Source organism: Phyllostomus discolor, chromosome 8, assembly GCF_004126475.2.
Source record: "Phyllostomus discolor isolate MPI-MPIP mPhyDis1 chromosome 8, mPhyDis1.pri.v3, whole genome shotgun sequence".
Lineage (NCBI taxonomy): Eukaryota > Metazoa > Chordata > Mammalia > Chiroptera > Phyllostomidae > Phyllostomus > Phyllostomus discolor.
In genome coordinates, this window is record NC_040910.2 from 44,666,189 (window position 1) to 44,729,195 (window position 63,007).

Here is a 63,007-nt window from a genome sequence, read left to right on the forward strand (position 1 = left end):
GAAAGAACAGACGCATATATGCATGACCCATGGATATGGACAATGGTGAGAGGATTGCTGGAAAGAGTGGGCAGGTGGTCTTGGTGGAGAGGGACAAAAGGAGAAAATTTGGAACAACTGTAATAGCATAAACAATGAAATACATTTTTTCTTTTTCTTTTTAATTACTTTATTGTTGTTCAATTACAGTTGTATGCATTTTCCCCCCACCACTCCCCAGCACCCCAGCCAAACCCACCTCCCTCCCTTACTTCCACCCTCCCCCTTGATTTTGTCTATGTGTCCTTTATAGTTCTTCCTAAAAACCCTTCCCCCCCCCCACGGTCCCCTCCCCCTCCCCTCTGGCTATTGTTAGATTATTCTTAATTTCAATGTCTCAGCTTATATTTTGTTTGCTTTTTTCTTTTGTTGATTATGTTCCAGTTAAAGGTGAGATCATATGGTATTTGTCCCTCACCACCTGGCTTATTTCATTTAACATAATGCTGTCCAGTTCCATCCATGCTGTCACAAAGGACACTTCTCCAAGGAGGACATACAGAGGACCCAGAGACATATGAAAAGATGCTCAGCATCACTAACCATCAGAGAGATGCAAATTAAAACCACAATGAGATACCACTTCACGCTGGTCAGAATGGCCATCATAAACAAAGCAACAAACAACAAGTGTTGGAGAGGTTGTGGAAAAGGGGAACTCTAGTGCACTGTTGGTGGGAATGCAGACTGGTGCAGCTGCTGTGGAAAACAGTATGGAATTTTCTCAGAAAACTAAAAATGGATCTGTCTTTTGACACAGCAATTTCACTGCTGAGATTATACCTTAAAAACCCTGAAACACCAATCCAAAAGAACCTATGCAACCTAATGTTCATAGAAGCACAATTTACAATAGCCAAGTCCTGGAAGCAACCTAAGTGCCCATCAATAAATGAGTGGATCAAAAAACTATGGTACATTTACACAATGGAATTCTACACAGCAGAGAAAAATGTATAATTTTTTAAAAAACATTCCATCAGCACAAAGATCTCCATCATACTAGCCCAACATCCCTAAACTCTGCCAAGACTAAAACTGAGATGATCTTATTCTTCAACAACACTCAAAGGAGTTTTAGATTCTTATTATTAAAATAAAAATATTCCTGCTGTTCTAAAAAATTAGAAAAATATATCCCCCCCAAAAAATAATTTTCTACTGGTCTGTATGGTAGAATTATGGTGATTTTCTTTGTCTACATTTTTCACATTTTCTTTGTCTTCTACATGGCTATATATATTAGTCTTCTAGAGCTGCCATAACAAAACAGTATAGACTAGGCAGCTTAAACAACAGAAATTTACTTTCTTATGATTTTGAAGGCTGGGCGTCTAAGACCACGGTGCTGGCAGGGTTATTTCCTGATGAGAGCTCTCTCTTGGTGTGTAGATAGCTGCCTTCTCCCTGTATCCTATGGGGGACAGTGAAGGCTGGTGTCATAGCTAAGGCTGAGTGCTTAGCAAAGCCGCACTTGAGTGCTTGCTTCTGCAAGGTGTATCCAAGCCCATGGCAACAGCAGCCAGAAACTGCAGGGGTTGAGAATGAAACAGATAGCCGCAAGTTTCAGCTGAATGCGACTGTAACTTTTGCAGAAGACACATGCATCAGTTAGATAGCCTAGGAACGGAACAATCTGTGCCTGCAGCATCTCCCTAAGTTTGCAGAACGCCCTTGAGCTTTATCTAACTTACCCCTATAAAATAAACTCAGAGACCATGTTCAAGGTTCATTGTCTCTCCATCAAAGGACGGTGTCCCACCTGGCCCCCGCTTTTCCTTAAACTGTCTGTGTTGTGTCTTTCTTCATCTCCTGTTGACCCCACTCAGGGACCCCCACTCTGCCCTGGTCATGACAGTGTCCTCACATGACCTTTCCTCTGTGTGTGTGTATGTATGTATGCGGACACGGACAGTGAGAGAGAGAGCAGGGTCAGGGGGAGAGAGGATGACTGGGATTACTGGTGCCCTCTATTTCTAAAGCCCCAGCTCTTCACTCTACATTTCTTGGTCATGACACCACCACTGCCCTCTTCCTTTCTCCCTTCCTTTTACCTGTGTTTCCTTGAAAAAGTGCTTCTGTGCTGCTCCCAGTGCTGAGGACTCCAGAGACCCACAATCTCTGATGTGCCCTTCCACCACACTGAAGTCTTTGCACCCTTGCCACCCATCATGTGATTGCTGGAGATCTCCCCAAATGGAGATATGAATCCAGGATAACAATGACAGGCAGAGGCACCAAAACTTGTAGCATAAGAAGGGCACCTCCAAGCAGAGATACTGTTGGGATGAAGACAGGTCAGAAGCTCCAAGGAATGGAGAACACCATTGCCATTGGAAAGGAAGAGCTTAGGAATTCTGGGGTATTTGCAGAGGAAGAAATAGATTCTATTACCACCAAATGAAGGCCATTTCTGAGAGTCACTTGCAGAATAACCTTCCCCTCCCCACTTCCCTCTGGTTGATGAAGAAACCCCAAGCCCTGGAGTGTGACCCTCAGTTTCCATCACTAAGGGGGCTAGCTGGGCAGCCTCACCTCCAGGAACCAGGGCTGCATAGCCCAATGGCAACAGCAGCAGGGCAGAAAGAGAGGTGACAGGAGTCAAGCTCCACATGGCCACTGCCTCCTCACTAGTTGTCTCTGATTCTGCAGCCCAGAGCACCCAGCAGGGACCCCTCCAGGCTCCTGCACATCGTATGGAGTCTGAAGTTCATTCAACCTTGCCCCCACCACCTCCTGAGACTTGCCTAGGAATCAGTCCCCAACAACCACAAGCCTTCATGGAACCTCAGGTGCAACAGGTAAGGAAACAGCATATGCAGACAGCTGATGACAGGGACACATCTTAGAAATCCCATCTCCCAATGGAGGGGGGTACCTCTTAAAAGAGAAAGTCCTTGGATCAGTGTACCTTTGCCCAGGCAATGCTAGAAGTCTGCTTCTTCTTTCAGAATTTCTCTCCCAGGATTAATGATCTCCCTGTTTGAGACATACATGTGGAGTGTGGGTTTTGGAGTCAGACAGCCAAAAATCTGAGTCCCAGCTCCACCCAACATTTAGTCTCTTGGTCCTTCTGCATTCCTGTCCTAGCACAGAGGTTCATTTCTAAGTGGGAAATGTACATGGGTGGTCAAAGGGTGAAAGCTGACTGTGGAGATCTGAATGTCCTGTTGCCACCAGACCACGTTTCTGTGCCTAAGTTCCCTGTTAAACTCATTAACTTACAGTCAGCTGGCCTGTCTCCTTCTTTTGTCTCTGGGTTCCTTCAGTATTTGGGGGCCCTTTCCATACATGGCCTTTTTTGGGAAACTGTGGCCATAAACCAAGGAACACCAGGGGCCATCAGGAGCTGGAAGACACAATGAGGATATTCCCCTAGAATTTTCAGAGGGAGTTCAGTCCTGCTAACACGTGAATTTCAGACCTCTTGTCACCAGAACTGTGAGAAAATAAATTTGTGTTGTTTTAAGTCACCAAGTTTATTATAATTACAGCAGCCACAGGAAATTAATATAACCTGTATTGTATGTATTACAACTGGGCTCTGAATCGTGCATATAGGCTCTGGAGCCAGCCTGCTTGGCTTGGGATCCCATTTCGCCATTTACTGTGTGTCCTCGGGAAAGTTACTGAGCTTTTTGGTGCTTTAAATTCCTCATCATAAAATTGGGGTAATAATAAAGTGCTTCTAAGATAAGGTCAAGTTAAAGGAGTTCATCATCACCAAGCCCTTACTATATGAAATGTCAAGGGGATTTATCAAAGAAAAAGAAGATTAAAAAATATGAACAGTAAAATGACAGCAAACTTACAGTTACTAACAACCACACCTAAAACAAAAATGAAAACAAACTAAGTAAACAACTAGAACAGGAACAGAACCACAGAAATGGAGATCACATGGAGGGTTATCAACAGGGCAGTAGGAGGAGGAGAAAGGCAGGGGAAAGGTACAGAGAATAAGTAGCACAAATGGTAGGTAGAAAATAGACAGGGGGAAGTTAAGAATAGTATAGGAAATGTAGGAGCCAAAGAATTTATGTGTATGACCCATGGACATAAATTAAAGGGGAGAAATATTGGGTGGGAGGGGGTGTGCAGGGCAAAGGGGAATTAAGGCAGGGAAATGGGACAACTGTAGTAGAATAATCAATAAAATATATTAAAATAAAATAAAAACAAAAAATAAAATTAAAGAATGGGGTAATACCAGCACTTCCTACACAGGGCTGTGCCATGGATTAAATCAGTAATACTCATAAACTTCTTAGCAGAGTAACTACCATATGGTATGTGCTCAGTGTTAATCACTGTTAGTATTTTATTTTTTTCCTTTTTTATTTGATGTTCAAGTAGTTTTCTGTCTTTTACTTCCATCCCAGCCAACGCCCTGAACCCTCCTTAACTCTCTCCCATTTCCACCACCCCTAGTTTTTGTCCATGTGTCATTTATACTTGTTCCTGTAAACCCTTCCCCTTTTCCCCTAAAATTCCCTCCCCTCTCTCTTCTGGTCTCTGGTTCAGTGTCTTTGGTTATATTTTGCTTGTTTCTTTGTTTTGTTGCTTAGGTTCCTGTTAAAGGTGAGATCATATGGTATTTGTCTCTTATCACCTAGCTTATTTCGCTTAGCATAATACTTTCCAGTCCCATCCATGCTGCTGGCCGCAAAAGGTAGGAGCTCCTCCTTCCTTTCTGCTGCATAAAATTCCACTGTGTAAATGTACCATAATTTTTTGATCCATTCACCTACTGTTGGGCACCTAGGTTGCTTCCAGCACAGGGCTATTGTGAATTGTGCTGCTATGAACATTGTGGTGCATAGGTTCTTTTGGATTGGTGTTTCAGGGTTCTTAGGATATAATCCTAGCAGTGGAATTGCTGGGTCAAAAGGCAGATCCATTTTTAGTTTTCTGAGAAAATTCCATACTGTTTTCCACAGTGGTTGTACTAGTCTGCAATCCCACCAACAGTGCACTAGGGTTCCCTTTTCCCCACAACCTCACCAGTACTTGTTGTTTGTTGCTTTGTTTATGATGGCCATTCTGACCACTGTGAAGTGGTATCTCATTGTGGTTTATTTTGCATCTCTGATAGCTAGTGATATTGAGCATCTTTTCATGTGTCTCTGGATCCTCTGTATGTCCTCCTTGGAGAAGTGACTGTTCAAATCCTTTGCCCATTTTTCAATTGGGTTGCTTTTCTTCTTAGAGTGGAGTAGTGTAAGTTCTTTATATATTTTGGAGATTAAACCCTTGTCTGAGGTATCATTGGCAAATATGTTTTCCTATTCAGTTGGTTCTCCTTTTATTTTAATACCGTTTTCTTCAGCAGTGCAGAAGCTTTTTATTTTGATGAGATTTCATTTGTTTATTCTTTCCTTTATATCCCTTGCTCTAGGGGACATGTGAGTAAAAATGTTGCTGTGTGAAATATCTGAGATTTTCCTGCCTATGTTCTCCTCTAGGACTTTAATGGTGTCACAGCTTATATTTAAATCTCTAATCCACCTTGAATTTATTTTTGTGTATGGTGTAAATTGGTGCTCAAGTTTCATTTTTTTGCACATAGCCATCTAGTTCTCCCAACACCATTTGTTGAAGAGGCTATTTTTACTCCATTTTATGTTGCTGCTTCCTTTGTCAAATATTAATTGACCATAGAGACTTGGGTTTATTTCTGGGCTCTCTGTTCTGTTCCATTGGTCCATGTGCCTGTTTTTATGCCAGTACCAGGCTGTTTTGATTACTGTGGCCTTGTAATACAGTTTGGTACCAGGTATTGTGATCCCTCCTCCTTTGCTCTTCCTTCTCAAAATTGCAGCAGCTACTCAGGGTCATGTATGGTTCCATATAAATTTTTGAAGTGTCTGTTCTATGTCTATGAAATATGCCATTGGCACTTTAATAGGTATTGCATTGAATCTGTACATTTCTTTGGGTAGTATGGACATTTTGATGATATTAATTCTTCCAATCCATGAACACGGTATAATATGTTTCCATTTGTTTGTGTCTTCCTTGATTTCTTTATTCAGTGTTGTGTAGCTTTGTGAACACAGGTCTTTTACCTCTTTGGTTAGGTTTATTCCTAGTATTTTATTTCTCTTTTTGCTATTTCAAATGGGATTTTTTCTTGATTTCTGCTTCTGCTGTTTCATTGGTGGTGTACAGAAATGCCTTTGATTTCCGGATATTGACTTTGTATCCTGCTGTTTTGCCAAATTCATTTGTTAGGTCAAGCAGATTTTTGGTGGAGTCTATAGGATTTTCTATGTATACTATCATGTCATCTGCAAACAATGACAGTTTTGTTTCCTCCTTTCCAATTTCAATGACTTTTAGCCCTTTTTCTTGTCTGATTGCTGTGGCTACATCTTCCAATACTATGTTGAATGGTGAAAGTGGACAACCTTGCCTTGTTCCTGATCTTAGTGGAAAAGATTTTAGTTTTTGCCAATTGAGTATGATGCTGGCTGTAGGTCTGTCATATAATGGTCTTTATTATGTTGAGAAATGTTCCCTCTATTCCCACTTTGCTGAGTGTTTTTATCATAAATGGGTGCTGTACCTTATCAAATGCTTTTTCTGCATCTATTTGTATGATCATGTGGTTTTTGTCTTTGCTTTTGTTTATGTGATGTATTACATTTACTGATTTGCAAATATTGAACCATTCTTACATCGCTGGGATGAATCCCACTTAGTCATGGTGTATGATCTTTTTAATGTATTGTTGGATGTGGTTTGCCAATATTTGTTGAGGACTTTAGCATCTATGTTCATCAGCGATATTGGCCTGAAATTTTCTTTCTTTGTTGTGTCTTTATCTGGTTTGGGGATTAGGATGATGCTGACTTCATAAAAAGAGTTTGGGAGTCTTCCATCATTCTCAATTTTTTGGAATAGTCTGTGAAGGATAGGGGTTAGCTCTTCCTGAAATGCTTTGTGGAATTCTCCTGTGAAACCATCTGGTCCAGGGCTTTTTGTGCCAGGAGTTTTCTTTTATTACTGCTTCAATCTTGTCTGCTGTTATTGGTCTGTTCATGTTCTGCTTCTTCTTCCTTGAGTTTTGGAAGATTATATTTTTCTAGAAATTTGTCCATTTCATTAGGTTCTCAAATATCCTGGCATACAGTTCTTCATACTAATTTCTTACACTCCTTTGTATTTCTGCGGTATCAGTTGTAATCTCTCCTCTTTCATTTCTGATTGTGTTTATTTGCGTCCTCTCTCTTTTTTTCTTGATGAGCCTGCTTAAAGGCTTGTCAATTTTGTTTATTTTGTCAAAGAACCAGCTCCTGGATTCATTGATCCTTAGAATTGTGTTTCCAGTCTCTATGTCATTTAATTCTGCTCTGATCTTGGTTATTTCCTTTTCTCTACTTGCTCTGGGCTGTCTTTGTTGTTGTTCCTTGAGTTCTTGTAGGCATATTGTTAGGTTGTTTGTTTGAAATTTTTCTATCTTTTTTAGGTAGGCCTGTATCACTATGAATTTCCCTCACAGGACTGTCTTTGCTGTATTCCATAAGTTTTGGGTTGTTATGAGTTCATTTTCATTTTTTTTCCAGAAACTTTTATTTCTTCCCTAATTTCATTCTTGACCCATTCATTGTTTAATAGCATGCTATTCAATCTCCATGATTTTTAGTATTGGGGGGTGTTTTTTTTTCCTTAGGGTTGGTTTCTATTTTCAGTCCCTGGTGGTCAGAGAAAACACTTGGTATGATTTCAATTTTCTTGAAATTGTTGAGGCTTGTTTTGTGTCCTGTCATGTGGTCTGTCTTTGAAAATGTTTTGTGTACATTTGAAAAGAATGTGTATATAGGTTCTTTGGGATGGAGGGCTCTGTATATATCAGTAAAGTCCATTTCATCTAGGGTATTGTTCAATGCCACAAAATCTTTGTTGACATTTTGTTTGGAAGATCTGTCCATTTTTGACAATGGGGTGTTAAAATCCCCCAGTATAATTGTGCTGCTGTCAATATCTTTCTTGAAGTCCTCTAAGATTTTCTCTATGTAGTTGGGTGCTCCTATGTTGGGTCCATATATATTTACAATGTTTATGTCTTCTTCGTGGATTCTTCCCTTGAGTATTATGAAGTGACCTTCTGGGTCTCTCTTTATGGACCTTTTTGGAAGCCTATTCTGTCTTATATGAGTATTGCTACCCCGGATTTTTTTTTCCTGTCTATTGGCTTGGAAAATTTGTTTCCAGCCCTTCACTTTCAGTCTGTAGGTCTTTTGTCCTGAGGCAGGTCTCTCGTAGGCAGCATATGTGTGGGGTCATGCTTTCTTATCCGTTCAGCTATTCTATGTCTTTTGATTAGAGCATTTAATTCATTTATGTTTAAGGTTATTATTGATAGGTACTTATTCATTTTCATTTTCATACCTATGTTCTTCTCTCTCTCTCTCTCTCTCTTCTTTCCTTCCTTTCCTGAAAGCAGTCCCTTTAGTATCTCTTGCAGAGCTGGTTTGGTGGAGGTGTATTCTTTTAGATATCTTTTGTCTGGGAAGCTCCTTATTTGGCTTTCTATCTTAATTGAGAGACTTGCTGGGTAAAGGAGCCTTGGTTGTAGGCCTCTGGTTCTCATTACTTGGAATATTTCTTGCCATTCACTTCTGGCTAGGAGCATTTCCATTGAGAAGTCAGCTGCTAACCTTATCAGGGCTCCCTTGTATGTTACTTCCTGTTTCTCCCTTGCTGCCCTTAAAATGCTCTTTGTCTTGGAATTTTGCCATTTTAATTATGATGTGTCCTGAAGTGGGCCTCTTTGGGATTCTCTTGGTTGGGACTCTGTGTTTCCAGGATTTGTGTGACTTTTTCTCTCATCAGATTAGGGAAGTTTTCTATCATTACTTTTTCAAATAAGTTTTCTATCCCTTGCTCTTCTTCTTCTTCTGGTATCCCTATTAGATGGATGTTATTATGTTTCCTATTGTCTTGCATTTCTCTTAATCCCTCTTCATTCTTTCTGAGCTTCTTTTCCTTTCCTTGCTCTTTCTGGGCATTTTTTTCTACTTTGCCCTCCAATTCGCTGATCCGATCTTCTGCTTCATCAATCCTGCTTTTGCTACTGTGTTCTTCAGTTCAGAAATTTTATTCTTCATTTCCTCTTGGCCCTTGTTGATAGTTCCTATTTCCTTTTTCGTGTTGATATAGTTTGCAGTGAGTTCATTGTAGTTTCCCCATAGTTTCTGGTAATTCTCTGTGAGCTCATTGAGCTTCCTGATAACCATTGCTTTGAACTCAATATCTGATAGTTGAGTTGCCTCTATTTCATTTAGTATTCTTTATCAGGCTTCCTCCTTTCCTTTCACTTGGGGATTGTTTCTTTGTCTTCCCATTATTTGTGAGACTCTTCTTGTTAGCCTCTGTTTCTTAAATTGATCTTTTCTGGCTCCCTGGGTTTATGGTGTGAACTTCTGTGGTAGAATACCTATGAGGTTCAGTGGTGCAGTCTCCTTGATCTCCCGAGCTCACTGGTCTTGGCCTGTTGTTTATGTTGGCTCTATGTTTGTTTTGGGGTGTTGATTGTTGTTGGGTCTTTCTTTGGTGGGTCCTTCCCACCAGCTGGTTAACTGAGAGTCACTCTGTCCACCACCTCTTGTATTTTGTTGTGGTTGTGAGGGCAGGTTGTGTTGAAGTTGTTTCTTCCATGTGTACAAGATTTCGAGGATTCTCTCTTGCTCTTGTTCAGTTGTTTGTTTTGGGTAATTTCTCCACTATTTAGTTGTATTTCCAGATAGGTCCTGGATTGAGGTTAGTGTGGCTTCCACTCCCTCCTTCACCTTCTTCTGTTGTTATCTCTTAGTGGTTCCTTTGTTGTTGGGTTTCCTCTTCCAGGGGTATCCTGGTATTCACAGCTTCCACCTACTCATTTTTGTGATCAGTTGGAGAGGGAAGGCAAAATGTTTTAAGACAGCAAGAGAGTATTCTATATTTACAGTAGCAGCCAGCAGAGAAGAGATAGGAGATCCTTTGGCTATGTATAGTGTTAACCATGATATCCCACCCAATTAGCCACTGTTTACCAAGGGTGGAAAGAAGATAAGACTCTTATGGAGGATGTAAGGGTTGTGAGTTGGATCTAGAAGTCAGTGAGGTTGTGGGAAGACAGATTCTGAGTTGAGAGTAAAGGATAGTAAATAGGTGTAGTTTGTGAGTGAATAGAGTTAACCACTACAGTAATAGAGTTCAGAAAACCGTGAAGTGGGCTAAGATCTGGCAGGGGTGTTGTGTAGTATTTACAATTGTATGGAACAGCTATTATTTACAATAATATTAGAGCAAAAATCATATGACAGAATCTATGTGATCTGGATAACAAGAATAGGGAGTATAAGGACCTTGAGTAGTGTGCTAATGGAACACAAATGAAGGACATTAAATTAGCAATACATTATGAAAGAGAGAACAGGGGCCAGCTGTCAAATGATTCAATATAACCAGCCAAGCAAAGAAGACTGAACAGAAAGAAGAGAAATACAAAAACACTAATAAAATAAAAGATGTAAGAATAATGAAAAAATAATACAAATATGTAATAACTTGCAGGTTCTCTGTAATAGCAAAGTGAAATCTGTCACACTATCTCAGCTGTTGGGATACCCCCTTTTTGGGTCCAACTCTGGTTTTTTCACAGTTCCAGGTTTTTTTGTCTCACTTGTGGGTAAAGAGAGAGAGAAAGAGAAGCAGAAGAAGGAAGGAAGAAGAGATAAAATTGGAAGGAAAGAAAGAAGGAATAAAACAAGAAAGAAGGAGGGGGGGAGGAACTGAGAGATAAAAAATAATAAAAAAAATTTAAATTACTTTATTAAAAAAAAAAAGCCTCTTGGTGGTTTCAAACTGGCCACACCGGTTTTTCTGGTCTTGCTGGCTACAGTTGGCTGAGGGGCTTTTCTCCCTTCCCGATCAGCACTCAGTCAGCCTTGCACTCACTCTCCCCAGAGCTAGCCCAGAGCTATCACATACCTCTCCAAGGGGCTCTGGGTGTGGGATCCAGACATTCCTCAGAGTGCACTCTCCCCAGAGTTACCACCATGGGCTGGGGCCTTCTGTAGAATGCACTCTTGTAGGTTGTGGGTGTGAGCACTCAGCCAGGACACCTCTGGCCCCACAGGTTGAGGCATGCACCCTTCCCAGTGCTATGGAGGCGCTCAGGGCCTCCCCCACCCCCTGAAATATGCTGCCCAGCTGGGTGGGAAGGAGGCCACAGTGATTTCTACAGGAGAATTCCCCAAACAGTGCCTCTTTTTTTCTTTTTGAAAAATTCCTTCAAGTCTGTCACTCTGTACAGCAACCTGGCCTCTCGCACAGCCCAATTCTCCAGCCAGACTGGGACAATCAGGGTCAAGGTCCCTTAAGGTGTGGCTCTCAACTCTCCCCAATCAGTGTCCACAGACTTTGTGGATGCTCACAGCCCCTGTGTGTTTGCCACTTAGTCCTTATTCCCCTCTCTGTGACTTCAAGCAACCAGGTCTCTCCCGTTGCTGCTCAAACCTTGTTTGGCTGGGGAGAGAGCAGTTGACCCAGCTCTCTCCCAAGAATCCTGTGGCAGACCCAACCGGCTGTCACTGGGCCTGGGGCTGCAGCTGCCCAGGTCCCCAAGCCGATCCCTGGGACCTTATGGTCCTGAAGCACTCTCCTTACCATCTGGTTTCTCAATGTCCACTACAATTTTTGGTCTCTCTTCATATACGCTGGGATACTGTTGGTTGTTTGCTCTGTTCCTCCACAGATAGGCTAGGCTTTTCTCCCGTGTGTGGGGAAAATGGAATCTGCTCCCCTCTACCTCGCCGCCATCTTCCTCTCCTTCACTGTCACTATTGATAGTAGTAGTATTCATATTACCACAGACAGCCAGTCCAAGCACCAGGGAATCTTCCCCATTGACCAAATGGCACAGGGGAGGTTCTTAAATGCAAAAAGCTGGAAGAATAATTGGATAGAAAAAAACCCTCCCCTCCCTACCCCTGTAAGAACCACAAGCTTGAGCAGGAAGGGTGATGGTCTTTGAGACAGGAGTCCACCTCTTTCCTTTTGCACCAGCACCTGTCTCATATGTTTTCTTGTGGCAAGCAGTCAAACCTGCCTTTGGGCACATTAAAACACTAATGCTGTATCATGGGTTTTAAATCAGCTTCTTTTCAACTTTGAATGAAATGAGTTATGACTGAAGTTGTATCCAATAATCAATTCCAAATTTTTCCATTTGAGATTGGAATTCTAAGCTTGTTAAGCAATTTCTTTTCCCTTTTCTCATTACACTCTTTCTAAAATGTGACCTACAAAGTAGGAAATAGATGAGCTCTGGCCTTATAATATTATGTGATTTCACAAGCTGGCTTACATCATAAACTCTTGAGGTTATCCTATGTAAACACCAACCTTTAAACTCTGTGAACTTGCTAACTTTGTTTTGTACTTCTTTCATAATTTCCATAGCATTTAGGCCAAAGTTTTATATGCAGAAGCTGCCCAATAAACATGGCTTCTAGTCAGAAATTGCATTTCCCATAGAAAGCTAATAAACATTGAAACTAAGTAAGTGATGAATGTTTTCTCAAAATCAGGAAACAAACTACAAAGCATGTATTGAGCACCTGTTGTATGCGAGCTATTCTAACAGGCACCAGAGATAACGAAGAATAAAGAAATTAAAGTTAGTATCTCAAGAAAGTCCTCTTCAGTTGTATACTATTGTCCTTCAAATCATCCCATGGTCCACAAAGAACCAACAGATTAACCATATGTTTGTTAACTCAGCTGGTGAGGGAGAGGTCATAGATCTCTGGGACTTAATCCTATAGCAGTAATCAAATGGGTAGAAAGATGAAAAATCTCCATATAAGCTCCAAGTCTTTCTCTTGACCCAAGTGTCAGCCTCTTCTCTCTGAGAAACTAAAAAATGTAATAAAATCTTATTTTTTCCCATTATTCTTTCATTTCTCCAAATAGAGCAAAAGCAAATCAGGAAAAAAGCAAAATGGTGGAGGGGATTCTCCAAGTGGATAAAACAGTTCTCACATTATATTGGGTATAGAGCACATTCAATGAGGTGCAGGAAGTACACTGGGATCGTAAGTTCCCAGCTTAATGAATCAAGACATAAACACTTCCAGTTCCCCAAAAGTTTCTTCCACTTCTCCTCAAGGTAGCCACTATTCAGACTTTCCTCACCATTGATTAGCTTTTGCTGCTCATGAACATACCCAGGTTTGTAATGGTTTCAAATCAGCTTCTTTTCAACTTTGAATGAAATGAGTTATGACTGAAGTTGTATCCAATAATCAATTCCAAATTTTTCCATTTGAGATTGGAATTCTAAGCTCGTTAAGCAATTTCTTTTCCCTTTTCTCATTACACTCTTTTCTAAAATGTGACCTACAAAGTAGGAAATAGATGAGCTCTGGCCTTATAAATATTATGTGATTTCACAAACTACAAGTTTGTAATTTGAAATGGGCCATACATGTGGTTATAATTCTACCTACTTGGGAAAAATTGTAAATAGCTGCTTCTCATGGTGCAGAGGCAATCGAGCCCAGCTGTGGAGAACTTTCTACCTTGGATTTTAAGTAAAAAACATTCCTGTTCAAATAAACTCCATATGTGTGGGATTTCTAGATTAACCAACATAAGAAACATCTAGTATAGGTGCTTTCTTCCCATGTTATATCAGATTCACAATTCTGTGCCTTTTTTTTTAATCCCCACCAAGGATATATTTATTGATTTGAGAGGCAGGAGAGACAGACATCAATTGGTTGCCTCCCATACATGCCCCAACAGGGTATCAAACCCACAACCTAGGTATGTGCCCCAGAGTGGGAATCAAACCCACAATTTTTCGGTATATGGGATGACACTCCAACCAACTGAGCCATGTGGCCAGGGCCAAGTTCTGTTTTTATTTTTTTTTTAAGATTTTATTTACTTATGTTTAGAGAGAGGGAAAAGGGGGGGGGGCGGAGATGGACAGAATCATAGATGTGCAAGACAAACAGCAATGGGTTGCCTCTCACATGCTGCCAAATGAAGACCAGGCCAAAAACCTAGGCATGCTTGCCCTGACTGGGAATTGGAACCAGTGACCTTCTGGTTTGTCAATTGATGCCCAATCCACTAACAAAACAGTCAGGGCCAAGTCTGCTTTTTTTTAATATATATTTTATTGATATGCTATTACAGTTGTCCCATTTCCCCCCTTTACTCCCCTCCACCCTGTACAAACCCTCTCCCACCCATATCCCCCCTTTAGTTCATGTCCATGTGTCATACTTATGAGTTCTTTAGCTTCTACATTTCCCGTACTATTCTTACTCTCCCCCTATTTTCAGCCTACATTCTATGCTACTTATTCTCTGTACCTTTCCCCTCTCTCCTCCTCCCACTCCCCTGTTGCTAACCCTCCATGTGATCTCCATTTCTGTGGATCTGTTCCTGTTCTAGTTGTTTACTTAGTTTCTTTTGGTTTTGCTTTAGGTGTGGTTGTTAATAATTGTGAGTTTGTTGTCCTTTTACTATACATGTTTTTTCCTTATCATCTTTTCTTAGATAAGTCCCTTTAACATTTCATAAAATAAGGGCTTGGTGGTGATGAACTCCTTTAACTTGACTTTATCTGAGAAGCACTTTATCTGCCCTCCATTCTAAATGAGAGCTTTGCTGGATAGAGCAATCTGGGATGTAGGTCCTTGTCTTTCATGACTTGGAATATTTCTTTCCAGCCCCTTCTTGCCTGTAAGGTCTCTTTGGAGAAATCAGCTGACAGTCTGATGGGAACTCCTTTGTAGGTTACTGTCCCCTTATCTCTTGCTGCTTCTAGGATTCTCTCCTTCGTTTTTACCTTGCCTAATGTAATTATGATGTGCCTTGGTGTGTTTCTTCTTGGGTCCAACTTCTTTGGGGCGTTCTGAGCTTCCTGGATTTCTTGGAAGACTATTTCCTTTGCCAGATTGGGGAAGTTCTCCTTTATTATTTGTTCAAATACATGCTCAATCTGTTGCTTTTCCCCTTCCCCTTCTGGTACCCCTATAATTTGGGTGTTGGAACGTTTAAAGATGTCCAGGAGGTTCCTAAGCTTCTCCTCGGTTTTTTTTTTTTTTTTTTTTTTGAATTCTTATTTCTTCATGCTTTCCTGCCTGGTTGTTTCTATCTTCCTTCTGGTTCACTGTATTGTTTTGAGACCCAGTTTCCTTCCCTTCACTATTGGCTCTCCTCCGTGTATCTTCCTTCATCTCTTTTATGGTGACCTGCATCTTTTCATCTAATTTGCGCCCAAAATCAACCAATTCCGTGAACTTTCTGATCACCAGTGTTTTGAACTGTGCATCTGATAAATTGGCTATTTCTTGGCTGCTCAAAAGGATGAGTCCTGGGGGACTGATCTGTTCTTCTGTTGGAAACATATCTCTCCCTGTCTCTCCTTCTTTTTTCCCGGTCTGTTCGCTCTTCTTATGGTGAGGGGCGCAGCCTAGGTGTTTACCTGGGCTGGGCACCCCAGTCGCTAGATTGTGACGTTGTATGTGGGGACAGGTGCAGGGGCGGGAGGGAACAATGGCGGTAGTTCCATTCTCCCGGGAACACAGTCCCTTCTCTGGGATCCTGGGTTGTGCGCTCTTCCCTGGTCCGCAATCACTGCTTCACTAGGTCCGCCAGCCTCAACTTGCGTACTGACACCACTGCGATCTTGCGTGCCCTGGATGGCTCACGCGCCGAGTTCACGCCCAGTTCGCACCGAGTTCTCCCCGATCACCACGCGCCCCTGCCGACCCGCACCCACCTGGATCTGCCCTGCCTACCTGTCTGGGTGAACAGGTCTAATTCAATTTCTTGGCTGTCCAACTTCCATTCAGATAAATTCTCTGTCAGTTCTGTGTGTTATTCTGGCTCTAAATTGTTGTTGCTCTAATCTTGGTTGTGCATGGAGGTACGGTGCATCCACCTATACCTCCATCTTGCTGGAAGTCCCCCAAGTTCTGCTTATTATTCTTGGCATTACCAGTGACTGGATAGCCAGCCTATTTGGTGGTAGCTTACATTTCCTATTGATAAGGGAGAAAAGCATGTAGCTGTCTCCCCCAAAAGGAAGCTTCACAACTAGCTCACTAAAGCATTCCTTCTTTGTAAGATGAGCATCAGTCTACTGGCCATTCAATAGGAAAACTTGTCTGATATCAAAAAACTAGTCACTGGCAGGGTCAGGAATCAGATCCTTGGCTCTTTACTGACAAAGCCTCTGCTCTTTCTCTATTGTTTAATTAGTATAACCAGAGTGGATGCAAAGAAAAAAAAAGGAAATGAAAAAGAAAGCAACTTGGGTAGGTACCTATCTCTGTGCCCCTCTACACACAGAGATGGTCATCAACTACAAACTTTATGGCATTATTTGTAAGATGAAACCTGAGGATCAAATAGCCAATAAGCACTGTGGGCTGAAGGATAAAAGGAAGGACCATCTCAGAGGTGTGTTTCCTTCCAGATAAGTAACTGGGATCACATGACTATGATTCTTCACAGCCAGGCTAGGAAATGTGAATATTATCATGGGAGCATTAGACATCCACAAAAGAATCTTAGGGGAAGAATGTTTTGTAGTCCAGCACCTGGGAGAATTGTGTGTCTGGGAGGGAGTAAGTTGGAGGTCAGCACAAGCCCCAGACTGCTCTGTATTGGGAGCCAAGTCTCTACTTCATCTCCACATCCACCTCTGCAATTTGAAACTCCTTGGGCAAACTCATTCTCACAGAAAAATAAAGCAGGCAGCCAGATACCAAAGAAGAAAGGGCAATTTCCTTCAAGCTGCCAACATTGGGGTGATCCTGAGAGCATCATCATTCACACCCCACATTCATGGGACATGGCTGTCATGGGGCTGATGTGGGAGAATCACAGCCTCAACTTGCACCCTTCTGAGGAATCACACCATTGCTGGAGTCTCAAAACCAGAAGTCAGATATCTCCAGAGTCCCCAAGCCAAAAGTCCTGCAGCCTGCACCCAGAACCAGAAGTTCACAGGTCCAGGTTCCTGAGACTTAAGGATGGCTAGAACATTGGCAAAGGCTGGGGTTCTCCCTACATGGGAATCTGTCAACCTGGGCATTCAGGAGTCCATTGGGCAGGACTTGACTAGACTTGGGTTGGGATTCCTGGAGTCTCAGCATCCCTGAAGGTCAGCCTGTAGTCCAGCAGCTAGTTGATTTGGGGAATCAGGGCAATAGGAGCCAAAGGGTGGACGGACAAAACAATGTAAATTTGAAGAGGTCAGGTGACCAAAGGACTCTGAGGGACCAAGAGGCAAAGCCTGGGCAGACTGACCCTCAGCCCACCAATCTTCCAGTGAAAGGCATGGTCCCTTCCTGAGGGATCCTACTGTGGGAAACACAGTACCCAAATCCAGGGCTGTTCCCCTCACCTGGCACTGCACAGAGCTGGTGCGAAATCCCTGTGATGAACGCACTTGCTGCCTACAGTCTCTCACCTCCACTCCCCTCTGCCATCCAAATAGGGAAGCAGCACCAACATCTCAGTCTTCATGAGAAATGAGGATGGTTTTTTTCCTGACTGAAGAACCTTAACTAAAATACTTTTCAGAGAAAGATACTGTGAATGGAGGCAAAAAGACTATGTAAGAACATATTTGAGCAGACGTAAACATTTTGATTTTTAAAAAGTAACTGAAAATATACTCTACTGGTGGTATTTCCTCTTAGCTACCATGTACTTCAGTAGACTATCATCAAATCTAGTAACATGAATCAACCACTAGCTTTTCTGATCAGCAAAGTTTTATACTTTCATTGCAAAAATAAAAAGGAATAAACATAATAGCACAATGAGGGCTGCAAACATTATATAAAACCCTGCTTACATTGACTACTGCCTGGTGCCTGCCTTTCCAGTATGCTTCCCTACTTTCTAGTTCAGATTGTAGAGGTACCCCTCTTGGGGCAAAGTGCCCTTTTAAGGTCTGACAGGTGGAACAGTCTTTTAAGATGATCTTTGATCCTCACACACACTCCCTTTCTCCCATCACACAGTCTAAGAGTACAGCCTCAGGCTAACCCAGATGCCTAAGAACCACCTAGTATTAAATCTCCTGTGAATGCCAGGCACTATGTTCTCTCCACTCTGAGTAGAGGCTGCTGGGGTGGTGGATTTCAGAGATAGAGGCTTTCGCCATGAGAGTCAGAGGAAGCAGCCCACAGAAGTCTTCAGCCTTCTGGGCTTAGACACCACACATATTTCACCTGGGAGCATTGCCCACATACAAATTCACATAGACCTAGCAAGCATATTAAAAGCTTATTGTCTATCCAGCACAGGCTAGGCTTAAAGAAAGTCACACTGAACAAAGTTCATGCGGTCTCTGACCTCAGGGAACTTACAGAAAAATGATCAAGTCCAATAAATAATTCTAAAAACAGTGGAATATAGGAAGAACCCTGTCTCTGACTTCCATTTTGGATTTAGAAATGTTGTGGATATTGCTGCCACCACATCAAAAAGACAAGGCTGAGTAATTCATAAAAACATAACTTTCTTGGCACCAGCAGAAAGCTCAAGCCACAAGCAACTGACTAGCCTGACACCTAGGGGAAGAGAGGTGGACAGAATGCTGACTCACCTGTAGCACAGGATGAAGACAGTGCCACCAGACAAGAGGGTAAGATTTCTGCTAAAATTCCTAACCAATTGCTAAAGGCCAAGTGCAGGCTGGTGTGAGTTCTCACCCGCTCACAGGCTCTTCTTGGGCCACCATGATCAGCCATGAGGAAGACTGAGCACAGGGCCAGAGGCGGGAGAAAGCCTCCCTCTCAGACATATCCACAAGTTCATTAGGTACATGTTCTATTTTCCAAGTTACTGCAGTTATTTTTGCCAGTGGTTTCCATACCACTGAAGCCTTTCCCTAACATTGAGAACCAGTTTGTTCACTGTGTTTCCAGACATTAAGTTTCTTCACTCTTTTTCAGCTGCTTTCTTGCTGCCAAATTCTAAAGTCAATGCCACCATTTCAGTTTTGTTGCAGCAGCCTCCTCTTTCTGACACTAACTTCTATCAGTTCTCTATCCCTACCTGCCCACCTCATGTACTCATAATCCTGTGAGTCAGCAATTTCAGCTGAGCTCAGGAGGGCAGTTCTGACAGCCTCACCTAGGATCGCTCATGCAACTTCAGTCACCTGGTGGCTTCCCTGGGACAGATGATCAAAGATGGCATCACTCGCACGTCTGCTGGCTGGTACTGACCACCAGAAAAATACCCCTCTCCATGTGAGAGGCCAACCCAGGCTTCTTCACACTTTGCTCTCAAGAAAAGAGGGCAAACCCCAATGTGTGTTTTTCAAGCCTCTCCTTCCCTCATGTTTCATAATGTTCCATTGGCCAAACAAATCATGTCATGAAACTTCCCTTCAAGGACTACAGAAATACACTCCATCTCCTGATAGGAACACAAGAGTCACACTGAAGAAAGATTTTCAAGGAGGGATGGAAGGAATTGTGGCAACCATCTACCACATCACTATTCACCTGCCCCCATAAATTGTGAATTAGAATACAGGAAGCCACTTACTCACTAATACAGCTAAAATCACATGGACTGAGAAGAGCATGTGCTGTCAAGGATGCACAGCAAATAAAGCTTTCATTCATGACGAGGGAAGTATAAGTTGCTTCAACCATTTTTGGAAAACTGTTCGGCAATATCTACTCGACCTAAAGATATGCCTACCCAGTGACCCAGCAGTGCCATCCCGGGTTTCTACCCAAGACAAATGAGAATGTGACCACAGTGAGACTCCCACAGGAACACTCACAGCAGCGTCACTGATAACAGCAAAACCTGGGAAGAATCCAACATCCATAAAGACTAGAACTTCAAAGTTCTGGTATATTCACATGACAGAATATTACACAGCAATTTTTAGAAAGAATAAAGTACTTATAAAGTGACAAAGTTAAGTTTCATGGACATTGAGTGAATAAAACACATGAGAGGGCATACTTGAGGTTTTATTTCTGTGAGCAGGAAAACAAATCTATGGTGATGGAAGTCAGAACATGGGTTACCTCTGGGGATGGGGCTCACAGACTGGGAGAGAAAATATTTTACATCTTGATGTGGGTGGTACAGACATATGTACAATTCATCAAGGTGGGCACTAAAATTTATGAACTGTAACATAAGTTATACCTCAGTTAAAACACAGAAACAGAACTCTATGACAACAGATGAAAATGAAGAATAGCTCCCTTGGATAAAGCACTGTGGAGACCATGTGGATCCAGACTCTGTCACTTACCACCTGCATAACCTTGGTTCTTTCACTTCATCTGCTAGGCCTCAGTTTCCTCCTCTGTGAACTGAAGATAATGAAAGTCCTTCCCTTGGTATCACTGTGGGGACTAAATAACTTAAAAGATACAAAGTTTCAGGAAATACTATCAATTAATATTAAGGTCTAAATAATTATTTGCTAGTATGTTGATGAGTAGTTGAATATTCATTGCTAGAGAGAAAGATGGTCATTTTGTAAGAAGCAATTTGCAGAACTTATAAAATATCAAAAATCAGCCCTGCCTGGTTTGGTTCAGTGGGTTGGACATTGTCCTGCAAACCGAAAAGTCACCAGATAAATTCCTGATCAGGACAAATGCCTAGCCAACCAATCAATGTTTCTCTTGTGCATCAATATTTCTCTCTCCCTCCCTTCCCTTCTCTCTAAAAAATAAATACAATTTTTAAACTATCAGTTTATTTAATCTCATAGCTTCAAAATACATAAATTTAAAATGACAGAATTACAAGACTGATTCAGAAACCCGCAATCATGGTGGGAGAGTGGACTGTAGCTCCTTCAGTGAACAACAGATCAGAGACTCCTATGGACTGATGTTGATGTCCCCAAGTTCATAGGCTGAAGCCATCCACAATGTGATGACATCTAGAGGTAGGGCCTTTGGGAGGTGATAAGGTTATGGGGGTGGAACCCTGATGGCTGAGGACTGGTGCCCTTATAAAAGGCATCCCAGAGAATGCCCTCACTCCTGTTATGTGAGAACACAGAGAGAAGTTGGTCAACTGTGAGCAGGAAGCAGGTCCTCACCAGACACTAAATCTGCCAGCACCTCAATCTTGGACTTTCAGGCTCCAGAACTATGAGAAATAAATTCCTGTTTTTCATAAGGCACCCAATCTATGGTATTTTTATTATGGCAGCCTGAGATAAGACAGAGACCAATATTTATAAATGTGCCAAAGATTTTGAAATACAACTAATATGCTCAATTTAGTAGACATGTCGATACAATACATTGATTTCAACCAACCATGAAGCACTTACAAAAACTGACCATGCACTAAGTGCATCAGATAGAAACTGTATCCAACTATAAGAAACCCTTCCCTGCCTTTCCCAGTCCACCTCCTTTCTCAAAAGTTCCCATGTCACATACCAGCAAGAAGTGCATCCTTTTCATCTAACATGTCCAGAAATAAACAGCCCAGGGCTGGTGCAGACACATAAAGACACCAACTGAGAAACTAGAATGATTGTGACCTCTGGCCACACTCTCTTTAGCTGATATCTTTTATCCTAGTGGTCACAGAATGGCTCTTCTAGCACTGTACATTGTGTATCTGATTGTACAAAATGCAAGTGGAGGCATCTGGCTGAATGACACCACTCCTTTTCCACTTCCTTCCGAGGAGTCACACACAGCAACTTCTCATGCTGACCAGCACTGTGAGGAGTGGCCTTCTCTGACTGCAGAAGGGTTGGGCCATGGAGGTTTTTTCATAGAGCACATTACTAATCTGAACAAAAAAAAAAACACCTAAGTTATATTGTAAGGAAAAGAGGCATTTTGGGTTAGCAACTACTGGCATGCACCACACTAGACCAAAAAGCAAATCTCAACAAATACCTAAGATTCAACAACACAAAGACCACATACTCTGCTTACAATGCAAGTAAATTATAAGCAGCTACAAAAAGGCAACTGTAAAACTCTCAGATATATGCAGGAACTTTCCAGAATGACAGAGATGATCTATATATTCAATGGGTGTTGGTTACATGTATATATACATCTGTCAAACCCATCCAACTCACGAGGTTTATGTATTCCACTATAAGTAATTATACCTCTACAAAAATATAACTATGTACAGTTATTTTAAAATCAAATTCCAAATAAGAGTCAAAGATTTCATCATAATGGTAACTAAAACAATATTTAGAATCCAACAAAAATGAAATTAGACACCAAAACAAGTGATGTAGTAGCTAAACAAGTACTGTGAGAAATGATCACAGGCCCAAATGTTTCTCTTTTTACAAACTGCAAGTTAATTAGCAAGGGGCCCACCAAATGTATGAGACGCTGATAAAGGCAGGCCACCATTCCTGATGTTTTCTCTCCTGGCATGGGTCCTCTTATGCACAGTAAGTGAAGAGCTGTGCCTGAAGGCCTTCTCGCACTGATTACATTCATAGGGTCTCCCTGCAGTGTGGGTTCTCACGTGCACCATAAGGTGTGAAGACTGGACAAAGGCCTGCACACATACCTGACATGCATAGGGCTTCTTGCCAGTGTGGGTTCTTGCATGTTTCCTGGGGGATGAGGGCTCACCAAAGGCTCGCCCGCATTCCTGGCACACATAGGGCTTCTCTCCAGTGTGGGTTCGCATGTGACTCTTGAGGGTGGAGAGACGACTCAACACCTGACCACAAGTGGTACACTCATAAAGTTTTAAAGTTTCTCCCCCGTGTGGATCCTCTTGTGAACGTTCAGATGGGTGCTTGTCCGAAAGGGCTTCCCACACTGGCTGCACTCGTATGGTTTCTCTCTGGTGTGAGTCCACAAATGAGTCTTCAGAGACGAATGCTCCCTGAAGGCTTTGCTGCACTGACTGCACTCAAAGGGCTTCTCTCCAGTGTGAGTCCACATGTGGCTCCTCAGAGAGCATGGCTGGTTAAAAGCTCTCCCACAGTCCTTACATTCATAGGGCTTCTCACCTATGTGGCTCCTCTGGTGCAATATCAGGCTGAAGTTCCTCATGAAGGTTTTCCCACACTGACTGCACTCAAAGGATTTCTCTCTAGTGTGAGTCCTCATGTGGCGCCTCAGATTTGAGGAGTACTTGAAGGCGTGCCTACACTCCTCACATTCAAAGCACTTCTCTGAGGTGTGGGTCTTCTCGTGCCTGATAAGGTCGGAGCTGTATCTGAAGGATTTTTCACATCTGTTACATGCATAGGTTTTATCTCCACTATGGATCTTCTCACCCACTATTAGGCGAGTAGTTTGGAAGGTTTTCCCACCTTCATGGCACTTGTAGGGGTCACCTCCAGCATGAATTCTCTCATACTGAAAAATTTGTTTAATGCTGTTGAAGTGTTTCCCAAGTTCATTCATTATATGTGTAGAGTTTTTCCCCAGGTGGAGGCTGCTCCTGTCAAATGAGGAAAATGCAAAGACCAAAGACTTTGTTACAATCAACACTCTCCTCCAAGTTATCTATGTGTGGAATCAATCTACAGCTGAAACTTTCACCACTTTCATGTTTCTGTACTATTTCTACCTATGTTCTGTCAAGTGAGTGTGACACCACAAAGAGCCATCATTTCCATTTCTTTCATGGGGCTTCTTAAACATAGGCTACACTATGCATGTTTGTTTGCTTGTTTGTCTATAGAGAGGTGAAAGGAGGAAGAAAGAGGGGGACAGAAATATCCATCAGTTGCCTCTCACACACCCCCAACCAACGTGACCCACCAACCCACACCATTCCAGGCTTCACTAAGTTTTAAATGCACTATGTGTCCCATTCATTAACATGGTTAGGTGTGAGAACAGTGTCAATATGCTTCTTGGTCTACATTTCAAGTTTTCTCTCACTTCATGACATTCAGAGACTCTCTGCCAAGAAACAGGTTTCTCCTGGGTGAGCAGCCCTTGCCTTCAATCTCTCTCTGGCCTCTAGTGCTGTTTTTCTTTTTTTTTATATTTTTTATTTTTAAGGCAGGGGAAGGGAGGAAGAAAGAAAAGGACATAAAACACTGATATGGAAAGAAATATCCATTGGTTGCCCCTCTCATGCCCCCAAATGGGGACCTGGCCCACAACCCAGACCTGTTCTGACTGAGAATTGAACCAGCAACCTTTTGGTTCACAGGCCAGCACTCAATCCACTCACCCACACCAGCCAGGGCTGTTTTTCTGACCAACAACAACCCCAGACTTTTCCTACAATAGAGGACCAAGAAGAGTCTTTGTGTACTTTACCTTTCTCAGACCAATGGATGGGATCTCTGCAAAAATACCTTGGTTAACAATGGACTCTTGGGGTTGAAGCTGAGGTTCTGAAATGAATTAAGAAGGAAAAACAATAAGTGTACAGAGAAGGAAACTGTAAGACCAAGTGAACCAAAAAACCAAGCTAGGCACGTGCAGAGTATTTTTTTAAATACTGATCTTATATACGGAAAGAAATGGTGAAAAGGAGGAATGTATCAGAGTAAAGGAAAATTTTCAGGCATTTGGTATGTGAAGAGTTGTGTACTCACAGAAACGAAGGACAGAAATAGTAGATAATTTACTATGATTGGAACTGATGTTGAGAAAAAGTATTAACAACCTACAGTGGGGAGGAACTGCATGAACTCTACACACGGAAATGCTAAATGTGAAAAGCAGGTAGGATAAAATCCTTCTATAGAGCCAGAGCAAAGTATTGAAGATAAAAGAGGGAAAGGGGAAAGGAAGAAAGGTGGAAATCCTCACTAAGGAAGCTCAAACAACAGCCTCTCCTGTAAAAGGCATTGAAAGTACTTACCTGACTGACCACTTTCCAAATCAACATTATACTACCGATCTCAGCGTGCTACACATCCACCTGCTGGTGTTCACATGTTCCGGCTACTAGGAAGATTCCTCCTCAGTGGTCCACATTGCTTCTCTTTGCCCAAATAGGAAAGGTTACTGAGTGTGCATAGTTGACCTCCTGGTTGTGGGGAAAGACGAATGGGTGGGTGGACTGCACTGCCCCAAAACCAGGGCTGACAGGCTTTAGGGGTGCCTGGGTGGGAGCAGTGAGGTGAGCACACCTAAATCCTGATAGGTACGGCAGAGCTAATCCATAAGAAACAAGCTCCCTCACTGGGTCTCTGGGGACACTGTAACATTCTGGTCCCCAAAACCGAGAGCCTAGCTATTTGAAAGCCTGACACAGCAGACAGACCTTCATTTCCAAGGGGAAGCCACTACACTGTAGGCACCATGACGTTAGGACTTGTCTGTCTTTTTACCTCTTGGTTCCAGGAACCCACACTTGCTGGGGGGGGTGTGTGGATGAAGTGATGAGACAGCCTTACCCACTAAGGCCAGGTTCCTGTAGTTCTCCAGCATCATCTCTGTACAGGCTTCTCTGTGCAGAGTCTAGAAACCTCCATTCTTCAGGGGTGAAGAGCACGGTCACATCTGCAAGGTGATTGGTTCCTAAAATGCACACCCACCAGGCTGGGTCAGGTGCCACCTCTGCCAATACTCAAGAGGATGATGGGAGCGGGCAAGCCTGGACAGAGAGCCACAATGCAGAGGATTTTCAGATGGGGCTCTGAAGTACCTTGGAATCTGTCCCTTGGCTTAGGCCTCAAAACTAAAACTCTTCTCTCTCTATTCTTCCCCCTTCCAAAGGGACAGCATCCAGAGGCACAGCGTCAAAGTACTTCAACTTCATGATAGGACTTAGCTACTGACAACTAGCCAGGAAGCCCTTGCAGCTGTATTCCCCACCAGCCCCAGGGTCCAGGAGAGCTGAGCCTCTGCAGGCAAGAGAGAGACGTTTGCTCCAGGAGACCAAGAAGGTTATAAGAAGAGGGCAGCTAACACCCTTCCTTCTTTTCCTCCTGACGTTCAGCAGCATATGACACTCAACAACCTGGGGAAGGTGTGACTGGGGCTGTCATTACTACCTGAGCTGGCCTCCACTGGCTGCAACAGGCCCTGTGCCTGGTTTGCCTGGATACCAGCTCTGTGGGGTCGAGAAGCTCCAGGCCATGGGAAGGGGACAAGGAAGCAAAGCAAGAAAGAAAAGCAAGAAGGATGTCTTCCTTACCTGTACACAGGTGGATGGCACCCCGGGAACCACACCTTCTTTATCCACTCTCTCCCCTGCAGCCACTCGGGGTCCTGAGCAGGAAGAGCTAGAGAAGAAGAGGAGAGCTGTGAGGCCCAGTGAGCTCACTCGCAGGCCCCAGGGCTGCCCACCCTGATGGTAGTGACCACGTGTGTACACACTTGTATGCACACACTCACAGGGTCACACACAGCACCCACATACCCAGTCCTCTTCTCAGTCTTCTGTACAAGCTCCTCTTCCACCTCATCTCTGGCTAGCATGCCCATGTGGCAGACCTTCCTCTTCTCATCCCCCTCAGCCCTCTCTGCTTCAGCTGCCAACCTCCTCCTCTGGGCTTCAGTTCCCAACTCAACTTCACAAGGCCCAGATCTGCAGGCTGACTCACATCTGAACTCCAGACCCAGACACCCAACCCCTGGCTCTAATCTCTCCACCCACCTATCTGGGGGAATCAGAACAGAATATCCAGAATGAGCCAGAGAGCAGGGCTGTTGCCCAAACAGGCAGAGGACAGAGCTTCGAGCCACAAAGGATTGTTCCCAGACTTTGATAATGTCCTGCTGGGTTTTGAACTGGCTTGGGACCCAGGACCCCTTTCTTCTCTCACAGTGGGAATGGAAATGTCTGTCCTGAGCCTATCCTACCCTTGTATTCTGGATGCAGAGATGCCCTCCTCTGGTTTCACAGGTTCACAGATGGAGAGACAGTTTGCCCCCAGGCTGGACCACACCCTGAGTCTAACCCTCTTACCTGATTTGGATGATTTGCATGACGAAATTTGTGACTTTCTGAGTTGATGAGATTTAGATGAGGTTTTAGACTTGGACTTGATGCTGGGATGGGTAAAAATTTGGGGAATGTTGGGATCATGTGAGTGTATTTTGCATGCGGGAGGACATATATTTGGGGGAAGCCAAAAGCAGACTGTTATGGGTTGGATTCTGCTCCCCAGTAAAAGAGGAAGTTCTAACTCCCGGTACATCAGAATGTGACCTTATTTGAATTACAGGGGTTTTGCAGATGTAATGACTTAGGATGAAGTACCATGGAGAAGAGTGGGCCCTCAATCCAGTGACTGGTGTCATTACAAAAAGAGGAAAAGAGACACAGAAACAGGGACACATGTGGGGAGACAGCCATGTAGCCATGCAGGCAGAGACAGGACCAATAAGTCTACAAGCTAAGGAACACCAAGGATGCCACAAGCACCAGAAGCCAGAATAGAGTCAAGGAAGGACCAGATTTCACAGGAAGCACAACCCTGCCAAAACCTCGATTTCAGACTTCTATGCCCTTAGAACTATGATGCATAAATTTCTCTTGTTTTACTGCCCCCCTAAAAAAAAAACATGCACTCACCACCTTCTTCCCAAGTCTGTTCCTCCTCCAGTGTTCCCAACATCAGGAAACAACATCCCCGCCTTAGATGAGAAATCTCACCCCCCTCTGACACTCGACAGACCCCAACAACTAATCCACAAACAATGAGTCAGTGACCTCTCTACATGAGGCACCCACAGCTCCCCAACCCCACCCACCCATTTCCTTTCCTCCTAACCTGGCCCTCTCCATGGCTAATGCCAATCACACCTTCCTCCCTCTTGGATCCACATAAATGTCACTCCCTCGTGACTTAGATGTCACAACCCTGTCCCCCACACCATGCTTGGCACATAAATGCTCTGCCTCATCTGCTAAATGTATAGACACAAAACTCACCAAAACTATCTCAACTTGACCTGCATGTCTGGGAATGAATGTTCCATCCTTCCCTACCATGCAGATAAGACTTAATACAGCAGCTTTGTGCTCCTTAGCAAGATGGCAGGGTCGGACCCCTGGATTCAGTCTGCAAACTTGGATTTCAGGAGGGTTCCCACCACCCTCACTGATAAGAGGAGTGCACTCTGCTTAAAGTGTTTGTACAGTATAGTCTGTGCTCCATGTCTGCTTTCCCTCTAGGAGTCTGGAGTGTAGGCATGCTCTGGGGCAGAGGGCACACACATGCCCAGCCTTGAGTAAAATCCCTGGGTACCGAATGAGCCTCCTGGCAGACAACACTTCACACCTGTTATCCCTGCACATTGCAGGGAATTAAGTGCATCCCATGTCATTCTGCTGGGAGAGGGGTCCGGACGCTTGTGCTTGATTCCCTCGAGACTTCACCCCATGAGCCCTTTCCCTTGGCTGATTTTGCTTTGTATACTTTCCCTGTAACAAACCATGGCCATGTGCACAACTGTATGCTGCACCCTTTGAGGTCTCCTAGTAAGTCATCAAACCTGAGAATGGTCTTAGGGACCCCCACCACATAGACTCCTCACCCATACCAAGTCTAGGCTACCACCATTCCTTTCCTAACTGCCTTCATCCACCACTCACATCCTCCCTGAGGCTCACCATCCTCCTAGGTGCTAGAGGCTTCTGCTAGGACCACAGGTGCATGGGCCCACTCACCTAATGCGTCCCTACCTTCCAGAAGCCTTAGGACATGAGCCAGGGTTCTTTTCTCACATTCCCAGGCACCGAAGGATCTGCAGCCCACTCCCTCTCCAGTCCGCTCACCCCACTTCCCTGTGCCCCCTTCCCACAGATTGCCATGGGCCCCTGTGCATGCCAGGCTCTCTCCCCTGAGGGGTTTTCCAGAAACTGTTTCTGGGCCTGAAATTCTCTCTCCAAACCTTCTCCAAACATCACATTTGGCCACCTAAATGATACAGTAACTATGACCTAATCCAGAGCCTGAAATTAAAGTTAACATTTTATCTGTTCTCCAGATAAATTTTTCCCCTACATCTCAGTAAATGTGCCTTTTAACCTCATTTTTTAAAAGTTCATTTAAAACACGTGCCATTTATAGGAACTCAGCTGTAATCTCCATCATCGTCATAATTGTGTCATGAAGATTTAATCTCTCCCAAAGAGAGGACTGGCCGTTTGCCACAGCTCAGTGGGGCCTGCTCTTTCTTAACAGAAAGATCTGGGACAAAAAATAAATAAATAACTGAGGACTGTTAAAGTGCCTTTCCCCCCAAACGTATAGATCATGAGAGGCCCTCATGTACTGTCTCCCAGTGGTGCAGGGCAATGCCAGCAGTCAGAGGAGATGAAGGCTGCAGGTGCAAGTTCCCACAGGAAAGCCAGGCCATTCGACTATGATACCACCCAGTTCTCACTCACCAGAAGCTCTGGCCCTCCAAGGGTCAGGGATGCCTGATGCAGGGTCCCGTGTGGCCACCCTTTGAGTCTGCACAGTCGCCTTCAGCCCCTGGACAGTGACAGGGACAGATTAGAGTCAGATGGTGGTCAATGAGATCCGCTCACACCTGCTCACTCTGACTGAATCTGCACGACCTGCATTTCCTCATTTGGGGAACATACTGATAAAAGGACATGCCCGATTATCTGCCCAGATCTGCCGAATTCTTCAAGAACTGCCACTCCTAGAAGGCTAGAGAGGAGGGGCCCCAGCACAGGAGGACTCCTCTGAGCAGCCTCCAGCTGTGAGGGGAACGCTGAAGCAAAGTGGGCAGAGGGTGCCAGCAGGCTGAGGGATAGAGGGTGGGTGCAGGGTGGACCTGTGCAAATGCGGGCAGTTAGAAAGTTATTTCTGAAAGGACACCCCTTTGTGGGAGAAAGGATTCAAATGCTGCTCTAGTGGTGGCTGCTCCCTCAGGAATCTGACCTGACTTGCACCGCTAAGAGACGCCTCTGGCCTGTGTCCACAGTGAGACCAGTGGAAGCAGGAACCTATTAAAAGTAGTTCCAGCTGGGGTGGGTAGGAGTGTAATGGTGAATCTGGCAGGGTGGAGACAGTGGAGACAGGAGAAGCAGTCCCAGGTAGGTTATGGTTTGGCAGAAAAGCTATAGGACTTGGTGGTAGTTGGGAAGTAAACACAACACATCCCTCAGGAAGGGGATGGGCAGGGGGAGGTAGGAGGCCCCATCTCCTCAGGGTGGGGCACATCCTCAAGTGTCCCTCTCAAATACTCTCGGTCACCAGCCTGCACACTCCTCATGGAGCCCTCAAATCGCAGGACCTGTTCATTCCTATAGGTTTCCTGGCCACGGACAGGGTGGGTGTGAGGGTAGGAAGAGAAGGAAGAAAAGCTAGATCAAGAGAGGCAGGGCCAGGGTGGTAGCTCCTGTCACCTGCCACCTTCTAGATTTGCCTTCCATACAGAAATGCTCGGGCGGGCCTGTTCAGTTCTTATCGGGAGCTAAGCCTGGACCTCCAGCATGTTCTCAGTTCCCAACAGTGGGCCCTGAATGCCTCCCTCCCCTCCTGCCTCATTAACAGAAATCCTGCACCCCAGGCCTTACTGGTTGAAGCCCCTGCAACATACCACCCCCCAGGCTTACTGTGTATCCAGAAGGCCAAGGCAACTCCCAGATAGCTGGCTGGTCCTCGGGAGATGAAAAGATTCCCCTCTCCCCCATCGTGGGCCAGGTCCACATCCTCAGATCCAGTCCCAGCTCCTAAAAAAAGAACATGGAGAATGCTGAGCAGGACAGAGGTAGCACTGAGGCTGTTTCTAGCCTCAGAGACCCTTGATTTAGGGGTAGTGAAGTCAGAAGTAGGGGCACATGGGTCTGGCAGTTCCAGAGGGTCTCCAAGGGTCTGAGGGCAGATCACGGTGGACCTGACCCCCTTCTGGTTCTGGGGGCCCTGGATAGAGGTTAGGCCACAAGCCCTCAGAGGGACTATAGGATGTTCAACCACAGAAAACCAAGGGAAGCCCTTGGTTTTAAAAGTGAACCGTGGTCTGTATTTATCTATTTAGCATCCATCACTCACAGGGCCAAACTACGGGCCACAGCTGTTTACATCTCCCCTGTCACCCAGAACCACCTCCTTAGCCACCTCTGACACAAGGCAATACTCTTCCGTCCTAAATCACCCAGGCCAGGTACCATACAACTAGGGGAGCCCCTGGGCCCAAGGCCTCCTGGAATTATTCAAACTTACCAATCCTGTTTGTCCTGCCCTGTGGAAACCCCCATACAGGCTCTGACCTAAACTCCTCCCTCACCCCTTTCTGCCTCTTCAGTGACCCAGACGTTTTCCCTGTGTGGCCCCACTGGCATGGCAAGCCCTCTGCTCTGAAGAAATTCAAGTCAAAAAAAATCGGTGGCACCAGTCTCTCTGAGTAATCAGTCACCTCCATAAATTGAAGTCCCATGGGTACATTTTGAGACAAACGTTTTCATCCAAGTAATCTTGACACAAATTATTCCTCTTGAAAAACAAGTTTTTTAGGAGTACAGCCTATTTGTTCAACATACTGACTGAGCACTGTTAGTGTGGACGCTGTGGATCCAGCCAAGAACAAGTGTCTAGCCTCCAGGAGCCAGGGGCTGTGGAGAGGCGGCACAGGAAGACTGAGCCTACAGACACCCCTTCCTCGGTTTCCTTTAGGGCTCCTTTTTTTTTTTAATTTAATTGTTGTTCAAGTACAGTTTTCTGTCTTTTATTCCCACCCCAGCCAATCCCGCCCCAGCCCTATCTCCCTCCCATTTCCACCCCCCCCCCCTAGTTTTTGTCCATGTTCCTTCATACTTGTTCCTGCAAACCCTTCCCCTTTTCCCCTGAAATTCCCTCCCTCTCCCCTCTGGTCACTGTCAGCCTTTTCTTTATTTCAGTGTCTTTGGTTATAGTTTGCTTCATTTGTTTCATTGTTTAGGTTCCTGTTAAAGGTGAGATCATATGGTATTTGTCTTTCACTGCCTGGCTTATTTGGCTTAACATAATGCTTTCCAGTTCCATCCATGCTGTCGCAATATAAAAAGCTTCTGCACAGCTAAAGAAAACAGTATTAAAATAAAAAGAGAGTCTACCATATGGGAAAACATATTTGCTAATGATACCTCAGACAAGGGTTTAATCTCCAAAATATATAAAGAACTTACACTACTCCACTCTAAGAAGAAAAGCAACCCAATTAAAAAATGGGCAAAGGACTTGAACAGACACTTCTCCAAAGAGGACATACAGAGGACCCAGAAACACACGAAAAGGTGCTCAATATCACTAGAGAGATACAAATTAAAGCCACAATAAGATACCACTTCACACCAGTCAGAATGGCCATCATAAACAAAGCAACAAACAAGTGTTGGAGAGGACGTGGAGAAAAGGGGACCCTAGTGCACTGCTGGTGGGACTGCAGACTGGTACAACCAGTATAGAAAACAGTGTGGAATTTTCTCAGAAAACTAAAAATGGATCTGCCTTTTGACCCAGCAATTCTGCTGCTAGGATTATATCCTAAGAACCCTGAAACACCAATCCAAAAGAGCCTATGCACCCCAATGTTGATAGCAGCACAAGTTACAATAGCCATGTGCTGGAAGCAACCTAGATGCCCAACAGTAAATGAATGGATCAAAACACTATGGTACATTTACACAATGGAATTCTATGCAGCAGACAGGGCTCTTCTAAGAGCAACTCCCAGCCCCTCCACTGGCCTCACTGACCACAAAGAGGAGGCTGCAGGGCCTCTGTCTGGCCCTGGCCACTAACACTTACTCCCATGCTACAGGGAGGCCTCAGAACTACCACAGTGGGCCTCAGTGATTGGGACAAGGCTAATGACACAGGAATGGTGGAAGGGCTAGCTGAAGAGTCAGCACCATCAACCAAGTGGAGGGTCGTGTGACCTCAGGCAGTATATCCTGGTGGCTGAGATAGTGGTCTCAGGAGTTAGGCCTGGATTTAGGTCCAAATCCAGCTTGACCACTTGCAGGTTATATGTCTTCAGGAATGAAGTGCTTGATTTCTCTACATTTGTCTGGAAGTGGATCTCCTCTGCCCGCTGAGAACATTCTGTGAGCACCTGTTTCCTGGGGCACAGATGCCGCAGGAGAGGCCCCTCCTCTCCCACACTCAGTGCCCACTACTGAGTCAGACCGGAGTTCTACGGAAGGTGCTAGCGCCCCATGCTGAGAGGAAAGAGCCACAGAAACCAGAGAGGATCTGTCCACCATAAAACCCTTCCTTGTCTTCCCCTCCCATGGTCCAAGTGCAGTGAAAGGTCACCAGTTTAATCCCCAGTCAGGGCGCATGCCTGGGTTGCAGGTTTGGTACCCAGTTGCGGCAGCACATGTGAGAGGCAACCAATCAACGTTTCTCTCCCTCTCTTTCTCCCTCCCTTCCCTTCCCTCTAAAAGTAAATAAAATATTTTTTAAAAAAGACATGGAAATGGTAGGGGCCTAGAGATGCCTTCACCAGCACCTACCTGTCCATTCCTTCACTCAGCAAGCCTCCACTGAGGGCTCTGACACAGAACGCTTTGTAATGGGGTTGCTGCACTGATCATATCAGATGATGGCCCTATAATCCACCAGCTCCAGCAACACATTTGCAGATCAAGTCCTCAAATACCACATGCACTTTCCCAAGCAGCTACTAGGAAACATCCTATACCTAAACAAGAATGTAAACCAAGGACAGCGAGGACCTGGGGAGGAGGAGGGGGCCTCTGCAGCCCTGGAGTCCATTGCAGGATGTGCAGGGGTGACAATTTGGGCCGCCTAACAGCCCCCATCAGGCTGTGCAGAGTGAGGCTCCCTGTGCCCAGGGCAAAGGAAGGGGACAAAATGGACTGAGGTCTCTACAACCCGGGCCACACCACCCCATCCACTGGGCCAGCATCTATGATGCCAAGAGGCCAACACCATCCATAACAAAGGCAAGGGCATGCAGACTGAGGGACCACAGAGATCTCATTGGCTCTGAGACAAGCAGGTTCAGCCCAAGGGTGAAGCTGGGGCTCTGTGTGTCCCTCTACCCAAATCCTAACCCTCAAAATCCCCAAGAATGAGAACCCAAACTTTGGAAGCTCCATCAATTTGGGAAAGCAGGAACTCGAGGCCAAAGTGGGGATGGAGGTGCCCTGTGTGTACCTTCTCGTGCACTGTAATGTACGAGCTGGTTCTGAAGGTTCTTTCCCACTTTGAAAAGGGCTTTTTTCCAGTCTGGAGTCTCGACTTGTCTCTTAAGCAGGGAAGGATCCCTGACAACTTTCCCACGTTATAATCAGACTGGCCTTTCTCCTGTAGGTTCTCTTGTTCCTGTCCAGGTATCATTCCTCCAGAAGCCTTTCCCACCACAGTTAAAGCATCAGGTGCCTTCTCTCCTGGCAGAGTTTGCCCCTGGCAAGGGGTGAATGACGACAAAAAGCTTGCCAGCATCCATGCCACGCCCAGAGATGCTCCCTGTTTGCAGCATTTTAAGAGGTACACCTTGTTTATACAGGTCAACTTCTCTGAGGACACTGCGGGCTCCACCACTAGGCTTTCTCACGTGTGTAACCTTCCTGGGGCTTCCCCAACAGACAGCATGTTCCTCATGATTGTTGCAGAGTAAATCACCTTTCACACAGTCAATGTCTCATTCGCCCTGATGGAAATGTGTACTCGGGGGAACTGTCCAGGAAGACGGAGTCATGAGCAACAGGTGGCATTTACCCAAATTAATGAGCCACAGACTATGTGAATAATCATATTAATTTATAGTCACAGTGTCCCCTCATACACTACGTGGGAAGGGGACATTCTTAAGTACGTGCCCACATCAAATGTCTCCCTGGCCCTGGATTGCATTTTCAACTCACATATTCTTCAACTTCTCCACTGAGAAAGAATAAAGGACCACTCACTGTGAATCTTACCATTTGCAAATCATGGGATGAATTTTCCTCCAAAATATCCTGTGTAGCAGTAGACTCTTTGGGTTTAGATTGAGATTCCCAGTCTAAAATAAATTGGAACCAAAAACAAACAAAAGGAACTTTTTTCAGAAAGAAATATTGGTATGAAATTGACAAAAAAAATAGGTTTTTAAAAATACTGACCTAAGAGGACTACAGGATAATGGAAAAAATACAATGAAAATATATATAAAATAAATTTAAAAAATAAAAATATTGCCCTGACTGGTGTGGCTCAGTAAACTGAGTGCCAGCCTGCAAACTAAAAGGTTGCTGGTTCAATTCTCAGTCAGGGCACAAGCCTGGGTTACAGGTCAGGTTTCCAGCTGGGGGCATGCGAGAGGCAACTGATCAATATGTCTCTCACACATTGATGTTTTTCTTCCTCTCTTTCTCCCTCCTTTCTCCTCTCTCTAAAAGTAAAGAAATAAAATATTTTTAAAAATAAAAATATTTACCTAAACTTGGGGAGGTACTGAAAGGGAAGAAGGCATGAGTGAATAAAATGAGAAGAGCTGTGTATGGAAGTTGGGAGTGACAGGAAAAAAGGGGGAAATGAAAGGCTATTTTTCCAAGCAAAAGATTCTATAAGAAGTGAGACTGAAAGAGGGCACTATTAGAGAAACAAGTAGGAAGCAATTAGACAAAGAATGCACATAGAAATGTTCAACTCAAAGAGGAACTGGGTAATTTGTGTAGGTAAGGAGGTAAAGAAATTAGAGTCCTCATCCACTGCTGGTGGGAATATAACATTGTTTTTAGAAAGCAGTTCGGTAGATCCTTAAAGTTAAACATAGGGTTACCAAATGACCCAGCAATTTCACTCCTAAGTATACTCAGAAGAACTGAAAACACGGCCACATAAAATGTTGTACGTGAATGTTCACAACAGCACTATTCACATCATCAAAAAGTAGAAACAACCCAAACGTCCATCAACAGATGAATGGGTAAATAAAATGTAGTCTATTCACAGAATGGAATATTACTCAGCCTTAAAAAAAGAGTAAAACACTGATACATGCTACAACATGGATGAATCTCAAAAACATGATGCTGAATGAAAGATGACAGATACCAAAGGTCACGTGTTACATGATTTCATTTATGTGAAATATCAGAACAGGCAAATCCAGAGACAGAAAGCAGGCTAGTGTCTGCCAAGGGCTGGAGGGAGGGGAGTGGGGAATGACCGATAATAGGCATAGGGTTTCATGTTGTGGAGATGGAAATGTTCTGCAGTGAAATAGTGGTAATGGTTGCACAATTTTGTAAATATACTAAAAGCCACTGAATTACACAGTTTAAATGGTTGAATTTTATGAGTTGTGAATATCATAATTTTTTTTTGATAAAGGGAATTTGGGCCCCAGATGGTGTGGCTCAGTGGACTGAGTGCTGGCCTGTGAACCAAAGGGTTGCTGGTTCAATTCCCAGTCAGGGCACATGCCTGGGTTGCAGGCAGGCCCCCAGTGGGGGGCACACAAGCAACCACACATTGATATTTCTCTCCCTCTCTTTCTTCCTCCCTTCCCCTCTCTCTAAAAATAAATAAATAAAATAATTTTAAAAAATTTAAAAAGGGAATTTGGAACATACCTTTTTCTGAGACCAAAGAGCTAGAATGTGAAAAACAGAAGAAAAGCTAAAGCAATTCCCTTGAGAAATCTCACACCAAATAGCCTTATTGCCCTCAAAATAGAGAGCCTTTGAAATGCTCTAAGACTGACACTTTCTAGCACACTGCCCCCATACCAGGGCAGGTCACAAGATCCCTGTGTCCCCTTATACTCACACACACCCATGGCACGGAGAATGCCTCGTTCTGCTGTCCTCAACTCTTCTCTTGGCCCCACCTGGGAGGCAAGCCTGGGTTTGCATGGTGCTGTCCCTGCTCATGGAGAAAGACATACGTGCTGAGGGCGCAAAGGAGTGAGGGAAGATTTGCAGAGGAAAACAAACACTTCCCCATTGGTCACCCAGCTTCTATATGGACTTCAGTTCAAGATGCTGAACAGTACAATGCTACAAAGTGATCACACCCAATTTCTAATGAACTCAGTGAAGTTCTTTAACAAGGGCCCAAACTACAAACATACTCCTCTCTGCCCCATGGGGCTAATGTTCTCTAAGCCCTAAAGCCAAGGTCAATGAGATCCACACAAGTCCTGCCTATGGAAAGAATTAAGTCAATGCAATGGATGGAGCTCTGTTACCCTATGGAAACCAATGAACAGTAAACACCACGAAGCCTATACCACTTCCTTGGTCATGTGGCAGACACTTATTAAGCACACAGGATTTAAGCATTTAGAGCCAGCCTTACCCCTAGGAGCCAGGGTCTGACAGTTGTCCAGTATTCCATATCTGTACAGGTTCCTCTGCGCGTCATCCAGCAACTCCCGCTCCTGGACGAGCCCCGCTGCCACATCCTCGAAGGTGACTGATTCCTAAGACAGCATACATGTTCTGGCTCAGTAAGGACCACCCCCAACATTCTGAAGAAGGGAAACCCAGCACAAGAACATTGAGACGGGGCACTCTCCATTCTAGAGCTCAGCAAAGCCCACCTGCCACTTATCTTTGTAAATAAAGTTTTGTCAGCACACAGCCATGCCCGTTACCTATCTCTGTGGATGTTTTTGTGCTACAAAGGCAGAATTGAGCAGTTGCTGCAACAGAGATCACATGGCCCACCAAGCCAAAAATATTTATTTTCTTTTAACCTTTGGACAAATCCAAAAGTATGAGTTTGGGCTCTCTTTATCACATTGCCGGCCAGTGATAGCAGAGCCTGTACATCTGAGCTTAGAGAGTTTTTCCTAACCTCCTTATTTGAGGCATCAGAAGTTTGGATTTGATCACTTCATTTTCATGCCGTCCCTAGGTCCCCTCCCAAGACTTATATAAGCATTTAGTAATCTTTTGTGCATGTTAAGATAGGACTTCCATTACAACTGCAACACTCTATGGCCTTGTAACGTCAGAGTTCTCTCCAGAGGCTCTGTCCAGTTCAGCTCTCTGGGGTAATGGGAATGTTCTATGTCTACACTTGCTCAAAGGGCAGCGGCCAGCATATGTGACCACTGAGCACTGGAGAAATGTGGCTCAGACAACTGAGAAACTGAATTTTTTAATTTCATTGGATTTTCATTCGTTTAAATTTGAATTTCTACAATCATGTGTTTACAGTAGGTCTCACAAGAGAGAGCAAGGATGGCCCTAGAGGAGCTCTGCGGCCAACTCTAAACCAGGCCTGCTCTGCAGCCACACTCAGGAATTAGGCCCAGAGCCTGTCCTCCAAAGTCAGCTCCCTCCTGAGGTCAGGCACTGAAAAAGGTCGCCAGGTCCCCTGGGACAGGGCAGAAGATGCTCAACACTTCCCCTACCCTTTCTTCCTCAGCTGCTCCTGAGGAAAGAGGGGACAGAGCTCAGAGTACATAATTATCTACCCCCACCATCCTGACTCCCCAACGCCTCACCATGACACCAGCGCCAGAGTGGAAGGTCTCAGTAGGCATCCTCCCTGCAATAAAAGAGACCAAGTATAAGAAGAGGTAAGGGCAGAAGCAAAACACCAAATAGGGGTTTAACTAAGGAAATTCCATTTTGGTGGGCCATCAAGCAAAAACCCAATAAGCAACATACTGGGCCCACGTCACCTTCCAGACCATGGCACCTGACCATTTCTAATACTGACTCTCACCTAACTAAAGGATCATCTGTCCTCATATTCCCTCAAGATGCCTCTCACAACCTCTATTATTCCTCCACTGTCTTTATCCAGTTGTGATTTTTATATATACTTGTTTGGGTGATTTTGCCTGTCTCTCCAACCATGATGCAAACTAAGTATAGGCCTATGTCCATTTCTTTTGAGGACCCCAAATTCTGCCACCAGCACAGCACTTGATGCATCTTTATATGTTATAGTTATACTTTTTCTGTAAAAGGTCAGATAGTAAATATCTTAGAATTTATGGGCCATACAGTCTCTATAGCAACTATTTAACTGCATTTGCAGAATGGAAACAGCCATAGAGAACACATAAAAATGCCCTGGCCAGTGTGGCTCAGTTGGGGGTTTGATTCCCCATAAGGGCACATATCTAGGTTGCAGGTTCAATCCCCAGTCGGGGTATGTATGGGAGGCAACCAATGAATGTTTCTCTCTCACATCACTCTCTCTCTCTCTCTAAAGTCAATAAACATATTTATTTTTAAAAAGGAACACATGAAAAATGTGTTTCAATAAAATTACTTAAAGAAACCAGCATTGGGTCAGATTTGGCTCATGGGCCATAGTTTGCCAACACCTACTTAATATTATGCAGTAGAGAGAATATATCAATTACCAAGCTCTCTCAATTCTACCTCCTACATGTCTCAAACACTGCATCTTTTCCAGCTCCACAAGCATCATCAAAACCCAACTACCATCATCTGAAACCTGAACTTATCCAAACTCCTATATATGGACCCTGCTCATCCCAAATTCCGTGCTCAATCCAACAGCTGATGTTTTATCTAAATTACAAACAAAATCATGGCTGTCCCCCTACTTAAAACTCTGATCAGTTTCTTCCCAGTGGCCTTAGCACAAGGCCCAAAGTTTATAATGACCTTCAGAGTCATGTCTTCCTTTCCAACCTAGCTCATCCATTCCATACTTTATTTTCTCTACTTTGCCTTTCCCATTCTCTCCTAGGCTGCTGGAAGGCACTAGGCTTGGTACTGCCTGAAGGTCTGTCATCTGAAAATGTTCTCTCAAATCTCCTCTCCATTTCTACTCCACACCCCGATCCCCTGTCTAGCTATATACAACTCATCTTTTAGGTTCAAATACCTGTCTTTTTCAAGATGTTTTTCCTGACCTCCTCCCCAAATTTTCCTGTTCCATGTTTCCATACCACCTTTTGCCATGATTAATTTAAAATATGTCTTCCCAGCTAGAAAAAAACCTCCCTAGAGATAAGCACTGTATCTATTTTGGTGGCAGTGTTTCCCCCTGTTCAGAGCCCAGTCCATCCAGGGAACTTCCAGGATATGTGCCAAAGTATCAACACTCCCCCAAAACAATTCAGCACAGCCAGCCTAAGGAGGCACATGCCTGCATGTACAGACATATGAAACAATATAACAACATAAAAATCAACATAAAAGAGACTTTAAATGCCTGTTCATATAACACAATCCACAAGAGATTTCAGAGGTCTTTAAGGAACATTAATTCTTTCTAAAAAGGCAAGATAATACTGTTTCTCTTAAGACCATATAAATCCTTCACCTTTTACTAAAAAGGCAAGATGAGATATGTATTCTTTTTGCAAACACAAATTAAAATCTGATGTTTAATTTTCCTCCAGAATTAATATTTTCATTCCTCAGTAGAGTGAGCTTTAACCCTATTATTAAAAAGAAAAAGTCCCATTTGTGGCCAACTCATTTTCAATTCCCACTATTAACTATGTCATCTTTTTCCTAGAGTTCCACACGTTTTGAAGCTCTATAGTAATTTATAGGCTTGGGGTAACTGAGACAAAGTGAAGAGAACTGAACAGCTTATTTTTCCTTGATGATAAGACTTGTTACATAATTGAGAAATAGTTTTTCTTAAGACACCTTCACCTCGCAGGAAAAAAAAAAGCCTGGTATTCACAAAGGCATAAATTAAAAGAGAAATGAAAGGAAAAGGCAACAAAGCTAAGTCAACAGGTCCTAAATTCAGGAACTGCAAATCGTGTCAGTCACGGGGGGGGGCGGGGGGGGGGGGTTGGAATCTCGTCATCTAATTCATCCCTTGGTAGAGGATGCATTCCATTTTCTTAAAATTTACTTGACAAGTCATTCAAACCAATTTGCACATGTAGACTTAGACCTAACTTTTCCATTGCAGGTGAGGTAATATGAAATGTTATATTAAATAAAACTTGAATTGCTTATAAACAGTTATCTGTTTATTCGTAGGGCCCTACGAATACAGGAGGATGGGTGAAGGCAGGGGCTGACCGATGTCACCATTCCTGAGCTGCAGGACCTGGACTGCACTTCGTCATTTCCCTTCCGATAGATGAATGAGCTGGGTCTTCCCAGACCCCGGTTACCTGAGCACCAGGTAGCCAGCCGGAGGAGGAGTGCGTGGCGCGGCTGCGAGGCAGACGTGTGCGCGCCTCATCCCAGCCCCAGGGCGACCACGGGGAGGAGGGACCTTGGCCAAAGCAGCTGTGCCAGGCCGTTCAGCCCCTCCGTGCTCCCCTGCGCTCCGGAGGGGCCAGACCACACCTGCAAACCTTGCAGCGACACTCCCACTGCAGTACGCCGTGGGGACCGCTGCACAGCCTTCAAAGGCCACGCTGCCGCAGCGCACTTTCGCTTCCGGTCTTGGGGCCGCTGGGAGCGGAAGTAATCGGGGCCCCAGGTTCTCGTCGCCAGGGAAGCTTCCGAACAGTGGCCCGAGGGTTGACTCCGAGTAAATCCAGCCTCAAGGCAGATATTCTGGTTTACTTACCTGAGGGAATGAGGTTAAGCTCTGGGATTTGATCCGAGAGACCAGGTTTAGGGGCGGGGTCTCGGCCCGATAGATAGGGCTGGAACGAGGCTTTGGTACAATAGGCGTGGACTGGGACGGGACCTGGGCTCGTTTGCGGGGAGCCTCGCTGGCGTGGTGGAATGCAGAATGTTTAATTTTCCCCTCCGATTGTCTGGTCTCCACCTTTCTCCTTTAGTTTAACCTAGTCTCCTGCAAAAATATATCTTAGGTAAGATTTATTTTTCGGTTTTACTAACTTCTTTTAAAAACAGGATCGAACCCTGGCAGTGGGTGGAGTACCTGCTTGCCAACGGAAAGGTCAGGGGTTGGATTCCTAGTCAGGGCACCTTCCTGGGTTGCGGGCCAAGTCCCCAGTTGGGGGTGTGTGACAGGCAACCAATGAATGTATCTTTCGAACATCAATGTTTCTCTCTTTCTCCATCCTGTCTCCTCTCTCTAAATACATAAAATCTTTGGGGAAAAAAAAGATTAAAGTTAGAATCAAATAACTCATGCACTACATAAAGACATTTTAGTCAACAAACGACCCCATGTATGTGGATGATAAAGGGGTCATATACTAAACCTGAGAAGCTCAGGAGAGGCCTTATAAATAAACTTAGAGACTGAAAGCAACAACATAGGATGGTCTAAAATTAAAACTGTTTAACTAAAAGTGAGTCATGGCAGGAACTCACATCCTTGCCCAATATCTTCCTTGACAAAGGTCAGTCTTTACTTTAACTGAGCCTGTTGGTTGTCTTTTTGCATCTAAGATAACACATCTTTGGAATGTGTGAGTAATCCCTTTTTCCAGACCCCTCAGGACATAATCTCCCACGGAAGTACGTGAGCACCAAGTCCCTCATTGTTTTCTTGTTCCCGCCACATACCATCTCCACCTGCTGTAAATGTTATTGTTAATCATACTATACCTACTAAAATAAAAGTATTTATCTCTTCATTTTGCTTTTTATCTAATCCCAAAGATTGCACCCACATACCCCGCTTTGCTTTCTCTCACCTCCCTAATATATCACCAAGGAATTTCATTAACCCTCTTTGTACTTCCTCCTTTGATAGTAATGTATAAAATAAGGTGCAAAATTACCATTCTCTGGAGCATTTTTTCAATTCGTTGAGATTGCTTCCTGGCAATTGTCATCAGTTTGGCTCAAATAAAAAGTCTTACAGGTTTGGACGTTTCTTATGTTGACATATACCATAGTATATGGAACTACCATATGTCATACATATGGTATGAACTACATATGTCACTACATATGTCATAGTATAAGGAACTACCATAGTGGTTCCTTAAGATTATAATGGAGCTGAAAAAGTCCTATCCCTTGTGACTTAGTACCAGTCCTAATGCTGTCATTCAGTGCATTACTCAAATACTTACTATTATATTACAATTGCCTACAGTATTTAGTAGAGTAACATGCTGTGCAGGTTTGTAGCTATAGAGGAATATAATTTGTTACCCAAAATTAATGTCTATTTGGCATAAGGATTATTTTAGGCTGGTTAATTTTAAGAAAGCAGATGTGGGAAAAGCTATGAAAATTAAGTAGAAGATTCCCTTTTTAAGATATTTATATTCATAAGGGAAATCTCCATTTCTAAGGGTGTCTCCCTCCTTATCTCTAGAAATTCTTATCAGTGCAGAAGACAAAGATGAAGTCTGAATAACAACCTTACCTTTCCTTGTTCTCTATGCTTTTCCTGGTAACCTACCATAACTGACTCCCCCAACCCGCAATGTCTTCTTTTGTCTTCAGCTCAGGATGGTATTTAAGGTGGTGGCTTTAACCATTTGGGTGAGTTACTCAGTTTTCCAGAGTCCCTCCTATATTATTAAACAGTTGTTTGTCTTTCTCTTATCAAGCTGTTTTTAAAACAGGAATGTCTCAGCCAAAAATACATCAGGGTAGAGGAAAAATTATTTTGCTTCCCCTACAGAGCAATAGGTGTGTAGTAGGCTAAACCATGTAGGTTTCTGTAAATGTACTCTATGATGTCACCTATGACATAGTTCTCAGGACGTATCCCCATCATTAAGAAGCTCATGACTATATCTTATTTCTTCTACAACTTGCTGTAGGGGAAGTCAGAGGTGGAGTAGAGCTCTAGCAGTAGAGGCATCTGGGAAATGTTGGGCTCTCTGTTTAACCTTCTGTGTCTGTTTAACTCTCTGTAGCCTCAGGCTTGGCTGACTACCAAGAAAACCAGAACGTCACCCAAAGATAAACATCATGCCCCCAAGAAGGAGGTTAATGAATGTATACAGTGTGGATAACTAACTGCCTGATGTTGTCTGTTAACTTAGAAATGCATTGTCCCTTCTGGTGGTCTGCATGACTACCCACCATATGGTTTTACTATTAACCTCCTATAAAAGAGACCCTGTCCTGGGAGGGAATGGATTTCTCTGCTGGCCACCATTGGGAGTAACCAACTGCTTTGCCTGCGTATGTAAGTTTCTCCTGTTAAAGCTCCTATGAATTTGAATAATGCTACATGTCAGTTCTTCAGAATCCATCCTGAATTTAAACTTTTGGGGATTCTCCCCAACATTTGCATTTTCTCACTAAAATTAAGATATGGAAATCTGTTCAAGATGATATATAGGAATCTGGCTCTTTCTTATTTGTTAAAGGGAAGATACGAAGAAGTGCAAATTGGTAGTTACAAAACAGTCATGGGGATATAAATTACAGTATAGGGAATATAGTCAATGACATTGTAATAGGTGTATGGTGTCCAATGGGTACTAGATTTATCAGGGTGATTACTTCATAAGTTATATAAATGTCTAATCACTATGTTGTACATATGAAACTAATGTAATATTGTATGTCAACTAATTGAAAAGTTATTTTTAAAAACTATTTTTTACAAAACTGTAATTCTATAGGGCTTCTGAAATCTTGCTCCCTGGCATATTTTGTTAGCTTGGCTCAAATAAACTCGTTATATTTGAATAAATAAGTATGTATTTGTTATGTGGTTTAGATAGTGATATAGTAGGCAGTTAGGAGCAGAGTAGGAACAATAAGCCAGGTATAGAAGGTCACCAGGGTGCCTAGCAAGGGGCAGTTGTAAGGTGGGACCTCACCTCTCGGGTGACCTTTCTGTTCTTATTATACCCTTAGTCATGGGGTTTAGACTCCCTGACCTTTCATACCTCTGGGAATACAGTTCAGATCCTCCCCTGACCTTTTCCTCCCCTGGCATGTCACTAGTCATGTGGTAGACCCCTTCAAAGACAAACAAGGGGGTCAGAGATAGCCTCATACAGCTCCCGTGTAAGTCTTTGCATGACCACTCCCTTTGGCATTAAGCCCTCAGGACGATGAGGTTCTGACCTTTATCAAATAATCTCAGGAACAAAGCCTTGGGTCTTTTGAACACAGAGACAGAGTTTTGGTCAAACTAAAGATGGCATCTAGGCCTCAGTTGTGTTTTAGTCCCAGGCCCAGAAAAGCAACAAGGCCAGGTAGGGTAGCGCTATGGCTGACATCAGGACCAGCTTCAATGACTAATGATTCCTTGCCCTGGCATTAGCCATACAGTGGAGACTACAACCCTGAGGAGATACACCTGAAAAGCTGATAAATATTCTATTGAGATCCTCCCCCTGAGAACTCCAGATAAAAGCCCTTAAGACTGAGAACCCAGATTGCACACACACATGCTCTCTCTCCCTTTTACAAGCCCCATTCCCCTTCTTTTCCCACCATTCTCATTCCCTATCCCTCTCTCTGTCTCTCTCTTCAGAGAAAGCCCATACCTTTCTTTCCCCTTCTTCCCTCAAGGAGTGCACCATTGCTTACTCTCTGCTAAGATCCAAGGGCTCTTCTTTTGCCTCTGTAACTTGCTTCCTGAGCCCCCACAGCTCAGCTGTCTCACTTCTACTACCTCTGCAACTTTCTAAATAATCTCCTCGTATTTGAGTCTTGACTCTGAATTCTTTCTTAGCCAAAACTAAAAGACCGAGCTCACATTGGGTGATGTTTGCTGCTAACAATAATACGTACACAGAGGAAAAGTTCAAACTGTGAGTCTCATTCCATTCCTAAGTTTTTTTCACCAGAAACAACCACTGTAACCAGTTCCCTGATATTTTTTATATATCGAGAACATGTGTATATTATTTCTTCAAATAAATATCTGTAAGGCATGCATTGATTGCTGCATGCTAAGTGCTAAGATTCCAATGCCTCTCTTTGCAAGAATGCTCCAAGTGGAGTCTGGAGAGGAGATAAGGAGAGAGAGGTGAAATTGATTCATTTCAATAAACCTACCTTAATACACTATTCCACATAACATATTAACACAATATTTATTTTTAAAAAAACTATTGGTGACTTCCAGCCAAGAAGGGGGCATAGGATACTTCACTTCCTCACACAACCAAAAGAAAGACAACAACAATTTAAAAACAAAAATCAACCAGAACTGCCAGAAAATTGAACTGTATGGAAGCCTGATAACCAAGGAGTTGAAGAAGAAATATTCATCCAGACTGGTAGAAAGGCCAGAGATGGGCAGCCAGGGTGGGGAGGACATGCAGCAAGTAGGCAGCTGGTGGGCCAAGTGGTCCTACATTTGCATGCAGATAAACCAGGAGGAACAACTGGGGAGTGAGACAGAGCAATCAACCCAGGGTTCCAGCATGGGACAAGAAAGCCTCAAAAACCTCTGGCTGTAAAAACCTATAGGGGTTGCAATGGTGGGAGAAACTCCCAGTCTCAAAGAAGAGTCCAGTGGAGGCTCCCATGGAATCCTAAAATGTACACAAACTCACCCACCCAGAAACCAGCACAAAAAGGGCACAATTTGCTTGTTGGTAGGAGGGCAAGTAACTGAAAGCAGGGCAAGAGCCAAGCAAGCAGCATTGATCCCTCTATGACCCCTCCCCCACAATATAGCAAGGTGGATTGCCCCACCCTGGTGAACACCTAAGGCTCCAGCCTTTACAATGTAACAGGTGACTGAGACAAAGAAATATGGCCCAAATGAAAGAACAGATGGCCCTTCTGAAAGAAGCTCCAGAAAAAGAACTAAGTGATGAGGAGAAAGCCAACCTATCAGATGCAGAGTTCAAAACGCTGGTGATTAGAATGCTCACAGAAATGGTTGAGTACAGCTGCAAAATAGAGAAAGAAGTGAAGGCTATGCAAACTGAAGTAAAGAGAAATATAGAGGGAATCAACAGTGAAAAGAAGGAAACTGGGACTCAAATCAATGATTTGGAAGAACAGACATAAACATTCAACCAGAACAGAATGAAGAAACAAGTATTTTAAAAAATGAGGATAAGGGAAGATGGCGGCTTTACTCTAGGCAGCATTTTTCTCGGCTTCTGTGAAGAGGAGGGAAACTCATGGATCGGTGGAGAAACAGAGCAAGTGGGCTAGGTTACCAAATCACTTTTGAAAGCAGGACATCAAAAATTATTTCAATCATGGAAAAGCCAGATGGTAAGGAATCTGCTACAGGACAAAAGGGGCCCAGGGATCAGCGCGGGGTCTAGAGGTGTGCAGACTCCAGGCCTGCCCATGGTGCTCCGGGGTCTGCCCCAGGGCACCCAGGAGAGGGAAGTCGCTGCTCCCTCCCCGGAATACTGGGGGTGAGCAACTCCAGGGGAGAACATGTTGCTAAAAGGAACAGATTGGACAGTTGGACTAGGAAAAAATAGCCCAGGGACTATGAACACCCACCCAGAGGCCTGGGAGGAGTGAGGGACACTAGCCGACAGGACCAGGGGCAGCCTGGAAGGGTGCCTGTACCCCTAGCCCAGTGGAAGTGCAGATTGGTGGAGAGTACAGAACCTGGCCGAGCTCACCTCGCGCCCCAAAGGGAGGCCTGAATCTCGAGCGCTGCGATCCCGGGAGGGACGTGGCACTTGGTGCGTTCCTACAGTAGTGGCTCAGAGATTTCCAGCCAGCCCGACCGGGGGAGCCAGGGAAAGGCGCCCACACACGGTAGGAGTGCAGTTCAGCGGGGAACATGGAGCTGGAAATGGCTTGGCGGGCTCACCGTCAGGATGGCTGACTCTCGCCATCCTGGCTCTTGCTTTGATCCCGGAAGGGTCGTGGGGAGGCGCTTAGGGCTATCCTAGAACCCGAATCTCAAAAGTTTGGGGGAGGGGCGCGCCCTTTTATGATCCCCAGGGAGGGCGCAGTGAATCCAAAAACGTCGCGGGTGCCTCCTGGGATCATAGAGCTGGAAACCTGCAGGACCCCGGAGTCTGAAAGAACATGGAAGTGAGATCCAGAGAGCCAGTGTGTGCGGGAGCGCCCAGGCTACCTGACAGATCAGCTGAGGTCTGGCTGGGAGAGAGAGAAGCATTTCAAAGGTCCCTCAGCCAACTGAAGCCAGCAAGATCAGAAAAACTGGTCTGGCCTGTTAGAAACCAACAAGAGGGGTTTTTTTGTGTGTTTGTTTGTTTGTTTGTTTTATGGCTTTGTTTGGTTTCTCTGGCTGTTGTTGGTTGACTGATTTTATCTTGTGTTTTACGTGACATTTTATTTTTCAATTCTTATTATTTTTAATCTCTCAATCCCTTATGTTTCTCTTCCATTCATCCTAATATTATTCTTTCCACTCCAAATTTATCTCTCCTGCACTACATCTTCTGCTTTTCTTTCCTTTTTTTTAATCTTGCAAGTTACTGTAAATTTGTATTATCTTTTTCGCACTCTTCCGACATTTTTTATTTTAATAATATTTTGGTATTCTTTTTCTTTCTGTATAATCTTCTTTGCTTGACTGGTTATACTGTCATTTGATACGTTCCCCCTGGTGTCTCAGTCACAAGGTGTTGATAATTTACTATCCTTCATCTGTGTTCCATTAATACACCTCTCAAGGTTCTATACTCTTTATTCTTGTTATCTAGACCTCATCAATTCTGCCACAAGACTGTCACTTTACTATTACTGCTAGTAAAACCTAGTCTATACAATTTTAAATGCTTCTCAATACCCCTACCTGATCTCAGCCCACTTTGCAATTTTCTGAACTATACCATTGTGGGGGTTGTCTCTATTCTTGTACTCACTACTCCTATATAATAATCTTTAGTCCAACCCTACCTTAGAATCTGACCTCCCACAGCCTCACAGCTTTCTAGATCGAACTAACAATCCTCTCGTCCCCAATAAGAGTCTTACCTTCTTTCCATCCTTTCTAAAACATGGATAGTGGGGTGGAGGATCACGGTTAACACTATAAGGAGCCAAAGGATAACCCTTCTCTTCTCTACTGGCTGCTAAAGTAAATATCATAGTATACTGTCTTGCTGTTTTAAACCATTTTGCCTTACTCCTCCAACTGATCACAGAAAAGAATAGGGGGAAGCTGTGAGCACCAGGATACATGAAGGAGATTGCACCACTGAACCTCACAAATATTCTACCACAGAAGTTCACACCATAATTAAAGGGAATTAGAACAGATCAAATTAACAAATAAGAAGAAAAAAGAAGAAACCCACGAACAATGAGAAAACAAAGAAACAACCCCCAATTGAAGGGAAACGAGGAAGCCTCAGGAAAAATGCTAAATGAAATAGAGGCAACTCAACTATCAGATAGTGAGTTCAAAACAATGATTACCAGGAAGTTCAATGAACTCACAATGAGCTTTCAGAAATTAGAGGGAAACTACATCAATCTCACTGCAAACTATATAAACATGAAAAACGAAATAGAAACTCTCAACAAGGGTCAAGAGGAAATGAAGAATACAATTTCTGAACTGAAGAACACAGTAGAAGAAATGAAAAGCAGGATTGATGAAGCAGAAGATCGGATCAGCGAGCTGGAGGACAAAGTAGAAAACAGCATCCAGAAAGAGCAAGAAAAGGAAAAGAGGCTCAGAAAGAATGAAGAGGGATTAAGAGAAATGCAAGACAATATGAAACGTAATAATATCCGTATAACAGGGATACCAGAAGGAGAAGAAGAAAAACAAGGGATCGAAAACCTAGTTGAACAAGTAATGAAGGAGAACTTCCCTAATTTGATGAGAGAAAAAGTCACACAAATCCAGGAAACACAGAGTCCCAATCAAGAGGAACCCAAAGAGACCCACCCCAAGGCACATCATAATTAAAATGACAAAATTTCAAGACAAAGAGAGAATCTTAAAGGCAGCAAGGGAGAAAAAGGAAGTAACATACAAGGGAGCCCCAATAAGGCTAACAGCTGACTTCTCAATGGAAACACTTCAAGCCAGAAGAGAATGGAAGAAATACTCCAGGTAATGAGAACCAGAGGGCTGCAACCAAGGCTACTATATCCAGCAAGGCTCTCGATCAAGATAGGCCAAATAAGAAGCTTCCCAGACAAAAGAAGTCTAAAAGAATACACCTCGACCAAACCAGCTCTGCAGGAGATCCTAAAGGGACTGCTTTAAGGAAGGGAAGGAAGAGAGAGAGAGAGAGAGAGAGAAAGAGAGAGAGAGAGAGAGGAACACACATATATAAAAGACAATGAATAAGTACCTATCAATAATAACCTTAAACGTAAATGGATTAAATGCTCCATCAAAAGACATAGAATAGCTGATTGGATAAGAAAACATGACCCACATATCTGCTGTCTACAAGAGACCCACCTCAGGATAAAAGACCTACACAGGCTGAAAGTGAAGGGCTGGAAACAAATCTTCCAAGCAAATGGACAGGGAAAAAAAAGCCGGGGTAGCAATACTCATATCAGACAAAATAGACTTCCAAAAAAGGTCCATAAAGAGAGACCCAGAAGATCACTTCATAATACTCAAGGGAAGAATATATCAAGAAGACATAAATATTGTGAATATATATGCACCCAACATAGGAGCGCCGAAATACATAAAGAAAATCTTAGAGGACTTCAAGAAAGATATGGACAGCAACACAATAATAGTGGGAGATTTTAACACCCCACTATCAAAAATGGACAGATCTTCTAAACAAAATATCAACAAAGATATTGTGGCATTGAACAATACCCTTGATGAAATGGACTTTACTGATATATACAGAGCCCTCCACCCAAAAGAAGCTAAATATACATTCTTTTCAAATGTATATGGAACATTCTCAAAGATAGGCCACATGATAAGACACAAAACAAGCCTCAACAATTTCAAGAAAATTGAAATCATAACAAGCACTTTCTCGAATCACAAGGGACTGGAGCTAGAAACCAACCCCAAGGAAAAAAACCCAAAACACTCAAAATCATGGAGATTCAATACCATGCTATTAAACAATGAAGGGGTCAAGAATGATATTAGGGAAGAAATGAAAAGGTTTCTGGAAACAAATGAAAATGAACTCACAACAACCCAAAACTTATGGGACACAGCCAAGGCAGTCCTGAGAGGGAAGTTCATAGCGATACAGGCCCACCAAAAAAGGTTAGAAACATTCCAAACAAACAACCTAACCCTACATCTACAATAACTCGAGGAACAACAACAAAGACAGCCCAGAGCAAGCAGAAGGAAGGAAATAAACAAGATCAGAGCAGAATTAAATGGCATAGAGACTAAAAGCACAATTCTAAGGATCAATGAATCCAACAGCTGGTTCTTTGAAAAGATAAACAAAATCAACAAGCCTTTAAGCAGGCTCATCAAGAAAAAAAGAGAGAAGACCCAAATAAACACAATCAGAAATGAAAGAGGAGAGATTACAAGAGATACCACAGAAATACAAAGGATTGTAAGAAATTACTACAAAGAGCTGTATGCCAAGAAATTTGAAAACCTAGGTGAAATGAACAACTTTCTAGAAAAATATAATCTTACAAAACTCAATGAAAAAGAAGCAGAAAACCTGAACAGACCAAGAACAACAAAAGAAATTGAAGCAGTAATCAAAAAACTCCCGACACACAAAAGCCCTGGACCAGATGGTTTCACAGGAGAATTCTACAAAGCATTTAAGGAAGAGCTAACCCCTATCCTTCACAGACTATTCCAAAAAATCCAAAAAGATGGGAGTCTCCCACTCTTTTTATGAAGCCAACATCATCCTAATTCCAAAACCAAATAAAGACACAACAAAGAAAGAAAACCTCAGGCCAATATCACTGATGAACATTGACGCTAAAATCCTCAACAAAATACTGGCAAACCACATCCAACAATACATTAAAAAGATCATACACCATGACCAAGTGGGATTCATTCCAGGTATGCAAGGATGGTTCAATATTCGCAAGTCAGTAAATGTAATACATCACATAAACAAAAGCAAAGACAAAAACCACATGATCATATCAATAGATGTGGAAAAAGCATTTGATAAGGTACAGCACCCATTCATGATAAAAACACTCGGCAAAGTGGGAATAGAGGGAGCATTCCTCAACATAATAAAGGCCATATATGAGAGACCTTCAGCCAACATCATACTCAATGGGCAAAAATTAAAATCTTTTCCACTAAGATCAGGAACAAGACAAGGCTGTCCACTTTCACCACTTCTATTCAATATAGTACTGGAAGTTTTAGCCACAGCAATCAGACAAGAAAAAGAAATAAAAGGCATTCAAATCGGAAAGGAGGAAACAAAACTGTCAGTGTTTGCAGATGACATGATAGTATACATAGAAAATTCTATAGACTCTACCAAAAAACTGCTTGACCTAATAAATGAATATGGCAAAACAGCGGGATACAAAGTCAATATCCAGAAATCAAAGGCATTTCTGTACACCAACAATGAAACAGCAGAAACAGAGATCAAGGAAAAAATCCCATTCGAAATAGCAAAAAGAAAAATAAAATATCTAGGAATAAACCTAACCAAAGAGGTAAAAGACCTGTATTCAGAAAACTACACAACACTGAAGAAAGAAATCAAGGAAGACACAAACAAATGGAAACATATTATACCGTGTTCATGGATTGGAAGAATTAATATCATCAAAATGTCCATACTACCCAAAGCAATTTACACATTCAATGCAATACCTATTCAAGTACCAATGGCTTATTTCACAGACATAGAACAAACACTTCAGAAATTTATATGGAATTTATATGGAATTAATACGAATAGCTGCTGCAATTTTGAGAAAGAAGAGTAAAGTAGGAGGGATCACAATACCCGACACTAAACTATATTACGAGGCCACAGTAATCAAAACAGCCTGGTACTGGCATAAAAACAGGCACATGGACCAATGGAACAGAACAGAGAGCCCAGAAATAAGCCCAAGTCTCTATGGTCAATTAATATTTGACAAAGGAGGCAGCAACATTAAATGGAATAAAAATAGCCTCTTCAACAAATGGTGTTGGGAGAGCTGGACAGCCACGTGCAAAAAAATGAAACTTGAGCACCAACTTACACCATATACAAAAATAAATTCAAGGTGGATAAAAGACTTAAATATAAAACGTGACACCATTAAAGTCCTAGAGGAGAAACGTAGGTAGGAAAATCTCAGATATTTCACGAAGAAACTTTTTTACTGACGTGTTCCCTAGAGCAAGGGACATAAAGGAAAGAATAAACAAATGGGACCTCATCAAAATTAAAAGCTTCTGCACAGCTAAAGAAAACAGTATCAAAATTAAAACAGAACCAACTCTATGGGAAAACATATTTGCCAATGATACCTCAGACAAGGGTTTAATCTCCAAAATATATAAAGAACTTACACAACTGCACTCTAAGAAGACAAGGAATCCAGTTAAAAAGTGGGCAAAGGACTTGAACAGACACTTCTCCAAGGAGGACATACAGAGGATCCAGAAACACATGAAAAGGCGCTCAATATCGCTAGCTATCAGAGAGATGCAAATTAAAACCACAATGAGATACCACTTCACACCAGACAGAATGGCCATCATAAACAAAGCAACAAACAACAAGTGTTGGTGAGGTTGTGGAGAAAGGGGGACCCTAGTGCACTGCTGGTGGGATTGCAGACTGATACAGCCACTATGGAAAGCAGTATGGAACTTCCTCAGTAAACTAAAAATGGATCTGCCTTTTGACCCAGCAATTCCACTGCTGGGACCCTATCCTAAGAATACTAAAACACCAATTCAAAAGAACCTATGCATCCCAATGTTCATAGCAGCACAATTTACAATAGCTAGATGCTGGAAGCAACCAAGATACCCATCAGTAAATGAATGGATCAAAAAACTATGGTACATTTACACAATGGAATTCTATGCAGCAGAAAGAAAGAAGGAGCTCCTACCCTTTGCAACAACTTGGATGGAGCTGGAAAACATTATGCTTAGCGAAACAAGCCAGGCAGTGAAAGACAAATACCATATGATCTCACCTTTAACAGGAACCTAAATAACAAAACAAAGAAACAAGCAAAATATAACCAAAGACACTGAAATAGAGGACAGGCTGACAGTGACTGGAGGGGAGAGAAGAGGGGATTTAAGGGGACAATGGGAAGAACAAACTTAAAGGACACATGGTCATAAACTAAGGGGAGGGGGGTAATGGGAGGGAAGTGGGGAGGGTGGGAGGGGGGACTGGATTGGGAGTAAAAAGGAGAAAACTGTATTTGAACAATGATTAAAATAAAATTTTTTAAAAATGAGGATAATCTACCTGGCTGGCATAACACAGTGGATTAAGCGAGGGCTGCAAACCAAAGCATCGCAGGTTCGATTCCCAGTCAGGGCACATGCTTGGGTTGCAGGCCACGGCCCCCAGCAACCGCACATTGATGTTTTTCTCTCTCTCTCTCTCTTTCTCCCTCCCTTCCCTCTCTAAAAATAAATAAATAAAGTCTTCTTTAAAAAATGAGGATAATCTACAGCCATGCCACCCTGAATGTACCCAATCTTGCCTTTTAAAAAAAAGGAGAGGCTTAGGACCCTCTGGGACAACTTGAAATGTTCCAACATCCAAATCATAGGGGTACCAGAAGAATAAGAGGAAGAGCAAGAAATCGAAAACTTATTTGAAAATATAATGAAGGAGAACTTGCCCAATCTGGTGAAGGAAATAAACTTCCAGGAAGTCCAGGAAGTTCAGTGAGTCCCAAAGAAGTTGGACCCAAGCAAGCACACACCATGGCACATCATAATTACATTACCCAACATTAAAGAGAAGGAGAGAAATCTTTTTTTAAGAAAGGTATTTATGTTTTATTTTATGGCAATAATGAAATGTATTGATAGCATTCCTGTCATTAAGCTAACTTTTACATCTTGCAATGAATAATACATTGCTATAACATATTATGTTTTCCTTCTTTTATTTTTTATTTTAATTGTTCAAGTACAGTTTTCTGCCTTTTCCCCCCAACCCAGCCCACCCCCCAGCCCTCCCCACCTCCCTCCCATTTCCACTCCCCCTTGTTATTGTCCATGTGTCCTTTATACTTGTTCCTGAAAACCCTTCAGCAGCAAGAGAAAAGGAGACAGTTACCTACAAAGGAGTTCCCATTAGACTATCAGCTGACTTCTCAAAAGAAATCTTGTAGGCAAGAAGGGGCTGGAAAGAAGTATTCCAAGTCATGAAAGGCGAGGGCCTACATCCAACATTACTCTATCCAGCAAAGCTATCATTTAGAATGGAAGGACAGATAAAGTGCTTCCCAGGTAAGGTCAAGTTAAAGGAGTTCATCATCACCAAGCCCTTATTATATGAAATGTTAAAGGACTTATCTAAGAAAAAGAAGAAGATCAAAACTATGAACAGTAAAATGACAACAAACTCACAGCTATTAACAACCAAGCCTAAAAATTACAAAAACAAACTAACTAAGCAAACAACTAGAACAGGAACAGAATCACAGAAATGGAGATCACCTGGAGGGTTATCAGCCAGGGAGTTGGTGGGGAAAAGAGGGGAAAAAGGTACAGCGAATAGGTAGCATAAATGGTAGGTAGAAAATAGACAGGGGGAGGTTAAGAATAGTATAGGGAATGTAGAAGCCAAAGAACTTATATGTACGACCATTCATGGATATGAACTAAAGAGGGGGAATGCAAGTGGGAAGTGGTGTGCAGGGTGGAGGGGATTAAAGGGGAGAAAAAATGGGACAACTGTAATAGCATAATCAATAAAATATATTTTAAAATATGAAAAATTAGAATCACAATGGTTAAAATTGGGTGTGAGCCAGTACAAATATAAAAATAAATAGGTTACGCTTTAAAAAAATTAAGTTGTTGGGTCCCTATGTCACATCATTCACAAAAGTAAATTTCAGATACATTGACTCTAACATAAAAGAAGTTGAAAATATTAGAAGAAAAACAGGAATATTCCTAACAAATTTTGCTTTATGTTTTTCAAAGGTATGGTATTTGTTGCATAGCACAATGGCTTAAAGTACTGGGGTTTGGTACTATTTAAGCACTATTTAAGTTCCAAACCAGCCTGTGACAAACCTAACTTCTCTGTGATTCAGTTTCCTAAACTGTTGAATGGGGGCAATAATAGGATTATACTAAGGATTGCAGGACATAATGCCTATAGGCAAAGCACTTATTGTAGTGCCTGACGTGTAATAAGTGCTAAATAAATATTGGTTATTATCATTATAGTTTTTGATGAACTCACCTTATATCAATATAAAAATTTCTCCCTCTCCAATTTTTAAATTACACCTTGAACTTTATTTAGTCTCTTTCTAATACTGTCATACCAGTTTCTTATTGTTCTTATTGTCTGATATGCTTCTTATTTTCAGCCTCTTTGCCATTGTACCTTAAATTATATTTTCCATAAATGATACATAGCTGGATTTTGCTTTTAACAAAGTCTGGAAGTAACTTTCTTCTAATAGGATGATTTAATCCACTTACTTTTATGGTGGTTATTGGTGTTTAATGTATTTTTGCCACCTTATTTGACATTTATCTTATGTTTTCTGTTTATCATGTTCACTTGTGCACTGACTGAACCAGGTCTAATTTTGTAGTCAGTTTGCTCCATCTCTTCTTCCATATGTTAATTTAAAGAAGTATAAGGTGTGGTCAAAATTAATTTAAGATTATTTTTGATATTTATCAATTATTTGGTAGTTGTCAATTATTTTGTCTTTTTGCCTTTGTCTGTTAATAGTAATGTGGTAGTTACTAGGTAGTTACTAATCATCCATATTACTTATAAAAATATTGTAAGTATGAAAAATATAAAGAAATAGGAAAATAATTTATATTCTACATGTTCCATAATTTTACTCTGGTCTACTCAATAGGCTTGTTTAATCTAGAAACACATTTATGTTATTATCTTGGGAAATAGCCTCCTTTGTGTTTCTTCTTCTTTTTCTTTCTAAAACTCCTCAAACTCTTTATATTTATGTTCTTCATTCTTACAGATTGTCACCACTTTATATCTAATCCTTCTATTGAATGTTCATGTTGGCTACCATTATTTTAATTTAATTTCTTAAAGCTCTTCTTTATTCTTTGAAGATTCTTTTTTATTGCAACTATTCTTTTCATCCTTTTAAAGATATTATACAAATGAAAGTTATTTCTAAGAGTTATGCTTCCTTCCAAAGATTATTTTAAGACAGTTATGGAATCTCCCTAACATTAACACTATTACAATTGGGGATCTACTAAGGCTGTGAATTTATATGATGCTCTTCTGTTATTCTGCTACCTGCAAGATAAAACTTTGAGGTTAGCTTTAGATTATTTCATCCTTGAGGCTGTAAGAAATAAGACATTTTTTTTAATAATGTAATTTGAAGTCCCTGATTCCCTAACAAGTGACTTGAGTAGATATTTTAGGGCTTTGAGTTTGTCATTCTTTTATTCTTAGGCTCCACATCACCTATAGAAGCAATCAGCTAGTCCTGTAGTCCTGAAGGCAGTGAAAATCCAGTTAGCATTAAGGGATAGGATGCTAATAGTGGTAAAACAGTTGGTTAAATAATGACCTCTGGTTATCTGGAATGAGTGTCCTTTGAAAGTTTTAGGAGTAATGGCCACTGGCATTGAAGAGAAAGGAGGATGGGCATTTCCAATCTGAGTCTAGTGCATGAGTATTAGGGATAGGAACCAGTCCAAGACAGTGACCAAAGTGTTCATGGAAGTCAACAACAGCAAAGATGCCTGCCTAGCAGTAAAATAAAAGACTTGGTGGATGAAATAAAGGAAGGGAGGGAGGGAGGGAGGGAGGGGAAAAGGTAGGTGGATGGATGAGTAGATTGAATAAATGGGTAAATTGGATAAGTGGGTGGGTGGATGGATGAACAGAAGGATGAATGGATGGATGGATGGCTAGAAGGAAGAGCATCTGTGAGATGGACCGGCAGGAGACTCTCAGGAATAACTGAGAAAACACCTTCAGAGGGTCTGACTTTCAGCAAGAAAGCCTCTGCATTTTATGCTGTAGTAACTTGGATACAAAAAAATTATGATCTCATTTTGTCATCACAGGTAAAAGTCCAGGGACATTTGGTTTATATTTGTGTGCTCTGATAAGCAGTATGAGGGTGGTAGAGAATCAGCTGTGGCTTCTGGTTCTTTTTTTTGAGTACTTTTGATAAGTAACATGTCACCATACTCTTGACAGACCAGAGAACAGTACCATGCAGAGCTGGGCTCTCAGACTTGAGCCTGCATCAGAATCACCTGGAGGGCCTGTTCAACACAACTTGCTGCGCTCACCCAAGAGTTGCTGATTTATCAAGTCTGGGCCAGGACTCAAGAATCTGAACTTCTAACAAGTTCCAGGTGATGCAAATGCTGGTAGTCCAGTAATCATATCTTGAGAACTAACAATGGAGAAAAACATGGACATTGATAGCTCTGTGTTTAAAGTAATTTTGAAGATTCTGAATGTAAAAATTTTTCAAAAATATCATAACCAATTTATTTTCCACTTCTACTTTCATTTTTCCTCCAATCAAAAGAGTGATGTGTGATAAAAATGTATTCCTAAATAAATTTACAATGCATCATTCAATAAGAATAAAATAAAAATTCTAAGAGACAAGAAAGCATTGTATCACAGTTGAATTATTAGATTTGGTGGTACATAAAATAATAGTGTACTTTAAAATTGATCATTCTGTAAGAGGGTGCAGCCAGAGGGCCCCAAAAGAAGTATTTGTAATGGGGTCTGGAACTCAGGGTGTCCAGGGAATATTAAAAATATTGGATGTCCTCACCCTGAAAAGTCTGAACTGGTGGATGGGACGCATGGAGCAGAGCCATTGAGAGTTGTTTTGCATAGCAACAGGTATTTGCATGCAAACACCTCTACAGTGGTCATTTTATGTATCTATTACTTTTGATGGGTTTTACGGATATGTTAAATAATTGTGGCCATGCTTTGAGCCAGGGAGAAGGGAGTGACTTCCATCCAGGATGTAATTGGGAGGCAACTCCCCCTGGTTAAAGTGCCTGCATAAGAGCTTGAAGATGATTGGCTCCATGCCACAGGGCCATGCCTTCCTGGACTTACTGTGGCAGCCCAGAAAAGCTGGGAAAATACTGGAATGCTGGCAGGTGTAGCTGACTGTGGGAGGAGTCGGAAATGGGGCTGCAGAGCAAGATTGGCACTGGGATTTAAACCCAGGCTTTGCAGTCATGACAAGAAGAACCATGCAATTTTGGGAGAGAGGAACCAAGCAGCTTTTGCAGGGGATAACCACATAGCTTTGGATCTCCTTTGCCACACAGCTTAGGAAGCCAGAATGCAAGGTGTAGCAGCAATGCAGAGCTCTCTCTTAGCAATTTGGAAGAATGCAGGAGAAATGCTTCAGGAAAGAAAGGAGTGAAAGGACTCTTGCTGGTGGGCCATGAGAAGGTGCAATGTGGTTTGGGATTAATAACTGGAGATTCTGGTGACATAGCTGATGGTGCTGGGAACTGAGAGAGGCCTGCCAGCCAAGCACGGATTACTAGGAAGAACCAGGACCTGCCTGAACCACGGACGTCTATTTCTTTTCCTGAGATACAGTACCCTGGACCAGACAGAGTGAGGAAGGAAGGACTGTGTGTGTTGGCAGGGGGTGTTATAAGGGACTTTGGGGTTTTAATGAAGACATTAAGTCATTACTCTTAAGTCTACATAATTTTTGAATAAATAATTCCTTTCCTTTTCACCAATCTCTGACATTGAGAACTATAATTCCTTGGCAGCGGGAAAGGTGAACCTAGTACAGGGGGATCCCAGGAGAACAGGGGTCCATTTGGTAGCATTGTGTGACCCCTTCTCCAGTGGCCAATCAGGGAAAATCATGGGAGGCCACATGCACAATAGTTTTAAAGTAACACAACTACTTGTACATGTGCAATAAAAGCCCGCCAAAACTAGCCAGGAGGGATCTACCCTATAAAAATAGAATCCCTCCAGCCCATGAGGTCAGTCTCTGCTTGGAGTTGGCCTGTTCCCATGTTCTCTGCTATAAACTCTGTGTGTTTGGTTCAATTCTTTGTCCTGATCACCAAGAACCTGGTTATCAGTGCCCACCTGTGACAATTCCTTCAATTTGATTAAATACAAGATGAATAGAGGAAGATACTAACTCTACCTTGAAGTAGAGAAGGGGGCAGAATGGGGCTCTAGTGGGCATACATTAGGGGTTAACTAAGGATAGGTAAAAGGACACACACTTGAAGGACTTGTTCAGGAGCAGAGCAATGGAGGAAAGGAGGCAATTCCAGGTGATGGGACCACACATGCAAAGGCCTGCAGACTGGAAAGAGCAACTGGTTCAGGGAAGCCAGAGGAAGAAAGGTGGGAGATGAGGCTGGAGAGGTGAACTGGAGCCACATTAGGTGGCCTTTATGTATCTACTAAACACACTTAGCCTGCCAAAAATCTGTGGGGCTATGAGGCAGGGTCAGAGTGGGGCATGGCTCTGTTAAGTTCAGAGTCATGTTTCAGAAAGCTCTCCTGGCTGCAGGTGGGGAATGGGACAGAGGGACACCAGTTAGGAAACTGTTGAAGTTATCCAAGATAAGAGAAGCCTGAGGTACAGAGAAGTTGAGTAACTTTCCCCAAGTCACATAATACTAAGTGGCAGAACCAAGATTTGAACCTAGGCAACCTGGTCTAGAGACAATATTGTAAGAACATTCACCTGACTATCAGATGGCACTGCCAGTCTTTCTCAATCAACTCTTGCCTTCCACCCCAGATGACTACTAGGGAGAAAAAATAGCAGTGCTACTTTGCTACAGAGAAAGGGAACATTGGAGAAAAAGTTTTGAGGGGAAAGAAAGAATTCCATTTTGGACAAGTTGATTTTGAAGTGCTGTGATTCCAATATATGTTGCATATATAGACTGAATCACAGAAAAGAGGGTCCCCTATGCACACACACACACAGCCAACAGATGATAATTAAAGCTATGGCACATAGGGAGAGATTGCAGAGTGAGAACATAGCCCTGAGTAAGTATTTAAAAATCAACTAGTGGAGGAGTTGCTCTATCAACTAATAGAGAAAACAGGGCAAGTGTGGACAGGAAAATGAAGGGAAATGAGTAGAGTATGGTGTCATGGAGGGCAAGGAAAGAGGCCAGACTGAATTAACACTGAAAATTATTCACAGGGCAGAGCATTAAGGAGTTTGCTGGTATTCTTAGCAAAAGCAGTTCCAGTGATGAGGTTAATGGTGGTGCTGGGGTTGATGCTGATGAACTTGGTGGAGGTGGAGGTGGTGATGGTGGTGATGATGATGACCCACCCAGTTGCCTAAGCAAAAAATAATAACAATAAACTAGGAGTTAACTCCATTCTCTCACTTAACACCAACACCCTGACCATTTCCAAGTCCTACAGATTCCAACTGATCCATCAATTTATGTATTCTGCAATGATATCATAGGAGGCAAGGTAGATAAGAAAACTTTATAGGTTTACAGTCCAGAAGGAGGCAGACCAGAAGCAAATAAACAAGATAGTCAAAGATTCGGATAATACAATTACAGAAATAAATGAGGGGATTGAGTGTAATTAGGCAAGACTTCCTTTAGTAGGGTGGTCAGGGAACAGCAGTGTGAAAGAAATGAGTTTGGGTTGAGACATGAAAAACAAGAAGGAAGCAAATGTGAGTATTAAGGTAGAAAGCATTCTAGGCAGTGTGAAAGCAGGTACCGAGGTCCTAAGGTAGGAAAATCTAGATGTGCTCAAGGAACAGAAGAGACCACTGTGGCCGAGGTATAGGGAGCAAACAGGGAGTCAGCAAACAAAGTTTAAAATGGGAAAGAGATAAAATCACAGAGGGACTTACAGACCGTAGTAAGAAGTCTGGCTTTTACCCCAAGTGTGATGAAGAGCCTTAGAAGGGTTATAAGCAGGGGAGTGATAAAGCATAATTTGTTTTCAATGATCACTCTGTCTGCTTAATCTAGAATGTTTTCAAACAGAATAACAAAGAAAGCAGGAAAACTATACAGAAGATGTTGCAAAAGTACATTATCTCTGCCAGGATTATTGTCCAACGAAGATCCTCATGTCCACATCTGCCTCCAATCCATAAAGCATCCAGAAAAACTCCCCCAAAACACAGCCAATCATGTCACCACACTGCTTTAAAACCTTCAGTGTTTCATGCCCTGGCTGGCGTAGCTCAGTGGATTGAGCGCGGGCTGCGAACCAAAGCATCGCAGGTTCGATTCCCAGCCAGGGCACATGCCTGGGTTGCAGGCCATGGCCCCCAGCAACCGCACATTGATGTTTCGCTCTCTCTCTCTCTCTCTCTCTCTCTCTCTCTCTCCCCCTCCCTCCCTTCCCTCTCTAAAAATAAATAAATAAATCTAAAAAAAAAACCTTCAGTGTTTCAAATTTCCTCCAAACTCCTCTCCAACACAACTCAAAAAGAGAAAAGAAAAAAAGAGTTAGGATGTGGCTTCCTTACTTCAGAGACAAGAAAGAAATGACTGTGAGACATTTTTCTGTATATTATGAATGGAATTTCTGTTTGCAATTTTGTGATGCTTTAGTAATTGCTTTTTTGTGTATTGTTTGGATCTTGTATTTCTTGGATTGATGTTCAAAGAAGCACCACCTTCTTTGATGAACCATGAGGTAGGTCAGCTCTGTGTGAATTATACGTATTTAACTACCTGGCTTCCCCACTAAAGTCTAAGTTCTGTATAGGGAAGACTGTATTAATTTTGTTCACTGTTGTATCCCTATAAGGTAGTACAGGTTCTGTCACTTAATAATATTTGTCTTAATAAATATTTGCTGATGGGGGAACAACTTAGAGGCCTTTTTTTCCCAATCCTGCTGTTGGTCTGGATTGTCCCACAGGACCAAATAATATATCACCTTTACCAGACTTTGAGATTCCAATAAGATCTGCTGAATGACATATTCAGGTGGAGTGGGAGGGAATCTCAAAATTTTTCAAAATGACTCTTCCAAAAACTTTATATACCAACATAGAGACCCTAAATTCTGGCTTACCCAGCTCAAAACCACAGGACTATTTAAGGTTTGTTTTGACTCCAAAGTCCTGCTCCTCCGACAATGCTGTCACTAAAGAGCATTCCCTTCCCAGAGTCAGTTGATTCTGTCATCCCAAAAACAATCAACAATAACTAGGAAAACCTACTACTAAGGCAGGGGTAAGAAGCTAGGAA

General features: G+C 42.8%; 1 protein-coding gene and 1 long non-coding RNA gene across 3 annotated transcripts; both read right to left on the reverse strand.

The window, feature by feature from the left end:
- Positions 1-16,035: 16,035 nt before the first annotated feature.
- Positions 16,036-26,686, reverse strand: ZNF333 (zinc finger protein 333). Its single transcript, XM_036032362.1, is given in 6 exon segments — positions 16,036-22,806; positions 22,809-23,468; positions 23,470-23,508; positions 24,342-24,418; positions 25,430-25,535; positions 26,173-26,686. Coding segments are annotated over 5 exon segments (1,218 nt in total). The 5' UTR covers positions 25,467-25,535; positions 26,173-26,686; the 3' UTR covers positions 16,036-22,401.
- A 10,552-nt stretch (positions 26,687-37,238) lies between these two features.
- On the reverse strand, positions 37,239-41,426 carry LOC118502005. Of its 2 annotated transcripts, none has more exons than XR_004904682.1 (3): positions 41,016-41,426; positions 38,394-38,437; positions 37,239-37,409 (listed from the first exon to the last, which is right to left on the reverse strand). It is a non-coding gene; the product is annotated as an uncharacterized LOC118502005 (long non-coding RNA). The 2 variants fall into 2 exon arrangements; XR_004904681.1 differs by having other exon boundaries at positions 40,921-41,426.
- Between the last annotated feature and the right edge of the window lie 21,581 nt (positions 41,427-63,007).